General features: G+C 38.7%; 1 protein-coding gene across 1 annotated transcript; it reads left to right on the top strand.

The window, feature by feature from the left end:
* The first annotated feature begins 21,433 nt into the window (after positions 1-21,433).
* LOC106096331 (protein nubbin) lies at positions 21,434-71,662 on the top strand. The gene is made up of 5 exons (XM_059364795.1): positions 21,434-22,185; positions 44,274-44,318; positions 60,695-62,144; positions 66,962-67,410; positions 70,679-71,662. The coding sequence occupies exons 1-4, from the start codon at positions 22,068-22,070 to the stop codon at positions 67,251-67,253; spliced, it is 1,905 nt and encodes a 634-aa protein (XP_059220778.1). The 5' UTR covers positions 21,434-22,067; the 3' UTR covers positions 67,254-67,410; positions 70,679-71,662.
* Positions 71,663-72,089: the final 427 nt, after the last annotated feature.

Raw genomic sequence — 72,089 nt, 5'->3', positions numbered from 1 at the left:
AGTTTTCATACGACCTGTACTGTAATTATAAGATTTTTTTTTGTCTCAATGGATATGCACCAATAATATTGATGCCTACATGCCTGCGCATGTTTATTCGTTGCTGTCTCACCAACGACTGAAACAAAGAGAAAAAGACTATGTGTGAATCGCCATCACAGCTACCGTTAAGGAGCTGGGCATCGCTGATTTGATTCCTCATTTTTATGACTTTTCTTTTCAGAAAATTTATTTTCTTATATATTCTTCATATCTCTGGAAAATATGTTGCGATTGATGCCAATTTCATTAAAATTCATTCAGTCGTTTGATCATAATATGAACCACATACTCGCCTTTATAAAACTCTTGGCCGTTTATCCAAACTAAACGCGTTTTTATTTTGTAAACCCATTGTCATATAAAGGGTGATTTTTTTGAGGTTAGGATTTTCATGCATTAGTATTTGACAGATCACGTGGGATTTCAGACATGGTGTCAAAGAGAAAGATGCTCAGTATGCTTTGACATTTCATCATGAATAGACTTACTAACGAGCAACGCTTGCAAATCATTGAATTTTATTACCAAAATCAGTGTTCGGTTCGAAATGTGTTCATTCACCGTAACGTTGCGTCCAACAGCATCTTTGAAAAAATACGGTCCAATGATTCCACCAGCGTACAAATCACACCAAACAGTGCATTTTTCGGGATGCATGGGCAGTTCTTGAACGGCTTCTGGTTGCTCTTCACTCCAAATGCGGCAATTTTGCTTATTTACGTAGCCATTCAACCAGAAATGAGCCTCATCGCTGAACAAAATTTGTCAAAATTTGAACACATTTCGAACCGAACACTGATTTTGGTAATAAAATTCAATGATTTGCAAGCGTTGCTCGTTAGTAAGTCTATTCATGATGAAATGTCAAAGCATACTGAGCATCTTTCTCTTTGACACCATGTCTGAAATCCCACGTGATCTGTCAAATACTAATGCATGAAAATCCTAACCTCAAAAAAATCACCCTTTACTTCATATTTTTGTTAATTATTCCCCATTGCTTGTGAAATTCATGCAGAGTCCTTGAACCATTACTTAACGTGCCAATGATTTTTGAAGCATCAATTACACTCTCCAAAAAAAAAAATACCCTCACAACTGTAAGGATTTTTCATATACAATAATTTAAAAAATTTAAAGCCCATAGTTAAAACACCATCGAATCTACATGATATCCTTTCATAAAAAAAACAAATCCTCCAGGAACCCTCTCACAAGGTGTTAACAAACGCAGAACACTTACAAATGTTCAAGAACACATTATGCCTAGACCATAGCCAACAAACACCATGGGTATGCAATGCCCTTTTGCCCTAGGTGGCTGAAACTGGGTAAAAGAGCGTAAAAGCCTAAGAAGGAAAGAAAAACAAAATCGCCATGATTTCTTAAGAGTTTTTGTTTTATTTTCAAGCAAAAAACCCCCGAAGGCATTAAAAATAGCGATATGCTTATCAATATGGTAACACATTTCTTATATGCCTTAAAAAAAAGAATCTACACCACACAACAGGATATCATTCTCATTCCTTTCATACGCAAACTCCAGCATGAATATTCGTTAAAGGGCCAAGGTTTTTTCCGGTTGGCTAACAAAACAAAAATCTAAAAATCACTTTTTAATGGTCTCCATGACGCTGGGTTTTTTTTTTATATGCCTCACGTAAAAAAAGCTCCAATCACAGTTGAGGCTCACTCACTTCGAACGCATGTTTTATGTAAATCCCCAAGCAACCCTTAAAATAAAAATGAAATATTAAAATGAAGTCTACGTGGCAATGAATGAATATTCAAATCAGAAACAACCCTCTAAGTTTTCAACGTTTTTTACGAGGCACCATAGGAATTTTTTATGCGTGTAAATGAATAAAGGGTTGGTTTTTCTTGAAGGCCTTTTAAATGACATTTAATGGAAAGGGGTTGTTTGATGGTAAAAAAAAAACGAACAAAGTTTCCCTGATTTGTTATTTGAGTTGAGGAGATTTTTTTTGTGGAATAGTTGATATGGTAATCCATGCAAAGGGGTAAGAGAATATGTAAATCGCAACCCTTTATGCATATGTCGTTATGTGTATATAGATGAATATATTACTAAATGATTTCATTGGTTGTTGAAGTGAATTCTGAGTTTTTGAAGAAGGTTATATACAATGGGAAAAATGGCGCTCCGCAGAGTGCATAGAAAAAAGAAGAAATTGACTTTTATGTGAGAAAATTTTAATAAGGGTTTTAAAATTGTTTGGAGTTTCTCTTATAGTGAAGCACCTTTCCAGGTAGAGTGGGATATTATAGGAACTTTCCTCACAATTCTGCGATATCAATAAGGAATTACTCAAACCTCCTTCAGATTGCTTAAGGGCTGTTATGATGCCCGTCTAAAAAACAAATTTCCTCTGGGGATCAATGTTCAGGTGACATATACGGCTGCTATAATATTGCTGAGATTTGGCTAGGATTTGATTACTGTATTTTAGCAAGAAGGAAGATATTAATTCCTTCAGATTCCGAATCTCTATTTGTGGATCTAAGGAACATTAACCCAACAATGCAGTCATAGTATGGTTGTTTAGATGAGACAATTTAAGAAACATTAACCCAACCATGCAGTCAAAGTATGGTAGTTTAGATGAGACTGAGGGAAATCACTCACATGTCATATTCGCACTGAACCTCACCTACACAGCGAATCTTTAGCTTCCTTGAGAAAGAGTGGTGTAAATGCTCTCTCAACTGCACCTAAAAGCCTAAGGAAACTTGTCATGACAAGATCAAACCAATTATATTAGAATAAACACCTTTCGGTCTCAGACGATCAGTCCAATGCAAGCGAATGCTAACGGAGAATCCGAATCTTGATCATGGTCCAATTTCGACTGTAATATCTTTACCATTCTAAAGCCTATTTGACTTCTGATGGTGAGTGGTGTTGATGTTTTTATTCTGGAACATGGGATCAGTGAAGTTAGCATCTAAGGAGGAATCCATCAAACTGGAAATATCAAGAAAATTGGTGACACTTTCCCTCAACTGTGCCGCTTGTGTGAAAAATCCCATCAAGACAAGTTCAAACGAATAATGTGAGAATGAGTTACTGCAACAGTCCACTGCTAAAAGAAAAACGTTGCAAGTTCATGCACCAATGGTGTCATGACCATATAAAGAATTTGTTGAAAATATCGTAAACACGCGGGGTTGATTTTGTGAACGCACGTTGTTGTTTCATGCACCGACCGTTATGAACATCATTTCCATTATACTTGGCATGGACGCTGGAAATCAGATCACAAGTGTACTTCACGTCAAAAAATGTTAGCCAGATCGTATGAAATTTGAGGTATCTTCGGGCTGAAGGAGTCAAATCCGGGGATCGGTTTATATGGGCGTTACATCAGTTAATAGACCGATTCGAATTGTACTCTGCATTTATGATGAAAGTCGAAACAGAAGTCCTTGTGTCAAATTTCAAACAAATCGAATAAAAATTAAAGTCTCTAAGGGCTCTAGCAATCGAAAGAAGTTCCACTTAAGGTTTTTGAAATGATTTTTTGATTTTGATAACATGTGTGTGCGCTATTAGACGATTGAAAAAGATCTAGTTGGTTATACGGTAGGAATTAAGCCATTCTTGCAAGCAACTGAATTGTCTAAATGACTGAGGGAAGGGTGTGGCCAGATGGGGCCAAACCCTAACCGAAATTTTGAAAATGTATGTATGGAGGTATATTTAGGTAGTCATTCCGTTTGTAATCCATCGAAATATTGATCTGGAACCTCATAAAGTATTCTTGATTGTCTCGATATTCTGCATCGATCTAGCCATGTCCGTCTGTCCGTTTATCGAAATCACGCTAGAGCTTGAACGAATGAAGATATCCGCTTAAAATTTGGCACAGAAATGTACTAAGTTCGGCAAGTCATGTTGTCAGTATGGATGAAGGAACTCCAGCAAAGTCTTTGGAAGGCAAACACGGTCCTAAAAATGCGCCCTAGAGGGAAATGGGCCTTAATTCGTGACTCCATTGAAAAATTCGGAATTTCATCGAAAATCCATTAAAATTGTTATTTCACTTGGAAAACTTAAAATTGCTGTATCTCCTAAACTATGCGCCCTAGAGGGAAATGGGTTTTACTTCGTGACTCCATTGAAAAATTCAGAACTATCGAAAATCCATTAAAAATCGAAATTTCACTTGGAAAACTTAAAATGGCTGTATCTCCTAAACTATGCGTCCTAGAGGGAAACACGCAAACCGGAAAGACCAAAAGCCCGATGGAAAGATCATGTGGTGGAAGATACCTCGAAACTTGGTATCAGAGATTTTAGAATGAGCGCAGGAGATAGAGGCGCTTCGAAAACTATTCTCCGTTCGGCTAGTGGAACAAATGTTCTGTCATAGCCAATTAAAGTAAAGTAAGTTTGACAGGGCCGAGTCTTGGGTACCCAGCAACATGGATTCCGCTAAAAATTTACCCTTATTAACTGAATTTGTATTGGTATATTCCAACCCAAACCTAACATAAATTTATCGGAATTTATCTCAATACAGCTTACATATGGACCGATTTGGCTTCTTGAGAGCACATAGAACTCATTTTTCACAAGTCTCTTGAATTTGGAATGCCAAGTAGAATTACCTTCTTCTTGAAGGCACCTTGAGCTTATTTTTCACATTCCTCACCTTTCTCGTTTTTTATTACTTTTTTTCCAGAATCTACTTTCAAATATGGTCCCTTGCCTTCGATCAACTCTTTGGAATTTCTTCCGGAATTATTCAAAACTCAGATGGAGAGAAATTTCAACAAAAATATGACCACAACCGCAACTGCAACAACAATGGACAACAATGATTTTATGAATTCTGCATCAGCTACAACAATTCCATCGAACAACAACAATGCCTTGCTATTGACTGACATGATGGCAAATCATCAAACAAATGAAAAGCAACACCAAGCGGCTTTTGTTGTAGGCGATAATGAAGCTGCAGAAGCTGAAGTTGCAAATATCTGCCCAGTAGAGAAGGCTGAAAAGGCCACAGACCAAACAACGACTGCTGCTAGAGTCATAGATGCCAAAGTTGATGAGCCACCTCGTATACGCGATGTCAGCAAAGCCAGCAATGCCAACAATTCATTGATCACAAATTTTACAAATGTAAAAGTTTCCAATGACAAAGTCAATATGGAGACAACGCTGCCTTTGAGTAGCTGCAGCACTAATCCTGCTAATGACGAAGGATCAAAGTTGAAACTGCCTCAATCAGCTGAAAGCGAAAATTTTGAGGAGAGTTTGCCGGGCACAAATATGGGCGTTAATGCTGTGGGTGGCAATGGCAGTGATGACCAAAATGACAACGACAACGACCATTGCCATGCTGGCATTGCTTCGTTCAAAGTACGTGATGAATTTGTGGAATTAAAAAACCAAAGTGGCAGCAGCATAATGCGTGCCGGTGACAAGCAAGCAGCAGAAACAAGTTGTCGAGGACATAAACGAGGAGCCGATATGGTACATCAAAATCATCATCAAAGACAACGCCACCATCCAGCAAGGCATCCCCAACTTCATATGAAGAGCAGCAGTAAAGGTTGCCCTAATGTTAGCCTCAAACGAGTCCGTGGTTCTAGTCATGACAGTTCACATGCCAGTTCACCCAAAAACAATTGCCCTGATGATAATAAGGGTTCAATGGATGAAGTTGGCGATGTAAAAGAAGCGGCCGAAGAGGGGGTAGCTGAATCTGGCCTGGGTGTGGGTGGTGAAGTTGAAAGCAAAACCAAATTTCCAGCCACTAGTCGTCACAATGCCCGTTTAGACCCTGACAATTTTAACAAAATTAAGGGTAAGTTTTTTTTCTTTGTTTCTAAAAATTATAGAAATTTTTATACACACTTTTAAATTAATTAAAGTGTAATTTTGCTAAAGATTGTTTTTGTTGCGATAAGAAATGCATTGGCAACATCATTTTTTGGGTGTAACAGCAAAATTTGCACAGTTGTGTCGGCATTGTTGCATTTGCTACATTACACTACGATAATAATCTATAGTTGGAATGTTAAAATATTGGATTTTCATCAGCTTTTGTAATGAAGCATACGCTATGATTGATTTTAGGAGCTAAGGGTGGAATATCTGGTCACCCCAGGTTGCTGGGTGCATAAAAATTTAATTTTTCAAATTTAATTGTGTCCTTGTTTGGTTCATTGTTGAAAGTTGAGTTTCTATTGCTGCAACATAAAATTGTCGTCAACTTTGTCCAATGACCGATAACCTCCTTGAACAAAAGAAATACTTCAACCGTCATTAATCCAGTAAGCGTCATGAAAAATTTTGAAAAAAAAAACTAGTAAAAATGTGTTAAGTTCGGCAGGGCCGAATCTTATATACCCTCCACCATGGATCGCATTTGTCGAGTTCTTTTCCCGGCATCTCTTCTTAGGCAAAAAAAGTATAAAAGAAAAGATTTGCTTTGCTATTAGAGCGATATCAAGATATGGTCCGATTCGGACCACAATTCAATTATATGTTGGAGACCTGTGTAAAATGTCAGCCAATTCGAATAACAATTGCGCACTTTAGCGGCTCAAGAAGTTAAATAGAGAGATCGATTTATATGGGAGCTGTATCAGGCAATAGACCGATTCAGACCAAAATAAACACCCATGTTGATGGTCATGAGAGGATCCGTCGGACAAAATTTCAGGCAAATCGGATAATAATTGCGACTTCTAGTGGCTCAAGGAGTCAAGATCCCAGATCGGTTATGAACCGATTTGAACCATATTTGGCACAGTTGTTAGATATCATAATAAAATATTTCGTGCAAATTTTATTTTAATCGGATGAGAATTGCGCCCTCTAGAGGCTCAAGAATTCAACACCCAAGATCGATTTTATGGCAGCTATATCAGGTTATGCACCGATTTGAACCATACTTGGCACAGTTGTTGGATATCATAACAAAACACGTTGTGCAAAATTTCACTCCAATCGGATTAGAATTGCGTCCTCTAGAGGCTCAAGAAGTCAAGACCCAAGATCGATTTATATGGCAGCTATATTAGGTCATGGACCCATTTAACCCATACTCGGCACAGTTGTTGGAAATCATAACAAAATACTTCGTGCAAAATTTCATTCCAATCGGATTAGAATTGCGACCTCTAGAGGCTCCAGAAGTCAAGACCCAAGATCGGTTTATATGACAGCTATATCAGGTTATGGACCGATTTGAGCCATACTTGGCACAGTTGTTGGAAATCATAACAAAATACTTCGTGCAAAATTCCATTCCAATCGGATTAGAATTGCGACCTCTAGAGGCTCAAGAAGTCAAGACCCAAGATCGGTTTATACGACAGCTATATTAGGTTATGGACCGATTTGAAACATACTTGGCACAATTGTTGGAAATCATAACAAAACACGTTGTGTAAAATTTCATTCCAATCGGATTATAATTGCGCCCTCTAGAGGCTCAAGAAGTCAAGACCCAAGATCGGTTTATATGGCAGCTATATTAAAACATGGACCGATATGGCCCATTTACTATCCCAATCGACCTACACTAATATGTAGTATTTGTGCAAAATTTCAAGCGGCCAGCTTTACTCCTTCGTGGGCGAATCCGTTGTACAAAATGACAGCCAAAACGGATAAGAATTGCGCCCTCTAGAGGTTTAGCAAGTCAAGATCCCAGATCGGTTTATATGGCAGCTATATCACGTTATATACCGTTTTGAACAATACTTAGCACAGTTGTTGGAAGTAATAACAAAATGCCTCACACAAAATATCAGACAAATCGGATAAGAATTGCGCCATCTAGTGACTCAAGAAGTCAAGCTCCAAAATCGGTTTAAATGGCAGCTATATCAGTTTATGGACCGATTTAAATCATACTTAGGACAGTTGCTGGAAGTCATAACAAAAAACTTCGTGCAAAATAGCAGCCAAATCGGAGAAGGATTGCGCCCTCTAGAGGCCTAAGAGGTTAAGATCTCAGATCAGGTCAGATCATACCGATTTAAACCAAATTTTTGAAAGTAATAACAAAACACCACACACAAAATATCAACCAAATCGGATAAGAATTAAGCCTTCTAGTGGCTCAAGAAGTAAAGATCCAAAAAAAAAATATAGCAAAATATCAGGACCCAAGGCTATCCGGACGCCTTTTGGCAGGCCCCTAAAGTTGGTCACCTCGATCACCTTCAAATTTTGCACACAATCTCATTGGCACCTCAGATATTTGAAAGAAATATCCCTGCCCGTTCTCACACGGCATATTTTTTACTAGGTTTTTTTTCGATTTTCTCCCACTATGCAGCGTGCCGCAGAAGCCATTTAAATACTTGGATAGAAGTATTTAAATGGCTTCCATGCATGGCATAGTACCTCATGAATGTCGCCAGCATTAGAAGGGAAAATCCCCGCTGAAAAATGTTTTGTGATATTCTCGCCAGAATCCGAACCCAGGCGGTCATGTAAACCTCTGCCCAATGGTGGTCGCTTGAAACTTTGAACATATACTCCTATTAATTTTAAACGGGCCAAATCGGTGCCACCGATCTACCTATTTTGCTTCTTGTACCACCCTACACTGTGGTACAGGGTATTAAAGCTAAGTGAATTAGTTTGTAACACTCAAAAGAAAGAGAATTAGATCCATTGGTAAGTATACCGATCGACTCAGAATTACTTTCTGATACCATTTAGCCATGTCCGCCTGTCCGCCTGTATTTCAGTCTGTCAGTCTGCCTGTCTGTCAGTCTGTCAGTGTGTCAGTCTGTCTGTCAGTCTGTCTGTCTGTCAGTTTGTCTGTCAGTCTGTCTGTCTGTCTGTCTGTCTGTCTGACTGACTGTCTGTCAGTCTGTCTGTCTGTCTGTCCGTCTGTCCATGTTAATTAGTTTATAGGTCGCAATTTTCATCCAATCGTCTTCAAATTTCGTATGAGCATGTTCTTGGACCTAGAGACGAAGTCTATTGGAATTGGAAAAAATCGGTTCAGATTTCGATATAGCTCCCATATATACGTTCGTCCGATTTACAGTAATAATGCAATAAAATGGTCACCTGTTAACCAATTTTCTCGAAATTTGGCAGAAAGGATTTTTTGATGACTCCTAATATTACTGGTGGATTTTATGGAAATCGATTCAGATTTAGATATATATATATATCGCCCGATTTTCACTCCTAGAGCCACTGCAAGCTCATTTATTGACCAATCTTGCCAAAATTTTGTACAACGCTTTCCTCTACGACTTCCACAACATACATAGAGTGTGGTCAAAATCGGTTCAGATTTAGATATAGCTCCCATATATCTGTTCTTCCGATTTGCCGTAATAATGCAATAAAATGGTCACTTCTTAACCGATTTTCTCGAAATTTGGAACGAAGGATTTTCTCTTGACTCTCGACATTACTGATGAATTTCATAAAAATCGATTCAGATTTAGATATAGCTTCCATGTATATTTTCGTCCGATTTGCAGTAATAATGCAATAAAATGATCATTTGTTAACCGATTCTTTTGACATTTGTTAGGAAGGATTTTCTCTTGACTCTCGACATTACTGGTGCATTTTATGGAAATCGGTTCAGATTTTGATATAGCTTCCATATATATGTTAGTCAGATTTTGGGTAATTTGCATTAATGTTGTCATTTGTCAACCATGGTTATTATAGTTTGAACATATTTGTGCGAGATCCCTCGACGTCCTTGTCGAGTTTGGTCCAGTTTGGACTATAGGTTCATAAACGGTGCATCTTCGACCGGAGTTTAATGAAATATGATTAATATACGGGTGTGTACTGGGAGGTGGGTACGATTGCTTTATTGTTCGCCATAGCCCCCATATAAAAGATCTTCCGACTTTGCGTCCATTGTCATGAAACGTGGGAAACACTAATCTTGTTATAACTGATTTAAATTCGATGAATTTTGGAATGTTGCAAAGGCTTTCCCTACTAAGTGTAGAAAATAAGTAAAATCGTACATCGATATCTCGATATTTACCAAAGTCAATAGCAAAATGATATCAAATATCCTTTACCATCCTATGGAAAAGGATATTTAAATATATGGTCATAGTTTGTTGCTCCCATTTCTCACAGTGTACTTTTCCCACCCCTCCATCAGTCTCAATTATCCATGACAATCAAAGTAATCACATCAGCCAAGGTTTAAAGAAAAAAATTTGCGCCCAAATGCACCTTAGCTGTGAATTATTTTTAACAATTCCTAAATCGTAGCAACATTTTTATTAAATTCCCAAGAAAAAGTCATAAAAAATGCAAAGGCCCAAGAAAAAGGTAAGAAAGTAATAAAAAATGTTTTTATTTAATTCTCGTATGACTAGGAGTTGGAATTGCACGCATTTGAAAAACACAGCGCAGCATCGCATTTCCAACAGCTAGGGCTGAGACCAACCAAAAAGGACAACAACACGAAGGCAGCAAACATTAAAGGGCACCTTGTGTCAACAAGCACCAGAAAAACAACAACAACAACAATATAACAGAGGCTATGTAGAGGGAATATAATTTTAACTCCTTTTTTTCCACGGCATATTATTTTAAGACCAATTGTGTTTTTTGTCGGCTTTTACATGTTAATTAGCCAAAAAAAAAAAAAACGAAAAACGAAGAGAAAACGTAAACAGTCCGACAGAGCCATGAGGCAGTTGTTGATTTTTCTGGCCTACTGGCTACTGTGCAACACTTAAGCACACACGCACACACAGGCGGAAAAGACGGACAACTAGGCATGTCTTGTTCTCATCAACACCAAAAATTTTATGACAGGGAAAAGCCTTCTCTATGTTGGCCTAGGTTCATTGGATTACCTTCAACTGGAAGTCACATCTTCGGTATTAAAATCAATTTTTTTTCTACATGCTGGCCAACTTCTCTCACGTTCACATGGAGTTGTTAAATGTTTCAGTTTAAGACCGAATGGCTTTGTTGGTGGTGGTGTTGGTGATTTCTTGACTTATTTTTATGATTTAGCCTCTATTTGAGGTATTGTGTAGCCTACATTTCGGTAGTTTCTTCAAAATTTTACAATCCCAAAACCTTTCCACCAGACTAGGCTGATAGCGAGTGAGTGAGTGTTACATAGTTTTGATCTTAAAACGTCCTTGCGGCCACTTTTATTTCAACAGCCTAGAAGGGACAGACGCATGGATGGACGAAAAGACCGGCCTTACTGCCGCTTGGTAGTTGGTAATAACCATAAAAAATACATACTTTTTATTTGTTTGCTCATTTCTGTTTATTTAACATAGGCCAACACAGTCTAAAGTCAACTAATTCTAACGAATAGCCTTAGATCTTAAAAAATTTAGAATTTATTCTAGAGTTTCAGGGAATTTTATTGGGCAGGTTATTTCTCTGACATGTTTTAATTCAAGGAAAGTGAAATTGTAATAAAACCAAAACATGAAAGTGTGACCAAGTTGTAAAATGACCCAAAGGGTAAAATTTCAATGCAGTCTTTAGGTAATAATTAAATTGTCAATGTCAAATAGGCAACATTTAAAAGTTATTTCAGGAAAAACCATTAAAACTCAGCTCTCGGAACACACTTGCGGTTTTAGTACACCCAAGGGTGGATGGGCCCCATAGCGGGCCCATCCATTTCAATACGTAATAAAATTTTCAAAAATTTGCCAAAAGTTTTTTTTTTTGAAAAAAAAGCCCGTTCCGCTGCGCTTTCTTTAACTCTCTAATAACTTTTTAGGGTGGGGAAACTTCGCCCTAAATGCGGATATCGAATTCGCGCCATTGTAGCCTATGACACTGAACGCGTTCGCATCCTGGCGAGACCATCGGACAAAGCGGTGTTTATCTCCTCTTAATGTTGGCGACATTTGCGAGGTACAATGCCATGCATGGTCATTTAAAAAATGTTCCCCAAAGAGGTGTCGCACTGCGGGACGCCGTTCGGACTCGGCTATAAAAAAGGTCCCCTATCATTGAATTTAAACTTGAATCGGAAAGCACTCATTGAGAGAATTGGCCCCTTTTCGGTTCCTGGTGGCAATATTCTTCCTTAGGTTAAAATTCTCATTAGGGGAGGCATGGCACTTCAGACATTTCGACCCAAATATGGATATCGAATTCGAGCTGCACTTCCAAGTCCCTTTAATTTGAGCCCCATATTGCCATGGCCGGTAAATATGAACCGTTAGGAGGGTGTTTTGGGGTAGGGGCGGCCACCGGCACTTTGCACTGATAATAGATATCAAATTCGTACTTTATTCCCAAATGAAGTGTAGGTTAGGGGGCGCTTGGCTCCCGTCCAATATGTCTGTTTGGGGGAGTTTTGGGCTGGGGACGTCCTGATTGGTGTTTAGAATCAATTTTGAATACCATATTCGTATTCTACTCTCTAAATACCTTCCATTTGATACCTATATTGTCCCGATCGGTCCACTTTTGATTTTGGGTTGTGTTTTTGGCATAAGGGGAGGGTCCGTCCCCCTTCCGATACCGAAAAATTATACAGCCTTTGTTTCCTTCCAGACCAACCTACACAATATGCGAAAATTTCGAGAAAATCGGTTCTGCGGTTATATACAAATCGAGCCTCATATATCCGTGTTTGGCTAATGTGCCCATTTTGGGCATTTGTGTGGGGGTGGGGTGAGCCCCTATACTTCGACATGAATTTGTATGACAGATTCGTTATCTACTCCCGCACACTTTTCATTTGATACCCATATTGTCCTTATCGGTCCACTTTGGATTTTGTGTGGTGTATTTGGGGTATCGAAGGAGGGTCCGCCCCCATCCGTTATCAATAAATTGGAAAACCTATTCCTACATCCTGACCATATTCGTAATCTACTCCTGAATACCTATCATTTGAGTCCCATAGTGTCATGATTGTCAAATAAACAGGGTTTTGGGGCTGGGGCGGCCCCCCGGGTACTTGGACCCAAATTTTTATGAAATTCGTACTCTATTTCTGAATACCTTTCATTCGAGTCCCATATTGTTTCGATCGGTCCACTTTTATTTTTGGGTAGTACTCTTGGGTTAAGGGGGAGGGTCCGCCCCCCTCCCTATATGCAAAAATTATTTAGCCTCTGTTTCCTTCCAGACCAAACTACACAATCTGTGAAAATTTCAAGGTAATCGGTTCAGCCGCTTTTGAGTCCATACGGAACAAACAAACAAACCGACAAACAAACACAAATTGAATTTTATATATATAGGACTAGCTGACCCGGGCCCATTCCGCTAAGCGGAATATTTATTTTCGACAATTAAAGATCTTTTAGTGAAATACCATGCTAACTTGACTAACAGTTTAACAATATAAGTGCCTTTATCAGAATCCCACAGGATCTTTATTGGTCTACGAATTAAAGTTTGGATGTAAGGTGTACTCCATTCTTAAAATACTTTATTTCAATCCGATATTCTCATGATGTCTGATTTAGTGATGTTTTCGGGGGAGAGGTGGTCCCCCAGACACTTGGCCTTGAAAAAATATCAGCATCGTGCTCTTCTCTCAAATACCATTTATTTAAACCCCATATTGCCATTGGTTTTGAGATGGAGTTTACAGGATGAGGCGTCCCTCAAACACATGGCCCTATAATAGGTTATCAAATCCGTTTTCTAATCTCAAATACCTTTCATTTGAGCCACATATTGGCATGGTCGAAAATTTTGTTCCCTTTAGGGGGTGTTTTGGAGAAAGGGGTAATGCCCTAAATAAATGGTCCTACATTTGGATATTAGATTCGTATTCTACTCGTAAATACCTTTCATTTGAGTCCCATATTGACGTGATTGGTGTATATATATATTTAATATGTTTTGGGGTGGGGCACCCACCCTAGGTACCCCATCCGAAATTTGGATACGAAATTTTTGTTTGTAGGTTACGGTTACTGTAAAAGAGCACACAAAATTTCGATTAAATCGCATCACCCGCCCATCTCCGAGATCTGGCGTTTCTAAAAATTAGGGTAAGGGGGAAGGTCCGCCCCCCTTTCAGATATGAAAAAATTTAGTACCCTATTTTCACCACGGGATCATTATGCACGATCTGTGAAAATTTCAAGAAAATCGTTTCAGCCGTTTCTGAGTCTATAAGGAACATACAAACAAACAAACCCACAAACGCAAATTGATTTTTATATATAGGATACTAGCTGACCCTTGGAGGGTGTTTCGCGGAAGGGGTGGACCCCCAGAAACGTGGTCCCACATTTGGATATTAGATTCGTATTCTACTTGTAAATACCTCTCATTTGAGTCTCATATTGCCATGGTCGGTAAATATGTCCGATTAAGGGGTGGTTTGGAGGTTAGGATGCTCCCCCTATCACTTGGTCCGACAATTGGATATCAGATACGTTTTCTAATCTCAAATACCTTTCATTTGAATCCCCTATTGTCGTGATTGGTGTATATATATATTTGGTAGATTTTGGGGAGGGGCGCCCACCCTAGGTAACCCATCCGAAATTTGGATACCAAATTTTTATTTTTAGGGTACTATATGAGAGCACACAAAATTTCACTTAAATTGCACCACACATCTCCGAGATCTGGCGTTTCTGAAAATGAGGGTAAGGGGGAGGGTCCGCCCCCCTTCAGATATCAAAAAATGTAGTACCTTATTTTCACCACGGGCCGTTTCTGAGTCTATAAGGAACACACAAACAAACAAACAAATACAAATTGACTTTTATATATAAGATGATCTGATTTTTACGTAAATGAAAACATGTTGTCTAAAACTTTGTGGTAATACTCCATTGTGGCTTAACAAACGTAGTTAGTCACAGTTTCTTCAAGTGTATCCTTAAGCTGAAGTGTAAAAAATCTAATAACAATTATGATGTACCTGAATTGTCCACTTTGTTGGGTATTAGACAAAGACGTATTTTACCAACTTAAGGTCGTTAATGTAAGTAAATTGAATCTAGATAATTTTTTATGACTTTATGTCGTCTAATTTATAAAACAGAGGAGAGTTTTTATGATTTCTGCGAAGCTGAAAAAAAAATGAAAGGGACAGATTGTTACATTCATCCAATTACCTTTGGTGATATGTTTTCGTTGAAGAATAACAAAGAATCTTTGAGGAAAGCACAAAGGAAATGAATCTAGTCTGAGATTCTACCATTGTCTTACGAGTACCTAGAGGTCAGAGTGCAAGATATGCAAATCTTAATGCTAAGGATCCTTAAAAAAACATTTCCTCTTTTTAGGTAAAAAACCAAGGTGTTCTTCCAAATTTTGGCGCGCTCTTAAATTATTGATCATTAATCGATACTGCGTGCCTACTGCATTTGACGCATTTTGTTTGCTCAACCGTCGTATGCAAAAGCCCCTAACAATATATCAAAAAATATAAAAAATAAACCTCCTTAACGAATACTCATTTTTTGTTATTGTTGTCATTATGTCCTTGATGAACAAACCTTCATTTGGCAGGGTGGGGGGTATGTTCTTTCGCCCCTCTATGATATGACGATAAACTGCTTTTTATAAGAAAAATTTCTTTGATTTTCTACTCGAAACAACCCTCCCTTTGCCATCGGTAAGAAAATCCAGAAAAAAAAACAATACACGTGGAATAAAAATTTTTTTATAGAATTTCGTCCTAAAAAAATTTACTTTACAACAACAATTGCGCCACACACTCACCAATATGAATGACAATGACATTGCGTGTAGAAATTAAACGGCAAACTCATACTTCATAGCAGCTTCGTCATCCCAAATGCGGATATGAACAACGGAGTTCATGCACTCCATAGTTCGATGCCTTTGTCCGGCTGTCTCTCTGTCCGTCCGTCCATCTGTCTGATAGTTTTGCACGGTTTTCCTTATTTCAGGTAAACGTTGTCATGCATATCAACTGATTAGTGAAAATTCAGAAAAATCAGAGAAAATATTCTGCGTTTTTTTTTCAATTCTCTGAATGATTTGAAGTAGTTGCTGTTTTTTGTGCATGATGCCCTCATTTCTTTATTGAAAAGTTTTTTAGGGAAAAAATTATTGAAAACTTTTAGGGGTGGTTTTTTTTCACTGTTATACTGGATTTTTGCATTTTATAGTGGCGCATAGTAGCATGTATGTAAGTGGTGTGTGTTTTTTAATTTTGATTTATTTTCTTAAGGATTTTTTCTGCGTTTTTGCATGAGATTTGCAGAAAAGAAAAAGAAATTTGGGAATTTTGTAACGTATTTTCTCACAGAGATTTGCGGAAGGAGATTTTGGCTATGCTGATGATTGAAGAAAGGTTATTTTATCAGATGTTAAGAAGTTATGAAAATGGAGAATCTAAATTAGTAAATAAGGCAGAAAATGTAAATGTAGAAACAGCTAACACTGCTATATTGTGGATTTCTGCCCCTTTTTGGGTAAAATTTTGCGGATGGTTTACCCGTAGTATGCGAAGGCATGTTAAACCATTTGGCTTAAAAAAAAAGTAAAAGCGTGCTCAATTTGGCCGGGCCGAACTTTGGATACCCACCACCTCGGGTATATATGTAAACCACCTTTCGTCAAAATCCGGCTAAAAAGCCTTACATAAGTCCCTGTGTCAAATTTCAGTGAAATCGGATTATAAATACGCCTTTTATGGGGCCAAGACTTTAAATCGAGATATCGGTCTATATGGCAGCTATATCCAAATCTGGACCGATCTGCGCCAAATTGAATAAAAATGTTGAAGGGCCAAACAACACTCACTGTGAAATCGGACAATAAATGCCCCTTTTATGGGCCCAAAACCTTAAATCGAGAGATCGGTCTATATGGCAGCTATATCACTGTTCCAAATTTCGGCGAAATAGGTCAATAAATGCGCCTTTTATGGGTTCAAAACCTTAAATCTTGAGATCGGTCTATATGGCAGATATATTCAAATCTGGACCGATCAGGGCCAAATTGAAATAAGATGTCGAAGGTCCTAACACAACCCACTGTCCCAAATTTCGGCGACTTCGGACATTAAATGCGCCTTTTATGGGCCCAAAACCTTAAATCGAGAGATCGGTCTATATGGCAGCTACATCCAAATCTGAACCGATCTGGCCCAAAATTGCAAAGAGATGTCGAAGGGTCTAACACAATTCACTGTCCCAAATTTCAGCAAAATCGAATAATAAATGCGCCTTTTATGGGCTCAAAACCTTAAATCGAGAGATCAATCTATATGGCAGCTATATCCAAATCTGAACCGATGTAGGCCAACTTGCAGAAATATGTCGAGGGGCCTAACAAAACTCTTCGTCCCAAATTTCAGCAAAAACGGATTATAAATGCGCCTTTTATGGCTCCCAAACCTTTAATCGAGAGATCGGTCTATATGGCAGCTGTATCCAAATTTGGCCCGATCTAGGTCAAATTAAAGTAAGATGTCGAAGGTCCTAACACAACACACTGTCCCAAAATTTCGGCGACATCGGACAATGAATGCGCCTTTTATGGGCCCAAAAGCCTTAAATCGAGAGATCGGTCTATATGGCAGCTATATCCAAATCTGGACCGATCTGTGCCATTTTGCAGAAATATGTCGAGGGGCTTATTTAAACTCACTGTCTCAAATTTCGGCGACATCGGACAATAAATTGGCCTTTTATGGGCCCAAAGCCTTAAATCGAGAGATCGGTCTATATGGCAGCTATATCCAAATCTGGACCGATCTAGGTCAAATTGAAGAAAGATGTCGATGGGCCTAACACACTTCTCTGTCCAAAATATCAGCAGAATCGGATAAAAAATTTGGCTTTTATGGTCCTAAGACCATAAATCGGAGGATAAGTCTATATGACAGCTATATCCAAAACTGAACCGATCTTGGCCAAATAAAAGAAGGATTTTTTGTAGATTTCTACCTATTCAGTTTACTGAGTTGTAATTAAATCAGAATCAGACATACACATAGACGCCCTTTCACTTTCGGTCAAACTTGCAAAACAAAAATTAAGTCGAATATCCCGAAACCGTTGGATATATTGTAAACTTCAAGCAGGCTTTTTTGTAGGAATTTTTAAGCACTATCCAGCAAAAATTTTGGAAATCGCACAACAAACGTTGTTTTGGTTGGTATCCCCAACAAACTTTCGAACTATGTAGGGCCTTGAAATTTTGAACACGATATCTCTAGCCGTTCTCGCATGGCATAGTTTTTCTATTTTGTTTTTTTTTTTTTTGATTTTCTCCCATTGTGCGTTTGTGGTCAAATTTGGATTATTATTGCCACCACCTGTAGTAACTTCTCGAAAAAATTATACCCACTGTGCGTTGGTGGCCAAATTTGTATTTTTATTGCCACCACCTGTAACACCTCGAAAAATTTATACCTATGCGACTCCATAATACGATTTAGCCACGTCCATCCGTCCGTCTGCCGAATTCACGATAGCTGTTGAACGCGTAAGGCTAGACTCTTGAAATTTGGCACAGAATTTTTGGCAGAAATTTGGAAGGTTGAAAAAATAGTGCCCTTCATTGTGCTAAGTGGGGATTCGTTGCGAATTTTTAATATGAAAATTTTATGTTCATTTGAAAGGTTGTAATTTTTTTAGTTCAGATTTGTTGTTTCCACTTTCAAGAAAAGATTTTCTGTTTGCATCAAGTTATGAATTTATCTCCTTAACAAGATCAGCATTTGAAAAATTTCTGCCTTTAATTATAAAGTAATTATTTAAAGTATTCTTACCAAATACATTTCTCGATTTAAACCCAAATCACTTATTTTTTGTATAAACCCACTGTATATCCATAACCTATTCTTTATTTCTCATCTCCAACGTCAACAACTCATACCTACCTACCCACCTACCATACCACCCACCATAGCTGATGCTCACTGCCCCAAATTCGAAATAAATTTTCATACGAAAGTCATAAAGCAAATCATAATCCGAAGCAATCTTCATACATGCATACATGGCGTAGCTACATATAACACTTCACATTGACTTTCGAGAGGAGAACCATGCGCATAAAAATCCCTCTCAAGAAAATTCTAAACAAATTCTAAAATTCACAAAAAAAAAAAGAAATTCAAAAACATACGCCCACCTTCATTTTAAGGTGGGTGAACCCCCCCACAATTGCTCCAACACACATATGTACATACATACTAACAAACAATAATATGTATGAAGGCTATTATAACCAAAGTCCCATGTAAATCCCTACTTTCCAAGAGCTTGTTGTTGCTGCTTGTTTTGTCAAGGGGGGAGAGGGGCTAAAGAGAGAAATATAAATACAAAAAACGACCATTTGATCCAATCATAACGTTAGGAATATGCACACAAATATAAAAAAGCAACAACAACCATAGTATAACCAACAACAAAAAAATGACATACATCCACATAAGGTATAATATTTAAAATATGACAGAAAAGGGAATAACAATAACAGCAACAACAACAAGAAAATCTACTACGACACATTTCCACTTCTTTATTTTATTATAAGCAAGCAGCAACAAAGCTAGCCCCCCATCATAGTGTATGCCAATGGCACAGTAGCTACAACAACAATATTGAGACAATAACACCAACAACAACAACAAAGTTTAAGGCTCACCAAGTCTATGGCTTTTTGTAAAATGCCCCCACTCATCTACATTTGGTTCGTTCAGCAAGCATAAACATCGACCCACACACACACACTCGAACTCATACTCTCGCCTGCTTAGCCATTCATATTTACTCCCATGCAAAATCACCATATGGGGAGAGCATGAGATACTTGGGAGACGAATAATACGTCGACTCTGCATGTGTAAGGCAGTAATAGCACAAGAGCAACAACAAAAACATCAAAACAGTACAGCGCCAGGCGGCAGCAGAAACAGTGGCAGCTTAGTAAAAAACAGTATAAAATTTAAATTTTAAGCCACACCTCCTGTATTTCAAGCACACAACACTCAGCCATGCACACTCATACAACGACTTATTTTAAGGTCTATGGCTCCCCTTAGCATTCGACAATAGTATTGCCGTCGCTATGCTGTGCTGTTGGGTCTACCACTCACACATACACTGATATCCCCACACACAAATACGTAACGTAAAATGTAAAGTATAACTTTAACAACTCATAACGGTGATGATAACAATACCAACAACAATGACACAGAGCAGTTTAAAATGTTAAGACACACCAATGGGCAGCAACAACAACAATGCATGTATTGCCATGCGTGTATGAGAAAGGCTTGGTAGTGTGTAAGTGCATTATTTGAAAGAGCTAAGCGGTGAAGAAAACATGAAATGAGTAAAGAGAGCTATAATAATAAGGAGAGCGAGAGAGGAGAATCTTTTGCAGCCATGATTTTGTGGACTTTGTGTTCATGACTGCCTTAAAGGGGAAGAGACCTTATGGAATTTGTATGAGAGAGAGTAGGGGTATCAGCTCTACAGCAGTAACAGCAAAGAGACTTCTGTAGTGGATGGTATTCCCCTTAGCAGAGTAAATACAAAAGAGTCCAATGGGATATTAGTCTCTTGACATCGCTCAAGGGGTTTTTTATACTCTTTTTCTTATAAGAAGACTATTGTGTTTGTTTGTTCTTTTGTCTTTGGCCAACAACAACAGCAATACACAAGAATTAAACCATTTAGATGAGTGATGTGTGTCGTTGCTGGCCATTGTGAGACGACATGTGAATGGTTGGAGCCCATATCTGTGTGTGAGTTGTACATGTGTTTGTTGATAGAATGAATGTTAAAACGGTAAAAAGAACTCCACAAAAGCCACCACACTAAACAATAGCAACAAAGCGCCACACAAATGAAAACACCATGCGAAATGAGAGCAAACTCATGCATCGCCTTAGTATTTGCGTGTCTCGCCTGTGTGTGAATGAATGAACGAACATACGAACCAACAGACGACCATAACAGCATGGCAAAGGAAGGAAATGTCAGTGGCCAGCTATGAGCGCGAGCGTTGAATTTAGTTTGAAACATAACGTGCAACAAGATAAACGCTTAACGCTGCCACGTTAAAGCCCGTCGCCGCTAACAAAAGCGAGAAAAAAAAATAAAAACAAACAATAATACGTGCAAAAAAAAAACTGCGTACTCAAATAAAAACCTAAGGCACAAAAGAGAAAATTCTGCACGAGAGATCAGCCAAATCAAAAGGAAAATTCAAATTGGGAAAATTCTAACAAAACGAAAGAAAATTCCACCCCCTCTACCAGAGGCTTTTATACCGCGCGCGCTCACTTATGCAGAGAGTTGATGAACTCCTAAAGAAAAACAAGGCAATTTCGAAAGCAAAATAAAGGCAAAAACATAAAACGGAAATCTGCACAGAACGCAAAATTCCCCCACCAAATAAAAACATACCCTTATACAGTTTGTCTACAGACAGACAGACAGACAGACAGACAGAACTGCTTGTCAGTTTCCATGAAACAATTGAAATTTAAGGACTTCAGCAATTTTGGGCATCTTTTTCTTATGAGGATTTTCTTCTAACATTTCGTTTGATTTTGGCCAAAAAAATTCACAAAAACAACGTGTTTTTGTTGTGCGTGCGTGTGTGTGTGTGTGTGTGCGTCTGTTTGGCAGCTAGACAAAGGTATTGTAACACTTTGTCTTCAAATCGGAAAATTAGTTTCTGACGAAACGTTAATGTGAACACATCACAAATAGTGTCGCTTATCAAAACGATAACAACGTAACGTAATGCCACAAATATGTCCACAAACAAACTGCAATGAAAACAAGTTGAAAAAAAAAAAACAAAAACGCAAATAGAAACGAAAGACAAAAATAATAACAAAAAGAAATAATTATTCAAAAATGAGCTAAAAATCCCTTTCAACCTAAATACGCTAGCAAATATAACTAAAATTTGGGGAAAGACAAAAGTTTGAAAATATTCTCTCATACTAATTACAAAAGTGTACCAAAGAAAAATACTTTAAAATTTTTGTTAAGAAATCAAAACAGAACATCATTTTGTTCTAGAATTTTTTTTAAAAAAGAAACATTTTTCTATAGTGAAAATGGTTATGTCAGAGCTACGTTGGCATTCGACAACACCGGAGGATAATAATAATTCACTGAAACGTGATTTATTAAAAACACCCACAACCACACATCATCACATAATGCAGAATCGATGTAAGTGATATAAGAGAAGAAAGAAAAACAAATTTAATTTTATTTAAAAAAAAATTATCAATAGATTGACTTCGACTCGAAAACTTTGAAAATGTTAAATCTTATCGTGAAAATATTGCTCTTCATTGGTTTTTTGTAAAAAATATTTGCTAAAAATTTTTAAAAATTTTATATTTGCTTAAAATATTTTATTTGTGCAAAATTTCAAGCGGCTAGCTTTACTCCTTCGAAAGTTAGAGTGCTTTCGACAGACAGACGGACGGACGGGCATGGCTACATCGACTTAAAATTTCATGACTATCAATTCAAATGGGGTCTAAGATAAATATTTCTAGGAGTTACAAACAAAATGATGAAATTAATATACCCCCATCCTATGGTGGAGGGTATAAAGAAAAATTTCAAAAAAATATTTTTCTAAAGACTAAATTATCATGCATTTTTTTAAGGATTATTTTGCAGCGAAACCCCATTTTCAAGACAACCTAACCTCGAGATTTTTTTCCTAAAGCCAAAATTTCAATAAAAATTTTTGTGCCCGCTCAATGCATTTTGCGACACCACATTTTGCCTAAACATTTTTAAAGTCTTTTCATTATGCTTATTTTTCCCAAACAACATTTTCCTAAAATGTTCGAAGATGTTCGAAAAATCACGAAAAGATATAAAATTTCGCAAAAATCGGACAACGGAAACGAGGGTCAGGCGTAATGGGTTAATACGCCGAAATCGAGGGTCAAGCGTATTAACCCATTACGCCTGACCCTCGTTTCCGTTGTCCGATTTTTGCGAAATTTTATATCTTTTCGTGATTTTTTCGAACATCTTCCAGCTCGAGATTATATGCAATGCTTTCTATTCAAAGAATAGCATGGCAAAGAACTTGTAAAAGTTTGAGCAACTGGGTGCTGTTATTCAAAACACTTTGACTGGCATGGTGGATCGTGATTTCTGATATGCCATGCATCTCCATCAACATCTTTGTCGCATTGATTAAGGTCTCTACATGCCCAACGACTATTGAGTACGGTGTAGAGCACGTTTTTGTTTTGAAACAGGGCTCAAGAAGTCCTCTTACTCTCCTTAGCGCAGCAAGAGAGAGGAAAGCCTTACTTTCCCCTATAGCAATACAAACTTATCATCATAGCTAAGAACCACAATCAAATCAACATTGCCCAACTCTTTTTGTTGTACACTTGAACCTTTTCACTTAATCGATTTGGGCTGAAATTTTGCACAATGAATTCTACTGTGACCTCCAACATTTGTGCCAAGTATGGTATGCATCGGTTTATAACCTGATAAAGATCTCCCGAATGTACTCCTTGAGCTCCTATGTAAGGATTAGGTTTAAGTGGCAGTCTGCCATCAGACTCACTTGGATGTTTTCGTCCATTGAAGGAAGATGCCGTCTATAGTTCCTACAGTTAAATAATGCAGATCGCTTTAAAAACCCTACAACATGCGAATGATCACATCCGCTAAATCAGATAGGTTCTTAAAGACATGAGAATTTAGCCCCTAAAGAGCATTATTCTTTACCGGTTTGGCTGATATTTTACACAATGACTTCTACTAAAACCTCCAACATTGGTGACATGTATGGTTTGAGTCGACTCATAGCCTGATTATAGCTCCCATAGAAACCGAGAAACACAGAGAGCGAAATCTTACCCAATTTGGCTGAAATTTTGCAAAATGACTTGTTCTGTGACCAAGGATTCAGACCCAACATCCGGATTAGAACGGCACGCCGTTCAAACTCGGCTTTAATAAGAAGGTCCCTTACCATTGAGCTAAAAACTTGATTCGGCTAGCACTCATTGATATGTGAGAAGTTTGCCTATGTTCCTTAATGGAATGTTCTTGGGCAAATTTGCATTCGCATGGAGACAACCAACCAAGTCCTCGATGAACCGCAGTTTATCCCCGCCAGATACAAATCTGATTCTGGGCCGTACTTATCTTTAGAATTTTACTTAAAATTTCAGCTAAATCCGACAAAAATTGCGGCTTCTAAGGGCTCATGAAGTCAAATCAGCAGATCGGTTTACATGGGAGCTATATCAGGTTATTGACTGATTTGGACTGTACTTGGCACAGTTGTTGGAAGTCTTAACAGAATACCCCATGCATAATTTCAGCCAAATCGGACAAAAATTGCGGTTTATAAGGGCTCAAGTAGTCAAATCGGGAGATCGGTTTATATGGGAGCCATATCAGGTTATAGACCGATTTAAACCGTACTTGGCACAGTTCTTGGAAGTCATGCAAAATTTCAGCTAAATCGAACCAAAATTTCGGCTTGTAAGGGCTCATGCAGTCAAAACGGGAGATCTGTTTATATGGGAGCTATATCAGATTACCGACCGATTTTGACCGTAGTCATAAGTGAACACTGTGTGCAAAATTTTAGCCGAATCGGACAAAAATTGAGGCTTGAAAGACCTAAGAAGTAAAATCGGGAGATCGGTTTAGATGGCAGCTGTAACAGGTTATAGACCAATTCAGAACGTACTTGGCACAGTCATTGAAAGTCATAACAGAACACCGCATGCAAAATTTCAGCTAAATCGAACCAAAATGTCGGCTTGTAAGGGCTCAAGGAGTCAAAACGGGAGATCGGTTTATATGGCAGCTATATCTAAATTTGAACTGATATGGCCCATTTGCAACCCCCAACCACATACATCAATTGGAAGTATCTGTACAAAATTTCAAGCGGCTATGTTTATGCGTTCGACCGCTATCTTGATTTCGAAAAGACGGACGGTCGGACATGGCTAGATCGACTCAGACTGTCCTGATGATCAAGAATACATGTACTTGATGGGGTCTTTGGCGAATATTTCGAGGTGTGGCCAACGGAATGACTAGATTAGTATTCGTATACCCCCATCCTATGGTGGTGGGTATAAAAAACTCGGTTGAGTTAGGACGTGGTTTGAACCCACGACGTGCGGGCAACAATGAACAGTTGCCGCCGTCTTAACGTTCTGAGGCATCAACACAACTTCGAAAAGAAAAACAGTACCATGTGTATGCAAGAAAAAGAAATTGTAAGATGTGGAAAAGAAATCCATGCTACAATAAGACAAACACACTTGCATTGGAAAAGTAATACTGCCAGTAGGAAAAAGTTTCGGGATTAGGTAGGGTGTTGTATGCCTTTCATAGAGGTTCCTTTGCAATTTCTTTAGGATAAATACAACCTGCCATTGTACGACCTGTGAAGTTCTCACACCTAAAAATTTGTGATGATGACCCCCTTACCAAGGGATCGAAAAGGGTCAAATCATGGTTGATGCAGTGTATCTTTTGTGACTTTCATCTTGCTATTGTAAAGGATGATTTGTTGAGTTTTTTTTTGTTTTGGCAGCACTGGTTTAAAAAGCTCACGCACGTTTCGTGTTTTGTTTTACAGTCAAACATCATCTTTTTTGCTATAATTTAACCAGGAATCGTCTTAAAAACGAACAACGCTTGCAAATTATTGAATTTTATCAAAATGCGTGCTCTGTTAAGAAAGTTCATCGTGTGCTTCTTGTGTTCAGCGACGAAGCTCATTTTTGACTCAATGGGTACGCCAATAAGCAGAATTGTCGATTTTGGAGCATTGCAAGAGTCTACAGAAAAAGTTACAGTTTCGTGGGGTTTATGGGCTGGTGGCATCATTGGACCGTACTTCCTTAAAGTTGATGAGAATCGTAGGCAAGGTTAGGTTAGGTTTAAGTGGCAGTCTGCCATTATACTCATTTAGGCGTTTTCATCCATTGTGATACCACAGGAACAGACTAAGGAAGATGGCTTCTAGTTCCAACTGTTGAACCATCCAGATCGCTTTAAAAAGCCCAACGACTGGCAAATGTTCACATTTGCTAAATCAGACAGGTCCTCAAAGAAATGAGAACTTAAAGTGGAACTCCTTCTGACTGCTGGTGCGGGACACATACACACAGAAGGTGTTCTAAAGTCTTCTTCTTCCATGTATTCACAGCTTCTGCAAAAGTCGTTGCTAGCAACCTTCAGTCTGTCAGCATATTTTCCGATTAGACAGTGCCCTGTCATGACGGACACAATAACTGAGACGCCAGTTCTAGCCAGTGAAAGCAAAGCGGTAGACCTCTTCAAGTCTAGATTAGACCGATAGTTTTGGAATGCTCACAGCTCTCTCTTAGTAACCATCTATAATCCGTTGTCCTTCGAGCTTGGTCCTGAAAACTTAGCTAACAAGTCGCTAGAGGCATACCCACAGATTCCAGTGTCCCTGGAATGTGTAGGATAGTTTCTTGTCTCGCAAGCTTGTTCACTTTACAATTCCCTGGGATATATCTGCGGCCCGGCACTCAGAACAGGTGAATTTAAACTGTTCAACCATCGCGTTGAGAGATCTGCGGCAGTCTGGGGTGGTTTTTATGTGGTCCAATTCGGACTATATTTAGATATCGCTGCCCGATCCGATAGTCCGATCTACCGATAAAGGGTCTGAAGCCCATACAAGCTTTAATTATTACCCGATTTCGCTGAAATTTGAAACAGTGGGTTAATTTAAACCTCCTGATATCTGACCTAAATATGGATCAAACCGGACTACATTTAGGTAGAGCTGCCATATAGACCGATGTGCCGGTCTATATTTATTACCTGATTTTGTTGAAATTTTAAATACAAATTCACCAGTCAAAAATAAGTACCAAATTCAACAGTTTGATATATTAGACCACTCAATGTCCGTGTCGAATTTGGGTGCATAAGTTATCCAATTTTCACCGCATTGTGACGAAAGGGGGTTTACATATACACCCGAGGTAGTGGGTATCCAAAGTTCGACCAGGCCGAACATAATGCCGTTTTTTACTTTTTTTTTTGGAAAGCTTTCTTTATATAGAGGCCACCGTATCGCAGAGGTTAGCATGTCCGCCTATGACGCTGAACGCCTGGGTTCGAATCCTGGCGAGACCATCAGCCAAAATTTTCAGCGGTGGGTTTCCCCTCCTTATGCTGGCAACATTTGTGAAGTACTATGCCATGTAAAACTTCTCTCCAAAGAGGTGTCGCACTGCGGGACGCCGTTCGGACTCGGCTATAAAAAGGAGGCCCTTTATTATTGAGCTTAAACTTGAATCGGACTGCACTCATTGATATGTGAGAAGTTTGCCCCTGTTCCTTAGTGACATGTTCATGAGCAAAATTTGCATTTGCATTTCCATTCTTTATACAATTTCCGATCATTAAGCTCATCTCGAAGGAGAAATTAACCCAAAAAACAAATTTATTTTTATACCCTTCACCATAGGATGGCGGTATACTAATTTCGTCATTCTGTTTGTAACTACTCGTAATATTCGTCTCAGACACCATAAAGTATAATTATTCTTGATTGTCGTGACATTTTATGTCGATCTGGCCATGTCCGTCCGTCCATCCGTCCGTCTGTCTGTCGAAACCACGCTAACTTTCAAAGGAGTAAAGCTAGCCGCTTGAAATTTTGCACAAATATTTTTATTGGTGTAGGTCGTTTGGGATTGTAAATGGGCCATATCGGTCCATGTTTTGATCTATATTTTTATACCCACCACCGAAGGATGAGGGTATATTCATTTTGTCATTCCGTTTGCAACATATCGAAATATCCATTTCCGACGCTATAAAGTATATATATTCTTGATCAGCGTAAAAATCTAAGACGATCTAGACATGTCCGTCCGTCTGTCTGTTGAAACTGCAGTCTTTAAAAATAGAGATATTGAGCTGAAATTTTGCGCAGATTATTTTTTTTGTCCATACGCGGGTAAATTCGACGATGGGCAATATCGGACTATATCTTCATATAGCCCCCATATAGACCGATCCGCCGATTTAGGGCCTTAAGCCCATAAAAGTCACATTTATTATCCGATTTTGATGAAATTTGGGACAGGGAGTTATGAAAGGCCCTCCGACATCCTTCGTCAATTTGGCTCAGATCAGTCCAGATTTGGATATAGCTGCCATATAGACCTATCCTCCGATTTAGGGTCTTAGGCCCATAAAGCCACATTTATTATCCGATTTTGCTGAAATTTGAGATAGTGAGTTTCGGTAGGCCCTTCAACATCCTTCGCCAATTTGGCGCAGATCGGTCCAGATTTGGATATAGCTGCCATATAGACCGAGCCGCCGATTTAGGGTCTTAGGCCCATAAAAGCCACATTTATTATCCGATTTTGCTGAAATTTGGGACATCCTTCGACATCCTTCATCAATTTGGCTCAGATCGGTCCAGATTTGGATATAGCTGCCACATTGACCGATCCTCCGATTTCGGGTCTTAGGCCCATAAAAGCCACATTTATTATCCGATTTTGTTGAAATTTGGGACAGTAAGTTGTGTTAGGCCCTCCGACATCCTTCATCAATTTGGCCCAGATCGGTCCAGATTTGGATATAGCTAGCATATAGGCCGATCCTCCGATTTAGGGTCTTAGGCCCATAAAAGCCACATTTATTATCCGATTTTGCTGAAATTTGGGACAATGAATTGTGTTAGGTTCTTTGATATCCCTCTTCAAGTTGGTGCAGATCGGTCCAGTTTTGGGTATAGCTGCCATATAGACCGATCTCTCGATTTAAGGTTGTGGGCCCATATAAGGTGCATTTATTGTTTGATGTCGCCGAAATTTGGGACAGTAAGTTGAGTTAGGCCCTTCGACATTTTTCTGAAACTTGGCCCAAATCGGATCTGATTTGGATATAGCTGCCATATAGACCGATATCTCGATTTAAAGTTTTGGTCCCATTAAAGGCGCATTTATTGTCCGATTTCACTGAAATTTGACACAGGGACTTATGTTAGGCTTTGCAAAATCCGTGTCGTATGTAGCTCAGATCGGTTTATTTTTAGATAAAGCTACTTAAGAGACCAATATTTTGTTATACACAATTGAACAAACACTTGTACTTATAAGTATTTGGTCCAATTTGGAACATATTTTGATATTAATGCTATGGGACAAAAGGTATACAATTTTCATCGAGTTTTGATGAAAGGTGGTTTACGTATTTTGAAGTTTAGTTTAAATTTATTTTGCTCAAGAATCTTTATCAATCACCATAAAACATTTTTGGACCAATGACCTACATTACATTTCATGATAAAAGAAAAAACACTCTTCAGCTCCTCATTCACCTGTATTGTATGGTCGTCATGTTAACAATGTGAATGTGAACCATTAACACTTTTCATATCTCAGATATTTACAAAAGCCTAGCACCTTATCAAGAGGCGACGAAAAAAAAACTTATTTAAAATAATCAATAACTTAAAAAAAAAATACTAAACACTTAGACATACTGTCAGGCAATAACTTGGAAATGATACTTTAAACCAAAAATAACCATTGTGCTAAACAATCATAAATTAATCACCCAAATAATCATGCCAAGCGACAAACACTCGTGATATCAGTTTATTAAGGCAAACCAAACATTTTGGGGGGAGGGAGGAAATCGAACCACAAAATCCATTTAGAATCTTGCAAAATATTTTTAAATATTCGAAAATGGGAAATACGTCACATTTGTGACACATGGTATGAAAATAAAGTGTTTGCTTATAAGTCACCTATTGATAGTGATATGAAAAGCTAAAAACCAAATTCCAATAACACTTGGAGTATGGGCCATAAATTGAAACGAAGGTTTTTGTATTTCAAACATAGAAACTGTATTTTTAGGTTTTCTTATCGTGGACTTTTGAAAGCTAAGGAAAATAAATTTTATCTGTTCATATATAATTTACTGCAAAATTCTAATTTTTTCCCTCATTTCCCTGCCTTAGCAGTTTTACATTTCCTCAAAAGGGGGTGTGTTTCTAAGAATTTGTTTGTGTTTTTTTTTTGCAATATTTCCTGAAAAAGCTCTTAAATAACTTTATTGTTGAATTTTTTTTTCGCTGTTTTTTTTCAAATTATATTCTTATCTTTTATTTGTATTTACTTCTCCCGCCACCCCAAAAAAACCTGCTCTATTTGCAAAAATTTCCCAAGTATGAACTTTAATCTTTGGCTGTGCTGGAGTACGTGCTACTTTAATAGCTGGCTATGAATCGTTTCTATTAATTTGGTCTTTTTGCAATTGTTAAGTCATTATTTTTTCTTTTTTTTTTTTTTGTGAAATATTTATGTTGTTTAGATAAGTTGTTTGTTTCTTCTCCTGTATAATTGTGGGCTGGACAATGAGCTGTATTTTATTTTGTATGTTAAATTGGAAATCTGAAATTTATCAAATATTTGTGAAATTAAAAACACGCTATAGATAAGTTCTAGGCGATATAAAACAAAAACAAGCTATAGAATATTGCCATCGACCTATTGATTAGCAATAATTATTAGATTCGATGACACATTTTTCAGGTAGTTGACTAGAAAAGGGGGTCTAAACTCGATGCGTAATGAGCTACACAGGCATTTAACAGGAAAAGTGACGGAAGTTTGTAATTTGCAAAAAAAAGTTCAAACATGCGATAAGCAGAGAAATTGAATTTGAAAAATGGTTGAAAAATCTTCTAACCAAAGACGAAACGCGTCCCATAGTGGTTGGTGTGTGTTGCTATCGTTGGCTTTCCTTTTCAATTTGCATATCCGATCATTGAGCTCGTCTCGAAAGAGAAACAAAAATTGTAAAATTTAATGATCTCGCCCCTTACAGGCAAAACAAGTAAAAAGGCGTTAAGTTCGGCCGGGCCGAACTTTGGATACCCACCACCTCGGGTATATATATATACCACCTTTCATCAAAATCCGGTGAAAATTGCATACCTTATGTTCCACAGCAGATATATGGAAATATGATCCGATTTGAACCAAATACTAGGAAGTACAAATCATTGTTCAATAAACCGATCTGAACCATATACGACACGGATGTCGAAAAGCCTAACATAAGTCACAGTGTCAAATGTCAGTGAAATCGGATTATAAATGCGCCTTTTATGTGGCCGGTAAATCCAAATCTACACCGCTTTGGGCCAAGTTGCAGAAAAAACTCGAAGAGCCTAACATGCGACTTCTTTGGCCCCCAAAACCTTAAATCGAGATATCGGTCTATATGACTATATCCAAATCTGGACCGATCTAACCAAATTGAAAAAGAACATCGAAGGGCCCAACACAACTCACTGTCCGAAATTTTGGCGACATCGGACAATCAATGCGCTTTTTATTGAACCAAAACCTTAAATCTAGAGATCGGTCTATATGGCAGCTCTATCCAAATCTGGACCGATCTATGCCACATTGCAGAAGTATGTCAAGGGCCTTAAGTTAACTCACTCAAATTTCGACGACATCGGACAATAAATGCGCCTTTTATGGGCGCAAGACCTTAAATCGAGAGATCGGTATATATGGCAGCTATATCCAAATCTGAACCGATCTGAGCCAAATTGAGGAAGGATGTCGGGTGGCCTAACATTACTCTCTGTCCCAAATTTCAGCAAAATCTGATAATAAATGTGGCTATTATAGGCCTTAGACCCTAAATTGGCGGATCGGTCTATATGGCAGCTATATCGAAATCTGAACTGATCTGGGCCAAATTGAGGAAGGATGTCGAGTGGCCTAACATAACTCTCTGTCCTAAATTTCAGAAAAATCGGATAATAAATGTGGCTTTTATGGACCTTAGACCCCAAATTGGCGGATCGGTCTATATGGGGGCTATATGAAGATATAGGCCGATATAGCCCATCTTCGAACTTAACCTGCTTATGAACAAAAAAAGAATCTGTGCAAAATTTCAGCTCAATATCTCCATTTTTAAAGACTGTAGCGTGATTTCAACAGACAGACGGACAGACGGACGGACATGGCTAGATTGTCTTAGATTTTTACGCTGATCAAGAATATATATACTTTATAGGGTCGGAAATGGATATTTCGATGTGTTGCAAACGGAATGACAAAATGAATATACCCCCATCCTTCGGTGGTGGGTATAAAAATTTAAAAAATTATTTGGCCCAAAGATGAAGAACCAGCGGCAAACCTCCGAACTACTAGCAGAGGTGTGCACGTGAGTTCTCGTGTCAAGCGTGAATCACGCGTGAGTCGCATGATTCGTAAGTGAGATCCATATTCAATCACGTTATAGTGCGTGACTGTGATTGAATCAAAATTCTTCGTGGGTGAGAGTGAGTGAGTGAAATCATGCTCACGATACTAATCTCGAATAACTAGAAAATCACGACTAACGAGACACTTACATGACACCCACGACACACAAGACGCTCACGACTCACAAGACGCTCACATCCTACGAGATGCTCAAGAGACACACATGACTCACGAGACACTCACGACTCACAAGACGCACACGACTCACGAGAAAATCAGGAGTAACATTAAAACAAGTAAGAGCGTGCTAAGTTCGGCCGGGCCGAATCTTATATACCCTCCAACACCGAATCTTATATACACTCCATCACATCTGTCGAGTTCTTTGCGCAGTATCTCTTTTTAGGCAAACAAAGAATAATGAATATGGACGGAGGAGTAGGAGGAGCTTTATCAAATTATAGTCCGATTCGGGGCTCAAGAAGAAAAATCGGGAGATCGGTTTGTATGGGAGCTGTGTCAAGCTATAGATGGATTCAGACCATATTGCACACGTATGTTAAAGGCAATGGGAGAAGCCGTTGTACAAAATTTGTGCCAAGTCGGATAAGAATTGCGCTCAAGAACTCAAGATCCCAGAACGGTTTATATGGCAGCTATATCAGGGTATGGACTGATTTGGACCATACTTCGCATAAATGTTGGAAGTGATACCAAAACACCACGTGCAAAATTACAGCCAAATCGGATAGGAATTGCGCCTTCTAAAAGCTCAAGAAGTCAAGACCCAAGATCGATTTATATAGCAGCTATATAGACCGATTTGGACCATACTTCTCACATTTGATGGAAATGATATCAAAACGATATGTGCAAAATTTCAGTCAAATTGGATGAGAATTGCGCCCACTAGAGGCTCAAGAAGTCAAGACGCAATATCAGTTTATTTGGCAGCGATATCAAAACATGGACCGATTTGGCCCATTTACAATCCCAACCGACCTACACCAATAAGAAGTATTTGTGCAAAATTTCAAGCGGCTAGCTTTACTCTTTCGAAAGTTAGCGTGCTTTCGACAAACGGACGGAGGGACGGACATGGCTAGTTCGACTGACATGACATGACGACATGATGATCAAGAATATATATACTTTATGGGGTCTTAGACGAATATTTCGAGGAGTTACAAATAGATTGACGAAATTAGTATACCCCCATCCTATGGTGGAGGGTATAAAAATAACGAAAAACAAATAAACTGGCATTAAGTTCGACCGGGCCGAACTTTGGATACCCACCGCCTCGGGTATATATGGTTAACCCCTTTTCTTCACAATCCAATGAAAATTGAATAACTTATGCACACGAAATCAGCGAAATCGGGTAATAAATAAGGCTGTTATGGGCTTCAGACCCTTTATTGGGAGATCGGTCTATATGGCAGCTATATCTAAATATAGTCCGATCCAAACCATATTTAGGTCGGATGTCAGAAAGCTAAAAAAAACTCACTGTTTCAAATTTCAGCGAAGTCGGTTAAAAAATAAAGCTTTTATTGACTTCAGACCCCTTATCGAGAGATCGGTCTATATGGCAGCTATGTCTAAATATGGACCGATCTAATCCATATTTATGTCAGATATCGGGAGGCTTAAAGTAACCCACCTTTGCAAAATTTCAGTGAAATCGGGTTATAAATAAAGGTTTTATTGGCTTCAGACCCCTTATCGGCAGATCGGTCTATATGGCACCTATATCTAAATATAGTCCAATCTCAACCATATTTAGGTCGGGTGTCAGAAGGCTAAAAATAACTCACTGTTTTAAATATCAGCGAAATCGGGTAATAAATAAAGCTTTTATGGGCTTCAGACTCTTTATCGGCAGATCAATCTATATGACAGCTATATCTATATATAGTCCGATCTGTAATATTTTTGGGTGGGATATTGGGAGGCTTAAAACTGCGCACTATTCCAAATTTCAGCGAATTTGGATAAAAAATAAAGCTTTTATAGCCTTCAGACCCTTCATAGGGAGATCGGTCTATATGGCAGCTATATCTAAATATAGTCCGATCTGAACCATATTTGGGTCAGATGTTGGTAGGCCTAAAACTACTCACTGTTTTAAATTTCATCGAAATCGGATAAAAATAAAGCTTTTATAGCGTTCAGACCCTTTATCGGGAGATCGGTCTATATGGTAGATATATCTAAATATAGTCTGATCTGAACCAAATTTGTGTCAGATGTCGGGAAGCTTAAAATAACCCACTGATGCTAATTTCAGCGAAATCGGGTAATAAATAAAAAATTTATAGCCTTAAGACCCTATATCGGGAGATCGGTCTAAATGGCAGCTATATCCAAATATAGTCCGATCTGAACCATATTTACGTCAGTGCATGTCATGCAGTTTAAACCAGGGCTGGGGAGTCGACCGGAGTCGAGTTTTTGAGGCCGGAGGCGAAGTCGCAGTCTGACTATTGAGCCGTAGTCGGAGTTTGGTTCGGAGTTGAGCACGTTAGCCCCGACTCCGAACCGATCTCCGACTCCGGCTTAATACTCCGACACCGACTTAGATTTCGACACGTGGTCGGAGTCGAGGGCTAGACACCGCCGCCCTGGTTTAAACACCACAACTTTTGTTTGTAGTGTTTGTGTTTGTAGCCACTGCCAGGCCAAAGGGGAAGCTCCCTTGGCCTGATAGCAGTGGTCGCAGCTATATATACAGCCACAATGTCCAGAGGCATAATGTGTAGCATTAAATTGGGATTATCAAATGGTGTCGTACTCAGTGCGTCACAAACAAGACATCCTTTGGAGCCGGCTGAATATTGAACAATAGGAGGACTTTTGAAGCGCCGTCCACCAGACCCTAACACCATATAGTATAATAGGTCTGATAACTACAGTGCATACCCAGTGTATGACAAGCGGTTTAAACCAGGGCAGGGGAGTCGACCGGACTCGAGTTTTTGAGGCTGGAGACGATGTCGGAGTCGGACTATTGAGCCGGAGTCGAAATTTGGTTCGGAGTTGAGCACGTTTGCCCCGACTCCAAACCGATCTCCAATTCCGGCTTAATATTCCGACTTCCACTTAGACTTCGACACGGGGTCGGAGTTGAGGGCTAGACTCCGCAGCCCTGGTTTAAACACCATAACTTTTGCCAATGGCTCTCTTGCAGGTGTATAGGGTAAGAGTTAGCTTTCTTGCTTTTTCCAAACGTTTGATTTGAACTTAAATTTTCTGTCCAGCCAAACATTTAGGTATTTTACGTTTTCAGTAAGTGTGACATTCTCTCCTCCCAAGGGAACAAGTCCTAGTGGTGTTTTATGCAGGCTTTTACCGTGTTGGCTTAATCCCGCAGGGCTTTTAATCCCAGGTGAATTCTTGAAGCGTCTACCAACGCCCCTATACATAGCCGAATCTAGCATGAGTACCAAATCGAGTTCATGTTGTTTGGACGTGTTCTCCCCCTTGTTTAGGAGCATTTTCTACATCATTGCCCGGCTTTCGCGGCTAAAAGACCTCGGTACTTAGGTGGGGATACAATACCAGACATTAACCAACTTAGGGGAGTAGTATGGAGAACAACAAGGGGTTTCTAATGCAAAATTTTATTTTTCGAGGTTACTTTTTAGTTTTCAGAGGGCACACCTAACCGATTATTGGCTTAGGTATCAAGTTCATGTTGTTTGGACGTGTTCTCCCCCTTGTTTAGGAGCATTTTCTACATCATTGCCCGGCTTTCGCGGCTAAAAGACCTCGGCACATAGGTGGGGATACAAAACCAGACATGAACCAACTTAGGGGAGTAGTATGGAGAGCAATCAGGGGTTTCTAATGTAAAACTTTTATTTTTCGAGGTTACTTTTTAGTTTTCAGAGGGCACACCAAGCCGATTATTGGCTTAGGTGTATGAGGTGTATGTCCGTAGTGGCATGGGGCGGATTAATATTCGCACCCTCTTTTCAACCTAACCTAACCTAGGAGCAGAACACTACACAAAACTCTTGCCGATCTATGGTTAACGGCACTCGGTTGAGTATATGCAACTTTACACCGGGCATCGAAATGCCCTTGCTGGGGTTTTAGGTGTAAACAACAGCCACTAACTGGGGCCTCACCAATAGTCAATAATGACGCTTAATCGCCATTATTCAACATTCTACTTATATCCCTTCAATATTTACCAAAAATGTTTTCTATTTTAAAACCTCTTTCGTTACGACCATATGTTTTCAATTTTCGTATTTAATTTATGTAAATTATTTGTAATGCCGTCGGCAAATAATCAGCTCCCAATGAAATGCAACCAACGTATTAGTCACACTTTAGCCAAGGCATCTTAAGCGAAACTCTTAGGACATCTGGGCCATAAATGGCATGAATGGGAAATTAAAGAAAAATCTTTAAAACCCCATTTGAGATCGCTCAAATGTCATATAAATTAAGTGGTTATTGAAATTAGAGAAAAACTACCCTTCTGCTTATTACCCCCAAAAATGCCACGTACCACACAGAGGCAGAGTGCTAAGCAGACTTATGGGTCTGCGTTAACAATTGATGCAACATGAGCTGCGCGAGTAAGGCACGCGTTATTTGTTGCCATTGAGATGGTAACAAAAACAACAACAATCAAACAACAACAACATTACATAGTTTCTTCCCTGGGATTGTAATGTAGCAACAAATATTAACACCTACAATGGCCACAGATGCTCTTTTATTTCAAATGAATGCTTTATGGGCTATTTATAAATTTAGAAAATTTTAGAATTTTAAATGACCTATGGCTTACCCCAACTCTAAACCTTTGGCATTTAAGGGTCCATACGTTGCTCTATGCAGCCCTAAACAATTAATCTCTTACTCTATGCTGGACATTAACCACCAATGTTTTACCCAGGCCATACTTAGCTTCAATGTCGGTGGACAAGTTTTGAAGGGGGAGTTCAAATTCAGAGCTCATATTTACTTGGCAAATTTAAATGGCAAATATTTTTGCGTTTCCACATTTGGAATTTTCCAAAAATAGCAATAAACATAAATACTTACTACGCCCTCTGCAGGGGGTATGGATTTCCGATTTCCTACAATTCACCGCACGCACATTGCATTCTCTACTGGCCACACAATAATCAATAATTGTTATTGTTGGAAACCACCCTCGCCAGCCAAACAGAAAGGATTTCGAATAACACCACGTTAAATTTGCTGCAGAAATGTGTTTTCTTCTTTAAACGTCAATACCAGAAAATAAGACCATCAAGAAATTAAAGCTTTAATAATAAGCAATTGGCGTTTTGGGGCAAAGAAGAGAATGTGATTGTGTGACCTTCTTCTGGCTTCTTAACCAAATGTTAAGAATATGGCAAGCAAAACAGAAGGATAATTAACCAAAACACACTCCTTCCTACTTTGCTGTATGTCCACATGGAAATGGAGAAGTAAAGAGTCTGACCAAAATTAGAGAAGAAACAGGCATAGAGAAAATGGGTAAGATGATGGGTGGGTAAGGATGCTTAGTTTGTGGCTTAGATGAGAGCCCAAGGCAAATCAGTTGGTGCAAAAACTTTGTTTTGACAAATTAAATATTTTATTGATAGCAATTCGATGGAGATCTGAGTTCCTGAATTTGTTTACTACAACGCAATTTGTAGCTTTGAGGTACACATTAAAAATTTCATTCATTTGTTGAGGTAAAGGTTTTACCTTAGAATGATCTGCGATAGGAGTTCCAAGGGTTAATATGTCGAGGAGATAATGTGCCTGGATTAACTCTTACCAGAAAATCGTCTTATCCGCACAATTTCTTTAAATTGTCCATATTCCGCAAATGTTCAGCTCGTTGGAGCAAGATCAAGGCTTTATGGTTTTCCAGGGCCTGATCCCAAAAAAAAAAAAACCTTCATATAAAATAAATAAAAGCGTGCTAAGTTTGGCCGGGCTGAATCTTGGGAACCCACCACCATGGATTCTGCTCAAAAGTATACATAATAATATTAGTTAAAGGGCATAATTTTATTCTACATAGCAAACTTCTGTCAAACCAGTCAAAATTAAAGCTTCAAGGAACCGAACAAGGATAATCGAGAAACTGGTTTATATAGAAGCTACTAGCCGAACCGGGCCCGCTCCACTGCGCCTTCTTTAACTCTCTAATATCTTTTTAGGTTGGGGACACTACGCCCTGAATGCGGATATCAAAGTTAGGGGGTGCCTTTACATAGCTCCAAAATTGGATATCAAATTAGTTTTCTACTCTCAAATACCTTTCATTTGAGTCCCATATTGTCATAATGGGTAAAATAACTCATTTGATATATCTTTAGGAGGAAAAGCGCCACCTCGAATTGAACGCAAATGCTAATGTCATATTCGTAATCTACTGCTTAAAACCTTTCATTTGTGTCCCATATAGCCACGGTCGGTTAATATGCCCATTTGGAAAGTATTAGGCACTACATTACAAATATCGCATAAAACATTAGTTCCAAGTAATGGTAATCCATATACCCATATGGAGGTGGGAGACCTCCCATTACTTGGAACTATTGTTTTATGCGATATTTGTAATGTAGTGCCTAATACTTTTCATTTGAGTCCCATATGGACATGATCTTCGAATATATGTGTTTAGAGGAGTTTTGGGGTTGGGGGAGGGGGGAGTGCCCGCTGGGTATTTGGTCCATATTTCAATACAATATTCGTTTTCTGGTCTTTAATACCTTTCCTAATTGTGTCCATCGGACCACTTTCGGATATGGGTGGTGGTTTCGGGGTAAGGGGGAGGGGTAAGGGGGAGGGGTAAGGGTAGGGGTAAGGGGAGGGGTAAGGGGAGGGGTAAGGGGAGGGGTAAGGGGGGAAGGGGTAATGGGGAGGGTCCGTCTCCACCCGATATCTCAAAATTATATAGCCTATGTTTCCTTCCAGACAAACGTACACAATCTATGAAAATTTTAAGAAAATTGCTTCAGCCAAGTATCATATAGTCATAATGGGTCTAATGGCATTTTTGAGGGGTGGCTTGACCAACTATACTTCGATTTGATTTTGTATGCCAGATTCGAAATCAACTCCCGAATACCTTTCATTTGAGCCCCATATTGAAATGAACTTCTAATATGTCTGTTTGGGGCAGTTTTGGGGTTGGGGCGGCCCGATGGATACTTAGACTCAAATTTTAATGCCATATTCATATCCTACTCTCCAATACGTTTCATTTGATACCTTTATTCTTTCAATCGGTCCACTTTTGATTTTGGGTTGTGTTTTTGGCATAAGGGGGAGGGTCCCTCCCCCTTCAGATCCCGAAAAATTATACAGCCTATCCAGACCAAACGACACAATATGTGACTATGAATCGGTTCTGCCTTTTTTCAGTCTATACGGAACAAACAAACCGAGTCCCATATATCCGTGATTGACTAATGTGCCCATTTTGGGCATTTTTGTGGGGCTGGGTTGACCCCCTATACTTCAACATGAACTGGTATGACAGATTCGTTATCTACTCCCGCATACTTTTCATTTGATATCCATATTGTCCTTATCGGTCCACTTTTGATTTTGGGTGGGGTTTTTGAGGTAACGATGGAGGGTCCGCCCCCTTCCGTTATCAATAAATTATAAATCCTATTCCTACTTCCTGACAATAATCGTAATCTACTCCCGAATATTTTTCATTTGAGTCCCATATTGTCAGGATCGTCAAATAAACCTATTTTAAGGTGTTTTGGGTCTGGGGCGGCCCCCCATTTACTTGGACCCAACTTTTTTTTATGAAATTCATACTCTACCCTTGAATACCTTTCATTTGAATCCCATATTGTCCCGATCGGTTCACTTTTATTTTTGGGTAGTCCTTTTGGGGTAGGGGGGAGGGTCTGCCCCCCTCCCGATATCAAAAAATTATATAGCCTGTGTCAATCTGTGAAAATTTCAAGGTAATCAGTTCAGCCATTTTTTAGTCTACACGGAACATACACACAAACCGACAAACAAACCGACAATTTTGTATATAAGATATGAGGTTATAGACCGATTTGGACCGCACTTGATACAATTGTTGGAAGTCGTAACAGAACACTATGTGCCAAATCGGATAATGTGCCAAATCGGATAATGTGCCAAATTGGATTAAAATTGGGGCTTGTAAGGTCTAAAGAATCCAAATCGGTCTATAGGGGAGCTGTATTTAAATCTGAACCGATATGGCCCATTAGCAATTCCCAACGACCTATATCAATATTAGGTTAGGTTAGGTCGTGGGTCTTGACTTCTTGAGGCCTCTAGAGGGCGCAATTCTCATCCGATTTGACTGAAATTTTGCATGTAGCGTTTTGGTGTCACTTCCAACAACTGCGTAATGTATGATACAAATCGGTTCATAATCTGGTATAGCTGACATATAAACCGACTTTGGGTCTTGACTTCTTGAGCCTCTAGACGGCGCAATTCTCATCCGATTTGACTAAAATTTTGCACGTAGCGTTTTGGTGTCACTTTCAACAACTGTGTTAAGTATGATACAAATCGGTTCATAATCTGGTTGAGCTGTCATATAAACCGATCTTGGGTCTTGACTTCTAGAGGGCGCAATTCTCATCTGATTTGATTGAAATTTTGCACGTAGCGTTTTGGTCTCACTTTCAACAACTGTGTTTAGTATGATACAAATCGGTTCATAATCTGGTATAGCTGTCATATAAACCGATCTTGGGTCTTGACTTCTTGAGCCTCTAGACGGCGCAATTTTGATCCGATTTGACTGAAATTTTGCACGTGGTGTTTTGGTATCACTCCTAACAACTGCGCTAAGTGTGATTCAAATCGGTTCATGTTTTGATATGGCTGTCATATAAACCGATCTTGGGTCTTGACTTCTTGAGCCTCTAGACGGCGCAATTTTCATCCGATTTGACTAAAATTTTGAACGTGGTGTTTTGGTGTCACTTCCAACAACTGTGTTAAGTATGATTCAAATCGGTTCATAATCTGGTATAGCTATCATATAATTTGATCTTGGGTATTGACTTCTTGAGCCTCTAGAGGGCGCAATTCTTGTCCGATTTGGCTGAAATTTTGCATGAGGTGTTTTGTTGTGACTTCCAACAACTGTGTTAAGTGTAATACAAATCGGTTCATAATCTGATATAGCTGCCATATAAACCGATCTGGGATCTTGACTTCTTGAGCCTCTAGAGGGCGCAATTCTCATCCGATTTTGAAAAAATTTTGTACAACGACTTCTCTCATGATCTTCAACATACGTTGCCAATATGGTCTGAATCGATCTATAACTTGATACAACTCCCATATAAACCGATCTCCTGATTATGCATCTTGAGCCCCTACAAGGTGCAATTTTTATCCGAATGGACTGAAATATTACGCAATGACTTCTACAATGTTCAGCATTCATTTATGGTCCCAATCGGACTATAACTTGATATAGCTCCAATAGCACAACAGTTCTTATTCAATATTCTTTGTTTGCCTAAAAAAAGATACTGCGCATAGAACTCGACAAATGCAATCTATGGTGGAGGGTATATAAGATTCGGCCCGGCCGATCTTATTTCTTCTACTAATGTCCCAACAACGATTGATTAACGACTACCTATAGACGTTTACCAGGAAAAGTAGTTTACTTTTGAAAAACTTTTTGGAGGGGTTTCGTCTACAACTAAATTTTCTCACTGCATGCACTTTACAAACTACTAGGCAAAATGGCCGCAATAGTTTTAATGCCAACTATTTAAATATCTCTTCTGTTGCATTTTAAAATGCTGTCGAATGCAACAATGAAGTGCAATAACGCCTTCATTGCTAGAAAACATATTAAAGTCAACAATGTAGCCATTTAAGTGCTCAAGAAAGGTAGTTGTTGTATGAAGAAAAGAAGAACAAAAAACCCATATGCAGAAATATAAAAGTTTATATACCGACAGTCAGTCCCAGAGCTCCCATAAATTAGCACGAGACTCAATAAGCAAAAGCCTTAAAACTTCCTTTTATACATCTCTTCTCGCAAAGGTAGAGTCTAAGGGGGACAAAGACTAAAATGTAATACGTTTTGCTCGAAAACTGCATAATCCTGTGAAAAGGAGTATGCAGTCAACAACTAACGTCACCCAAAACACAACCACAAACAAACTTGCTACACACACACACACACATGAACTCCCACATAAATTGGTTGAAATTCAAATTACTTTTTAGCACGTACCACACATACCAAATGTTCGTCTGAGTGTCCGTCCTTCGGTTTTATTCAACTGTCTGATTCGGAAACCAAGAGTCCAGCTCTCTGTGGGTATCTTAAGGGGTTTTAAGGGGGAGTTATTCAAGGATGACCAGGTGCTTGTGACCATGATGATAACAATGATGACTGTGATGATGATGGTTGGTGGTGGTCTATAACTATACAAATATCTACCATAAAACAACGTACATGATTTTCATCTACTCTCCTTCTTCTAGCCACTTTTTCCTTCCCCCGCTTAGTTTCTTATGACCAGTTGCTCTCTCTCTCTCTCACCCCATCAGTAGTGGCATTTAAAGAGGTTTTCTTTTTTGCTTTCTTTCTTTTGAAAACATATGGGATTTTTATAACTCGAAAACACATTTCGATTTTCCCAACGAAATGTGCATACGAAAATGGGAAAACAATTTTAATAACTTGTTTGCATGTTTAAGCAGTTGAAAGAGATAAAAATGCTGTTTTGGAAACTTCATAAATGTCCATGTGCTGTCCATGTAGCCATGGGGATAATGAAATGCCATCCATTATGAATCATAGCCCAGAGAGTTGGGGCAGCAAAGGCAAATGGAAGGAAGAATTCTTAAATTATTCAAAATTTATTCTGCATAATGTGGTAATGAAAGGAAGTATGCAGAACAAATTAGTATTTGGAATGAATACCCACTGAGACTATTTAAGGAAAATTGGAAAGTTTTTAAGAAACGAGTCAAATAGTGAACAAAATATGAAATCGTACCATAAAAAAATTGTTTTAGGAGAAAATTCCAGTGCAATTAAGTTTTTAAGGAAAATTTCATGGAAATTTTTTCTTTAGAGAAAATTTTTTCTTTAGAGAAAATTTCATGGAAATTTTTTCTTTAGAGAAAATTTCATGGAAATTTTTTCTTTAGAGAAAATTTCATGGAAATTTTTTCTTTAGAGAAAATTTCATGGACATTTTTTCTTTAAAGAAAATTTCATGGAAATTTTTTCTTTAGAGAAAATTTCATGGAAATTTTTTTTTAGAGAAAATTTAATGAAAATTTTTTCTTTAGAGAAAATTTCATGGAAATTTTTTCTTTAGAGAAAATTTTTTTTTAGAGAAAATTTCATGGACATTTTTTCTTTAGAGAAAATTTCATGGATATTTTTTCGTTAGAAAAAATTTCACGGAAATTTTTCTTTAGCGGAAATTTCATGAAAATTTTTTCTTTAGAGAAAATTTCATGAAAATTTTTTCTTTAGAGAAAATTTCATGAAAATTTTTTCTTTAGAGAAAATTTCATGGAATTTTTTTCTTTAGAGAAAATTACATGGAAATTTTTTCTGTAGAGAAAATTTCATGGAAATTTTTTTGTAGAGAAAATTTCATGGAAATTTTTTCTTTAGAGAAAATTTCATGGAAATTTTTTCTTTAGAGAAAATTTCATGGAAATTTTTTCTTTAGAGAAAATTTCATGGAAATTTTTTCTTTAGAGAAAATTTCATGGAAATTTTTTCTTTAAAGAAAATTTCATGGAAATTTTTTCTTTAGACAATGGTTCAGAATTGGATATAGCTCCCACATTGTACTTATAGCGTAGGTGTAGGGTATTATACAGTCGGCACCAACCGACTTTTGCCCTTCCTTACTGGTTAAATTAAAGTTTGCCCAAAGAGTATTCGTTTTATTCCGACTTTGATATTGGACTTATAGTTCAGCATAGTTTTAATCACGTTTTTTCCTTTTCTTTCAGATATCACCCGTTTATCTCGATCTCCATCTCCTATGCAATCAAATGGTAAGTCAAAAGTATTTATTTGTAAATCTTTCATCAATTTTTTTTCGTCAGACGGACAGACATTGCCAAATAATTGTGGGATATCATAGCTTGTAGAATTAATATGCATACGCAACTTTAAGGCGTCTGAAGGCAATGCTTCGAAGTGTTTCAAATGGCATAAAACGTTCTATGTTGGAACGGAACCATTCTATGGTGGAACAAAAACCAGTAAAAACGCATTGGTTCGACAATGCCGAACATTGGATTCCCACCACCATGGATATATGTATTCATCATCTAATTTGGTTCAGGTACCGAGAAGCCTTATTCAAGTTTTAGACTAACATTTCAGAAAAAAGGTTAATAAATGGGTATTTTATGAGCGAAAGACCCTAAATCGGCAGATTTGACTATACGGAAGCTATATCCTAATAAGATCTCACGTGGAACATAATCGGTTGGCCTAGCGGAACTCACTGTTCTAAATTTCAGCCAAGTCAGGTAATAAATTAGCTTTTATTGATTTAGATCCTTAATTGGCAGCTGTATCAAATTCAGGTCTACTGCTGCTCATTTTGGATATCAGTTGGCCCTATCCAACTCACTGTTCCTAATTTCAGCGATATCGGATTATTGAAATTCGGCTTTAACGCCTTTAACGCGCTTAAGTCGGTTATGCCTCAAGCGTCTTCGTCACTGGTGAGAGAAGGGAGATCGATCTGTATGACTCCCCAAAACTCGGGTCCTTTCCAGGCTTCAGTAGCGGGATCACTCTGCCCATTTCCCAGACATCGGGAACTATAAGAGTGTTCAAAGGAAGGTTGAGGACAGTGGTAAAGTACTCAACTCCATGTGAATCCAGATTCTTCAACATCAATGCAGAGATTCCGTCTGGGCTCAACGCCTTAGATGATTTCGCGCCACGGAAGACATTCGTAACTTCGCCCACTGTAAATTGTGATGGCTGTTCATCGGCTCGGAGACCACGAATACAGCGAATGGCTCTCCTCCTTGCCCTGTCTCTCTCGGGATGCACAATAAATGGACGGTAGAACAACCTGAAGCGTCTCTTCGGATCAGTCACAGTTATTTCGCCAAAAGTGACTGAGGTGCTGTCATCCCGTCTACCGGGGTTCGAGAGTGACTTAACAGTAGACCACAGTTTGCGTACACCGGTGCCTAAGTTACATTGCCTCTCCCGTGACGAAAAAAGACGAACACGTACACTGAGGCGGCAGCCCTTGCCGATGAGAATTCAATCGGGTAAATCCGGTGCGTACAACCGGCTGCCATGGGATTCCGTCTGTAACACATGGTAACATTGGTCTACGACCCCATATTTTAATTTAGCTAGACGCTTGAAATTTTGCACAAATATTTTCACATTGGTATAGTTTTTGATATAGCTGCCATATAAACCGATTTCGGATCTTGGCTCATTGAGCCTCTAGACGGAGGAATTATTATTATTATGTTATTACTTCCAACAACTATGCCAAGTATGGTCTATATTGGTTGATAAACTGATATAGCTCGCATATAAACCGATCTCCGGTTAATCTTCTAGAGCCTCTGAAGGCGCAACTATTGTCCAATTTGGCTGAAAATTTGCATGAGGTTCTTCCTAAAGAGGTGTCGCATTGCGGCAAGCCGTTCGGACTCGGCTATAAAAAGGAGGCCCCTTATCATTGAGAAGTTTGCCACTATTCCTTAATGGAATTTTCAAGAGTGTGCATTAACAAACCTACTTCGACGACTACATCTGTCAGAACGTTGTTAAACTACAACTTCTCTGGTTTGTCGAGTAAAGTTTGTTTGCTCAGGTGGCTGTTGGTCAAGATCGGTATAGTTAGACCTATAGCAATCGTCAATGTGGGGCCATAATGCTATAATCATGCAATCGAAGCATCGAGAGGAAGGAAAAGTGGAATTCGAAGAGTTTATCTGGAGGAGGATGATTTGCCTGTATCAAAGTCATTGGTTCTTTTTATACCCTACACCACTACTGTGGTACAGCGTATAATAACTTAGTGCATTTGTTTGTAACACCCAGTAGGAGAAGAGATTGACCCATTGATAAGATCGACTTGCTCAGAATTACTTTCTGATTTGATTTATCTATCTCCGTCTGCCTATCTGTACGTCTGTCCATGCTAATTTGTGTACAAACTACAGGTTGCAATTTTCATGCGATCGTCTTCAATTTTGGAACATACATTTTGGCCTAGAGATGAAGCCTATTGAATTTGGAAAAAATCTGTTCAATCTAGAATCCTCAAACAATACTAGATTTGATTGATCGCAAAATAATTCAAATACAAACTGAGTTAACTGGGCAAATTTTTAGCGAAATCCATAGTTGTGGATACCCAAGGCTCGGCCCTCCCAAACTTAGAACGCTTACTTGTCTTCCCTTTTTTCTGCGGAATATAAATTTCACCTCTCGCCTTTTCTCCCAATACCTCTTTCTCGTTACGAACATTGGTCCTATCATGGGTTCCTTGGGATACCCAAGTAGGAATTTTTCGGTATTTTCCCTACAGTGGACAATAGTTTGCCGTTGCCCATTAAAATTATTGAAAAAAAGAGTGGGGTATACAGTTTCAATCATTTATCTGTGCGGTGTCAGATCTTATGTGAGTTCTGTAAAGGATAACAGGTGCTATATACAAAATTTTGATATAACACAGAAAGGAATATTTTTTGCTCTGCCTAAAAGAACTGCAGTTAAGCCCTTTTTACTACCCTAATACTCAGCTGAATAAAATAGCATATGCAGATGAAAAGATCTTTCTTCTCTTTTACTATACCCTAAACATGATGACTTCATTCGACAGCTTGGACTCCTTTACCTTTAACCACAGACCACCAGCTGTTCTAATCAAATTTAATATTCCAATGAGTTTTCCACAACAATCCTTTTCAATGGTTGCGATCTCAATGAGTTTGCATGAGAATGGTGACCATGACTATAATACAAACCAAAGTTGAATGTTGATTTTACAAAAACACAACATTTGGTTATAAACCATTGTTGACGTGTGATAAATTTACGATTTAACATTGTCCACGCAAGAGTATTCATCGTAGTCTATGGAAGAAAGGGAAGGGAGTGCTCTATAAGCACTCGTTTGTCTGTATGTGAGCATTAAAACAGTCCCTAGCTATCAACCAATATCCTTCTCATAATAGATTTAGAGGAGCATTGCTCCAGCAGTAGACAAGAAGGAAAAGTTAAAAACATCTGCCAACGATTGACTGAAATGAATCAATTTTCAAATTAAGTGTTACACAAACCAACATCAGTTATTGTGGAGAAAGAGAAAACCCAAACCGTAAATGGCATGGTTTGGGACAAACAGAAATACCAACAACTTTATGGAATGATGTAAATACAAACTAAATGACACTATTTAAGAGTGAAACCTTAAAGGGGATTTCTTTCAACTCTACCCAAGTAGTGATTCAACCCTTCTTTTTCTCTGTTTCTGTTTTTCTCTTCCTTTTTGTTTTTGTATGCCATTAAGGCAATATCCCAAGAAAGGCCGAATGGCTGGCAAACGAATGAAGTGTGCCAAACATGAGTCCAATTTATTAGAGGAGTGTATTTAGCAGTCAATTTTCAATGGGTCTCCTAAAAAGGGGTCTTAAGTAGTGCTAGTGAAAGTGATATTTATGGAGTGTTGAGACAATAGGAAAAAGTGTCAAAACTTTAGATGGCAAACCAAGGGATTTACAGATTTCTTAAGGAGCATAAGAAATTGTTGGGTGACTTAAAAGAAAACAAAAAAAAAAAAATGTTGAGACAACTTTCTTTGTCCAAATTATCTTAAAACAGTTACAACTAGATATAACATACAGGATATAACATATTTAGAGCCGATAGGCAAAGTCATGGTGGCGGTGTTGCTATATTTTTGAAATCTGGACTACATGCGACTGTTAAATGTATGTCATCACAAGGTGACAGCATTGAATACCTATTTCTAGAAATAAACTGTTATTCAAATGAGAAGATGCTGATTGGCTGTGTTTACAGGCCCCACAACAATATACCATATGACATGCTCCTATCTTGTATCGAAACAATCTCGTTTTCTTACAACAATATAGCTATAGCTGGTGACTTTAATAGCAATATATTGTCTGAATCTCATTTTTCCAGTTCGATGGAGCTGTTGGGCTTAGTACCAACTAACACTTCTGTGCCCACCCATTTTACGAGTCATTCATCCAGCCTTCTGGATATATTTTTTGTTAACAATGTTGCAAATGTTTTGTTTTATGACCAACTTGCTGCACCTGGTTTTTCTAAACATGACCTACTGTTTCTAACATATAACTACGTCATGACCTATCAAGACAACAGAATTACCTACCGCGATTTTAAGAAAATAAACTACAATTTACTGAATCACCTTACTGATGAAGTACCGTGGGACTCAATTTATCATTTTGACTCTGTGGATGAACAAATATCATTTGTTCAAAATCATATCTGTTCAATATACAATCGATGTGTTCCAGAGAAAACAATAACAATTAAATATTCACAACCACCTTGGTTTAACCAGCGAATAAAAACTTTGATTGATGAAAGAAACTTTTCATATAGACGTTGGAAACGTTTTAGAACCTCACAACTACATGAACATTTTAAAAATGCTAGAAGAGCTGTTGGAAAGTGTATAACTGAGGCAAAGACATTGTATTTTCATAATAAATTTCAGAATGCTGTTAATAGTCGCTCTAAATGGAATGAGATACGAAAAATTGGCGTTGGAGAAAAACGCAATACTCAGCTGGAACCCAACATGAACATAAATGAACTAAATGAGAATTTTGTTTCAATAAACACTGTCTATCCTACTGAAAATATATATGAAAATATGTGCATGGTAGCTGTTGAAAATCCTTTTTCCTTTCGCTGTGTAAATGAAACTGAGGTTCTACACAGCATTCTGTCCATTAAATCTAATGCGATCGGAACTGATGAAATAAATCCACGATTTATTAAAATAATTGTGCCAAAGATTCTGCCATATTTAACATATATAGTTAACACTGTTCTAACTAAATCCACTTTTCCGCTTGAATGGAAACATGCAAAAATTGTACCTATTCGCAAATCAAAAAATGAGTACCGTCCCATCGCCATTTTACCATACCTGTCTAAAGCACTGGAACGCATAATGGCTAACCAAATTGAGCATTTTCTGAAATCTGAAAATTTGTTATCTAACTGGCAATCTGGATTTAGAAAGAAAAGAAGTTGTACCACTGTTCTGATTGATGTAATTGAAAACCTTCGTCAAAGTATGGATAACGGAATGATATCCTTTCTCCTTCTTTTGGATCACAGTAAGGCCTTTGACACTGTAAACCATAATATTCTTGTCCTAAAACTTATGAAATTATTTAATTTCTCCGAGACGTCTTGCAAGCTGATATCATCATATTTGACGCAAAGATCGCAGTCTGTTTTTTATAACAATAGTTGGTCTAACTCTCTGAATGTCCTTAAAGGAGTACCTCAAGGTTCTATCCTTGGCCCTCTTTTATTTTCCATGTATATAAATGATCTGCCTGATGTGCCTGCAACATCTAAAATCCAAATGTATGCTGACGATGTCCAACTTTACACATACTGCAAACTGAAAGATATCCAAACCTGTGTGTCTAACATAAATATTGATTTAGACTTAATACATTGTTGGGCTGTTAATAATGCATTATGTTTAAATCCATCCAAAACCAAACTGATTCTGATAAGTAAAAGAAATGTGACAATAACTGATGATCTCGTTGTGAAAATTGGTAACTCTGTAGTGAATCTTGTACAAGTAGCCACAAATTTAGGATTGACTTTTAATTCAACCCTAACGTGGACAAATCACATTAATGCAACAGTTGGCAAAGTACGTGGGATGCTGCGAAATTTATGGACTGTTCGCTTGTCAACTCCTTTTCACATCCGAATGTTACTTGCAAAAAGTTATTTAATTCCCACACTGTTATATGGATGCGAGATATTTGCGAATTGTGATGCAGACACCAGTAGAAAGCTTAATGTTGCTTACAATGATATTGCAAGATATGTGTTTAACAAAAGTCGACAAGCTCGTATATCACAACTTACATACCAAATATTTAACTTAACTTTTTCAAACTTACTGAATGTCAGATGTCTACTTCTTCTGCACAAGGTAATCTACACAAAAGAACCTGAATACCTACACAAACATCTGAAATTCGCCAGATCCAACCGTGGCCTAAAACTCATTCAACCACGATTTGCCACACAAACCTCTGAACGACAGTACACTGTACATAGTACGCGTCTCTGGAACAACCTACCTCCCAACATACAGAGCATAAGCAATGCAACTTCATTCAAAAATGAGCTATTTAAATTTTTTAAATGAACTACGAATTATTTTTCTTTAAATGTCCTTAATATTTACTACTATAATTTAAAATGTTAAGATTAGTTAATATCCTTTTAAAAAGAATAATCATTATTTTATATACTCTATTGCGAATCAGCACATTAACATATAAGATATAATCTTGTTGTGCTGGTGTTACACTCAATAAACAAACAAACAAACTTCAAAATGTTGATTTCTAAATAATTGACAAAATTTTATATATAAAAATCAATTTGTGTTTGTTTGTAGGTTTGTTTGTTCCGTATAGACTCAAAAACGGATGAACCAACTACCTTTAAATTTTCACAGATTGTGTAGGTTGGTCTGGAAAGAAACATAGGCTATATAATTTTTTGATATCGGGAGGGGGCGGACCCTCCCCCATACCACAAAAGTACTACCCAATTACCTTTAAATTTTCACAGATCGTGTAGGTCTGGAAGGAAACGTAGGCTATATAATTTTTTGATATCGGGAGGGGGGCGGACCCTCCCCCTTACCTACCCAAAAATAAAAGTGGACCGATCGGGACAATATGAGACTCAAATGAAAGGTTTTCAAGGATAGAGTACGAATTTCATAATAAAAGTTGGGTCCAAGTACATGAGGGGTCGCCCCAACCCCAAAACCCCTTTAAAATAGGTTTATTTGACTATCATGACAATATGGGGCTCAAATGAAAGGTATTCGGGAGTGGATTACGCATATGAACAGGAAGTAGGAATAGGCTTTATATCCTATTGATAACGGGAGGGGGGCGGACCCTCCACCGTTACCCCAAAAACACCACCCAAAATCAAAAGTGGACCGATAAGGACAATATGGGTATCAAATGCAAAGTATGCGAGAGTAGATAACGAATCGGGCATACAAGGTCTGGAAGGAAATATAGGCTATATAATTTTTTGATATCGAGAGGGGGGCGGACCCTCCCCCTTACAGCAAAAATACTATCCAATTACCTTGAAATTTTCACAGATTGTGTAGGTTGGCCTGGAAGGAAACATAGGCTATATAATTTTTTGATATCGGGAGGGAGGCGGACCCTCCCCCTTACACCAAAAGTACTACCCAATTAACTTGAAATTTTCACAGGTTGTGTAGGTTGGTCTGGAAGGAAACAAAGGCTATATAATTTTTTGATATCTGGAGGGGGGCGGACCCTCCCCCTTACACCAAAAGTACTACCCAAAAATAAAAGTGAACTGATCGGGACAATATGAGATTCAAATGAAAGGTATTCAAGGGTAGAGTATGAATTTCATAATAAAAGTTGGGTCCAAGTAACTGGGGGCCGCCCCAGCCCCAAAACCCCTTTAAAATAGGATTATTTGACTATCATGACAATATGGAACTCAAATGAAAGGTATTCGGGAGTGGATTACGCATATGAACAGGAAGTACGAATAGGCTTTATAATTTATTGATAACGGGAGGGGGGCCGAACCCTCCACCGTTACCCCAAAATCAAAAGTGGACCGATAAGGACAATATGGATATCAAATGAAAAGTATGCGGGAGTAGATAACGAATCGGGCATACAAGGTCTGGAAGGAAATATAGGCTATATAATTTTTTGATATCGGGAGGAGAGCGGACCCTCCCCCTTACAGCAAAAGTACTACCCAATTACCTTGAAATTTTCACAGATTGTGTAGGTTGGCCTGGAAGGAAACATAGGCTATATAATTTTTTGATATCGGGAGGGGGGGGGGCGGACCCTCCCCCTTATACCAAAAGTACTACCCAAAAACAAAAGTGAACTGATCGGGACAATATGGGATTCAAATAAAAGGTATTCTAGGGTAGAATACAAATTTCATAAAAAAAGTTGGGTCCACGTACAGGGGGGCCGTCCCAGACCCAAAACCCCTTAAAATAGGTTTATTTGACGATCATGACAATATGGGTCTCAAATGAAAGGTATTCGGGAGTGGATTAAGAATATGAACAGGAAGTAGGAATAGGCTTTATAATTTATTGATAACGGGAGGGGGGCGGACCCTCCACCGTTATCCCAAAAAACACCATCCAAAATCAAAAGTGGACCGATAAGGACAATATGGGTATCAAATGAAATGTATGCGGGAGTAGATAACGAATCTGGCATACAAATTCATGTTGAAGTAAAGGGGGTCACCGCACCCTCACAAAAAACGCCCAAAATTGGCACATTAGCCAGTGACGGATATATGGGACTCGGTTTGTTTGTTTCGTATAGATTGAAAAACGGCAGAACCGATTTTCTCGAAATTTTCGCATTTTGTGTAGATTGGTCTGGATAGGGTGTATAATTTTTCGGTTTCAAAAAGGGGAAGGACCCTCCCCCTTATGCCAAAAACACAACCTAAAATCAAAAGTTGACCGATCGGGACAATATAGATATCAAATGAAGGGTATTGGAAAGTAGAATACGAATATGGTATTAAAATTTGAGTCTAAGTACCCATCGGGCCGCCCCAACCCCAAAACTTCCTCAAACACACATATTGGACGTTCATTTCAGTATGGGGCTCAAATGAAAGGTATTCGGGAGTAGATTTCGAAACTGGCATACAAAATCAGATAGAAGTATAGGGGGTCATGCCACCTCTCAAAAACGCTATTAGACCCATTATGACTATAATATATTGGGTTGCCCAAAAAGTAATTGCGGATTTTTCATATAGTCGGCGTTGACAAATTTTTGCACAGCTTGTGACTCTGTAATTGCATTCTTTCTTCTGTCAGTTATCAGCTGTTACTTATAGCTTGCTTTAGAAAAAAAGTGTAAAAAAGTATATTTGATTAAAGTTCATTCTAAGTTTTATTAAATATGCATTTACTTTCTTTTAAAAAATCCTCAATTACTTTTTGGGCAACCCAATACTTGGCTGAACCGATTTTCTTCACATTTTCATAGATTGTGTACGTTTGTCTGGAAGGAAACATAGGCTATATAATTTTTAAGTATCGGGTGGAGGCGGACCCTCCCCTTTATCGCAAAAACGCCATCCATATCCGAAAGTGGTCCGATGGGAACAATGAAAGGTATCAAATGAAAGGTATTGGAGACCATAACACGAATAGCGTATCAAAATTTCGGTTCAAGTACCTAGCGGGCCGCCTTTCCCCAACCCCAAAACTCTTATAAAGAGATGTATTCGAAGTTCATGTGAATATGGGACTCAAATGGAAAGTATTATGCAGTAGATTACAAATATGGTATAAATCATTAGGTCCAAGTAAGGGGAGGTCGCCCTTATCCAAATACCCCCAAATGGGCATATTAGCCGACCATGGCTATATGGGACTCAAATGAAAGATACTAGGGAGTAGATTACTAATATGACATTAAAATTTACGTTCAAGACTAGGTGGCGCTTTTCCTACTAAAGATACGTTAAATGGGTTATTTGACCCATTATGACAATATGGGACTTAAATGAAAGGTATTTGAGTATAGAAAATGAATTTGACATTAATTTTGAAGCCAAGTGTTTTGCGGTACGCCCTAAAGCAACCGCTTAAACTGAATTGCATTTCCGTTGGGAATAAAGAACGAATTTGATATCTAGTTTCAGTGCAAAGCGCCGGTGGCCGCCCCAGCCCCAAAACACCCTTCAAGCGGTTCATATTTACCGGCCATGGCAATATGGGGCTCAAATTAAAGGGATTTGGAAGTGCAGCACGAATTTGATATTCATATTTGGGTCGAAATGTCTGAGGTGCCGTGCCTTCCCTAATGAGAACATTACCCTAAGAAAGAACAGGAACCGAGAAGGTGCAAATTTTCTCAATAAGTGCTTTCCGATTCAAGTTTAAACTCAGCGATATGGGACCTTTTTCTATAGCCGAGTCCGAACGGCGTCCCGCAGTACGACACTTCTTTGGGGAACATTTTTTTTAATGACCATGCATGACATTGTACCTCGCAAATGTCGCCAACTTTAAGAGGGCATAAACACCGCTTTGTTCCATGTTCTCGCCAGGATTCGAAGGCGTTCATCGTCATAGGCTACAATAGCACGAATTCGATATCCGCATTCAGGGCGAAGTGTCCCCATCCTAAAAAGATATTAGAGAGTTAAAGAAGGCGCAGCGGAGCGGGCCCGGTTCGGCTAGTTTTCTATAAAATAAAATTTCTACGAAAATCTAATTTTGTTAAACCTAGTGTTATGAGGGTTTATGTTTTCTTTATAGGTTTTTTTTTAATTTTTTTTTTTCAATTTTTATTTCAAAATAATTTTCATTTTCAATTCCAACCAATTTAAGTTCCACTTCTTTACACCATTGCCTTAAAGATGTCCCAGTTTTCCAATATGATGTGCCTTGGCTCCTCTTTTTTTTTTGCTTTCGCTTCCATTTATTTAACAAGCCATCTTGTTAGTATTCATAAGGTCATTTACACCTCATTTCCAACACCCACAAAAGTCCATTACACTGTCCCGATGCTGCAGCCTATTTAATATTCTTAGATTTTCTGGCTCAGAGTGTTTTTGATTTGCCTGGTGTTTCATTTCATTTGCCTCTCCGCCCTAAAAGTCTCATATAAAACTGTGATTTTTATGGTTTACTCTATGGATTTTTCTTTCAATATGGTTAGGTTGTTGTTTAAGAGGGACGAGTGGCAAGTGGCGAGTGCCTTCCTCCTGCCAGGATATTGAAAATGAAAATTTACATATATTTTATGCAAAAATTATACATGACCAGACCGTGTGTAGGATGGACGGACCATTCATTGCCTTACTGTAGGGCTGTCATTCTTAAGGTTGGTTTTTTGTTTGGGCTTCGATTTGTTTATCCTTTTTTATGGTTTGTTTGCCTGAGAGTTTGTGGGCTGTTGGGTTGAAGGGGGTGGGTGTGGGTTTGTTAGATAACTAGAAGCTGGAGGTAGATTTGTTTTCTCGTTTATAACACATGAGAAAAATGTAAAATTCATATAACACAACTGATGCCAGTCAATAAGTATGATAATAATGTTGTACAATGTACATTGGTGTTCCTAGGCCATGGGTGGGGGGAGAGGCAAAACAGGCTATCATTTGAAAGACTGACCAGAAAAAGCAGAGACGTGGTATGGACAAAAGAAAAACTTTTTATGACAATTAATATACACTCAAGGAGACAGTGGAACCTGTCAGGAAATTGGCCTTCAAATCCAACATTTTGGAAAAGGCAAGAAAGACACCTGCAAGAGATCCATTGGCAAAAGTTGGGGGTTTAGACCGCGTTTCATGAATTGGGTATATGCTGCAGATGTCAGAACTATAATGCTATATGGTGTTGTGGTATGGTGGACGGCGCTTCAAAAGTCCAACTACTGCTCAATACTTAACCTGATCCAAAGGATGTCTTGTTTGTGCATTACAGCCGCACTGAAGATGACATCATCTGATGCACTGAATTTAATGCTACATCTTATGCATCTGGACATTGTGGCTAGACAAATTGCAGCGACCTATGTCATGAGGTTAAGGGAGCTTTCTCATTGGTCATGTGGCGGCTACGGACACTGTGTTATCCTTGATACAATATCCGATTTTCCAGGCAGTGTTGATTACACCCTAGCTGATCCGCTTTTTGATGAAAATTGCCGTATCACTATTCCTCATAGAAACGTTTGGAACTACGATATCCCTGGTAACAGAAGTTACATAGACTTCTATGCACATAGTTCCAAACTAAACGATCTGATGGGCTTTGGGGTGTACTCTAAAGATCTAGAGCTGGTCATATCGAAAAGGTTACCCGACCACTGCAGTGTGTATCAAGCGGAGATCCTTGCAATTAAGGAAGTGGTGGAATGTCTAAGATTATAATGTCATTACGACGTTTGGCATAAATATCTTCTGAGACAGCCAGGGAGCCATTTAATCTCCGGAGAACGTATATCTGAACTCAAAAACCGCCCTCTACTGTCACAGATCTCTAGACGCGATGGCTGAACAGTTCAAAATTCACCTGTTCTGGGTGCCGGGCCACAGGGATATCCCAAGGAATTGTAAAACGAAAGAGCTTGCGAGACTAGGAACTACTCTACATATTCCAGGGATACTGGAATCTGTGGGTATGCCTCTAGCGACATGTAAGCTAAGATTTCAGGACCAGGCCTGAAGGACTACGAATGATATATGGTCACAAAGAGGGAACTGTGAGCATTCCAATACTATGCGGCCTAATTTAGACTTGAAGTGGTCTACTGCTTTGCTGTCATTGGCCAGAACAGACATCTCAGTCATTGTATCCGTCATGACAGGTCACTGTCTAATCGGAAAACATGCTGACAGACTGAAGGTTGCCAACAACGACTTTTGCAGAAGCTGTAAGTACATCGAAGAAGAGGAGACTATAGCACACCTTCTGTGTGTGTATCCCGCACTAGCAGTCAAAAGGACTTTCACTTTAGGCTCTCAACGGTAGGAACTTCTGTTGAACCTTCTTCAGTTCCTGTGGTATCACAATGGACGAAAACCTGAAAACGGACGAACATGCTAAAAATTTGTACAAAATAAATTTATTTGATGGACATATTTTTTTATCAACATGCCAAACTTCTGTCAAAACCAGCAAATATTAAAGCTTCTAAGGGCTTAGGAATTCAAATCGGGAGATCGGTTTATATGGCAGCTATCTCAGGTTATAGACCTATTTGAACCGTACTTGGCACAGCTATTAGAAGTTCTAACAGAACACTAAATTCAAAATTTCTGCCAATTCGGACAAACATCAACATTGTGGCTTGAAAGGTCTCAAGAAGTCAAATCGGGAGATCGGTTTATATGGCAGCTTTATCCAAATCTGAACCGATATGGCCCATTCGCAATCTCCAAAGCCCTACATCAATATGAAGTATCTGTGCCAAATTTGAAGTGGCTAGCCCTACGCGTTCGACCGCTATCGCGATTTTGACAGACGGACGGACGGGCATGGCTAGTTCGAACCAGAATTTCGAAATGATCAAGAATATATATACCTTATGGGGTCTTAGATCAATATTTCGAGATGCTATAAACGGAATGACTAGATTAGCATACCCCCATCCTAGTGGGTGGGTATAAAAACGTCTGAACCGATTACCTTGAAATTTCCACCGGTTGTGTAGTTTGGTCTCAAAATAAACATAGGCTATATATTTTTTTGATATTGGAAGGGGGGCAGACCCTCCGCCTTATCCCAAAGGCACCACCCAAAATCAAAAGTGGACCGATCGGGACAATATGGATATCAAATTAAAGGTATTGAAGGGTAGAATTCGAATATTGTATTAAGAAGTGGGTCCAAGTGCCGGGGAAGTTGCCCTAATCCCAAAACTCCTCCAAGTAGACGAATTGAACGTTCATATCAATGTGGGGCTTCAATGAAAGGTATTCGGAGGATAGATTACGCATCCGCCATACAAAATCAGGTCGAAGTATTAGGGTCACTAGAAGTATGGGTGGACACTGCCCAAAATTTAAAGTTAACCTATCGGAACAATATGTGTATCATATGAAAGGTATGGGAGAGAAGAATACGAACATGGCATTAAAATTTGAGTCTAAATACCTAGCGGGCCGCCTCATTCCCAAAATTCTCGTAAACATACATATTGGACGTTCATGTCAATATGGGACTCAAATGAAAGGTATTCGAAAGTAGATTACGAAATGGCAAAAAAAAACTTCCATTGAATGGGAAGTGTCCCCACCCTCAATGGGAATATTATCTATTTGTCCTACCATGGCTATATGGACCTCAAATTAAAACATTTTGGGAGTAGATTAGAAAAATTAAATTAAAATTTGTGCTAAAGTACCTACTTGACACCACCTCGAAAGACTTCATTATGTTATTTGCTCCATCATTAATGAAAGGTATTTGAGAGGCCACCATAGCGCAGAGGTTAGCATGTCCGCCTATGACGCTGAACGCCTGGGTTCGAATCCTGGCGAGGCCATCAGAAAAAATTTTCAGCGGAGGCATTCTCCTCCTAATGCTGGCAAAATTTGTGAGGTACTTTGCCATGAAAAAACTTCTCTCCAAAGAGGTGTCGCACTGCGGCACGCCTTTCGGACTCGGCTATAGAAAGGAGGCCCCTCATCATTGAGCTTAAACTTGAATCGGACTGCACTCATTGACATGTGAGAAGTTTGCCCCTGCTCCTTAGTGGAATGTTCATGGGCAAAATTTGCAATTTGAGAGTAGAAAGGGAATCCAGTTTTGGGGCCAAGTGTTTGTGTGTAAGCCCTAATACACCCCCTTAAATGAACCTATTTCCCGAACATATCAATATGGGGCTTAAATGAACGTTTTTTTGGGAGCAAAGAACAAATATGATATCCTTTTTTAGGGCAAAGAGACTGAGTGCCAGCCCCAAAGCTTCCTCCAAGCCGTATATATTTCTCGACCATGGCCATTTTGAGCATAAATGATAGATATTTGGGAGTAGAGCACGAATTTAACATCCATATTTGGGAGAAATGTTTGATTTACCATCTCACCCCTAAAAATTACTCCCCATCTAATGGATATAACGACAATATGGGGCTCAAATGAAACAGGACTTTTTAACCAACTGTGAGGGCTTTCGTATACCACTCCCCTTTTACACATCCATTTCTAGCCACGCCTCTGCTCCAACATCTATCTCCCACCATTTGGTCAGTTTATGCATTCATTTGTTTTTCTTTTATATTTTGGCTTTAAATTCTCTCCATAAGAAAACTCGAGAAAAAAAATGATGCTCTGACGATGATGATGCGGTCGGTGGTCAGTCAGTATTGGAAGCAACATAAATTTGCACATCATCTGAATAACAAATATTGCACGTACCACACGTAGAATTTTTATATATGAAAATGTGGCACTCGAATTCAACTCCAATAGCCACGGCAAAAGGAATGAAATAAAAAATAAAAATAAAAAACCAAAACAAAACGAGAAACCTCAAAATGATGGCAAAAATTCCTATAACCCAAAATGCTTTAATAAACCATAGACCAGATATATGGCATGGATGGCAGTTGTTGTCCATATTCATTCAAGGAGAAGAAGTCATCAAAATTGATGTTTGTATGTTGAAGATGAAAAAATAAAACGACAAGAGGCAACATATGCAAAAAGGCACCCAATGATGCATACAATTATGAAGAAGGACCAAAACGGTCGACAAAAGTTTGGGGGGGGGCGCAGAGGGCTGAGGGCTGAGAATTGAAAGGGTTTAATAACCATTAAAGGCCAAGTCATGGCCAAACCAACATGAATAGTAAATTCATCTAGAAATTATGAAAGGAATGAGAAAAATGTTCAGTAGCCAGCCCAAAGCCGAGAAAAAAGGGTTGTAAGAAAATAAAAGTGAGTTGAAGTCCTACACAAAACTGTTCCCATTGATGACGACTGCGACATCATTGTAGGCCAGCAACGAGGGTGGAATTTTAAATATTCAAATGCGTCTTATTTTTGTTTCTATTTTAGTTTCTGTTTTTCCTCATGCTTCATTTTTGAGTAGTAGATTTTCTGTGGCAAGACCGAGACCAAGACCAAATGTCAAATCAATTGTATGGCAAATTTATACAAATCGAAGCATAACACCAAAAATTTGCAATTCTAAAATTCAGTTTCCTTTTTCGCCCAAAAATGAAATGAAAAGAAAACATGGAAATTCATTTAAACCACCTCATAGAGTGGACTTGAGTAAGCAAAACCTAGAAAATTCTCACCCTTTGTGGGAAACAAAACGGAAATGGGGTAAAAGGGAAATTATGTTTGCTGAAGTTGCAGTCAAGCTTGAAATTGACCAGAAAACAGTTCCAAATAGTCGATAGCCTGAAAATTGTATGCAAAAGGTTTATGCAGAAAATTAACATAACTTTGATGTTGGTTTTTTTCTCTATTCAAAAGGAAAATGAAATATAAACACACGTGTTCTCCAAAACAAGGAAACTCTAACCCTCGTCCCATTCTCATTCAATGCTAATAAACTTTTCTTTATTTTCTTTGCAGGCTCCGATTGTGATGACAACAATTCTAGTGCGGACCACTCAAGTGACCGTTGTCGCTCACCTGAAAGTCCTTCGATGGATCTCTCACACCCAGCAGTGAAACGACGTCAAGTGTCCGCCTTTCAGCCTCATCCTTTGCATGCCCTACAACATCACCATCATCAGCATCTTCAACACCATGCCATGACTTCACCTCCCCTTTCGGCCCACTCACCCAAACTTATGAAAACCCATGTGAATCATCATCAAGAGCGAGAGGAGGAAGAGGAGGGAGCTTTAAATTTAACCAGCGAAAACTCCCGCCATAGTTCACAATCTCCTCCTTTGTCTTTGAAATCGGTGAAACCCTCCAGCAATGGTCAACCAACAGCAATACCAACTACTATGCCCTCCACCTCCACACCTTTGGCTTTGCCTCCATTAACCCAAAGTCCTTTGGCTGCATTACCGCCCGGTCTGGGCTCACCTCAGGCCCAATTGGCAGCAGCCGCTGGCTTGGGTTTGGCTAACCCTCTATTGCCCCAGGCGGCCATGGGTGTTGCCCCCCTATCCTCGCAGGACTTTTCGCAATTTCATCAAGTTTTACAGCAACAACAACAGGCTTTGCAACATCAATTTCAAAATTATTTGGATATATTGCGCAGCGGTTCTTTGGGTGGCCTAGGAGCCTCCGATGATCCTTCGGTGGCAGCTCAAGTGGCCACCGCTCAGTTTTTATTGCAAAGACAAGCTCTGACACAGGCCGCTCAACAATTGCAGGCCTTGCAAAAGCAACAGGAAATGCAGCAGCAGGAACACCAACAAAAGCAACAACAAACACCTTTGGTGGTAAAAACTGAACCTGAGCAAATGTTATCACATCACCTTCATCAGCATCATCAGCATCATCAGCATCATCATCAACATCATCATCATAATCCCTACGAACAGCCCTTGCATTTAAAAACTCCACATCATTCTTCAACACCTTTGCAACGCAGTCCTCTGCAAAGTCCCGCCACCTCACCTCTGCCCATTTATGGCACCACCAGTTCCAGTAGTCATCATATGTTGCATAACTCACAACATACCCCACCTCCCTCAGGTTCTTCGGCAAGCCTAAAAGTTAGCGGCCTATTGACCCCCAATACCCCCAGTGGACCACAGACACCTCAATTACCCAAAACCATGGCAGCTGCAACTAGAGCTCCTGAGGCTTCACCAGAAGAGACTACTGACCTGGAGGAATTGGAACAATTTGCCAAGACCTTCAAGCAAAGGCGCATCAAGCTGGGCTTCACTCAAGGCGATGTGGGCTTGGCCATGGGCAAGTTATATGGCAATGATTTCTCACAAACCACCATTTCAAGATTTGAGGCTTTGAATTTGAGCTTTAAGAATATGTGCAAGTTGAAACCGTTGCTGCAGAAATGGTTGGATGATGCCGATAGGACGATACAGGCTACAGGAGGGTAAGTAGTTCTTCAAAACATTTCTCATTTTATAATACCTGATAAATTCTTAAGGAACGAGAAGAAGTTCTCTCATAGTACAAAAGTGTTTTTCATAATTTTTTGGGAGTAGTATGGGGGAAAAAATCATGGGGAGAAACCTGCCACCTTCGAAATTCGTGTTATATGAGGACAGTATGGCGGCCCTCAAGACCGAAGAGATCAAAAAGCGGGGCGAAGTGATTGGGGGCCCTGAATGCCCCCCTTGGCTCATAGCGTTGTGTGGGCCTGGGTTGCAGGACACATTGGTGTCTTGGGAAATGAGAAGGTGGACAAGTATGCCAACGGGATCCTCCACGGCAAGCAGACCTGTAGCCGATCTTGCACATTTGCCTTTTTTCGAACTACTGAGAGAAAAAGATTATATGGAGGGATCTGCCACCTTCGAAGTTCGCGATAAATGTTGGAAAGTATGGCGGCCCTCAAGATGGAAGAGATCAAAGTGCGTGGCGGAGGGATTGGGGGCCCTGAATGCCCTTCTGGCTCATGGCGTTGTGTTGGCCAGGGTTGCAGGACACATTGGAGTCTTGGGAAAGGAGAATGTGGACGAGTATGCCAACGGGATCCTCCACGGCAAGCAGACCTGTAGCCGATCTTGCGCACTTGCCTTTTTTCGAGCTACTGAACATGGTTGAGGAGAAGACCAGTGCGGAAGCGGTGGCGATGTGGGAGTTTATGGATGGTTTTCGTATTTCCGGAACACTCTGGCCAGCTGTTGGCCTTGGACCGACGAGTTGCCGGCCCTCAATTTTGGGTCTTGAATAGGATTACAGGAGTCATAACCGGACACTGAACGATAGGCCATATGGACGCGTTCAAGGTAGTCCCGCACAATGACTACTGTGTCTTGATGAGGACGAGGAAAAGACAATCGAACCCCCGCTCTGCTTATGACCAGATTTACAGGCACATAGGCTTCCCATTCTCGGAAATCCATTCTTTTCCGATCTCAGCGAACTCGCCAGACACAATGAGATCTTCAAATCGTCATGCATTCGCCGACGTGAAGCACCAATGCTTGGCACATAGCAAGTGAATACTTAAGTGACTGTGGGCGTATGCTCCGGGAACTCGCATAGTGGCGTAACTCGCATAGTGGCGTATCTTCCTCCCTTTCGGACGAAGCGCCAGGTTGTCCTCTTTCCTTCTCTTTCATTCTTGCTAGGGTGTCACAATGGGCCGTACTGGCTTCCAAGTGAACTCACCTTTCGAGGTGAGCTACTCATTCAACCTGAAGCTAAACCATGAATACCTGATATAGTCCCTATAGAAACATAAACTGATATGACTTCTTAAGCCTCAAGAGGGCTCAATTATTATCCGATTTGGGTGCAGTATTATACCTTGCGTTATCTAACAACTTCCAACATCCATGCTAGGTTTGATCCAAATCGGTTCATAACTTGATATACCTGCCATACAAGCCAATCCCGGATTTAACTTCTTGAGCCTTCTAGAGGGCGCCAATATTCCCCATCAATGCAAAGGACCATAGAGTTCACGAAGAGTCTTTTTTTCAAACACTCCAAGTACTCCCTCGACCAACTTTCACTGAATTTCTTTTGATCTTTTCAAAAGCTGCAGTTATTACTTCTGGTTTCCGACCAGTAATATCGATGTCGTGGGCATAGGAGACCACCAAGTGGTCCCTTGCGAGTAATGGTCGATATTCACATCTGAACCTGTAAGCAAGTGTGATATATCCGAAACTTACTTTGGTATAAAACGGTCGGTCTCTACCAACTATTTGAACTGTAGAACAAGTGTCAGCTTGCGTAGTCCTATAAATTTCGCGGGAATACCAATCTCAGAAATGGCTTGAACCACCTTAAAACGTATGCCAATGAAAATTTGCCCATAAACATTTCATTAACGAGCAGGGGCAAACTTTTCGCACATCAATAAGTGCTGTTTGGATCAAGTTAAAGTCAAGGAACCTCCTAATTACCTCAAAAATGTTGCCAGCATTAGGAAGGAAAAAAAAAACAGCGCTGACCCCCAGTATTTGAAACCAGACAGTGTTCTAAATTGACAGGCTAACCTTTGCCGCCTTTAAACGTTTAGGATTGTCGAAAGAGGCTTTGTAATCGATGAAAGCAAGGCATTGATGTCGATTTGTTCCTCTTGCATCTTTTCCAGGATATGGAGCAATGTGACTACCAGGTTTTAGTGGACTTGTCAGATCTGAAACCATGAAACCGCAATGATTGGGCCCAATTTTCTCGTTGACTTTAAGTTTTAAACTCTGACACAGTACACTCAAAAATATTTTGTATGCAACAAGACGAAGATGTTGATTTGGCACATACTGTCTGGCTTCTTTCTTGTGTGCGGAACATTGAAAACGGAGGCTCCAATTGTAGGGTAGGTGTTGTTCTATCCAGAGTGGTACGTGTGCGTGTCCACTCCGGTCTAAGATAGTTCTGCCGGTAGCCCATGGGCTCCAGCTGCCTTGTTGTTCTTCAGCAGGGGTACTGCTATGCTGCCCTCATTCTGACTAAGCGGTAAACATTCCATGACGTTAGCAGTATGGTATCCTGTTCACAGCCGCTATTGAATACCAAGAACCGGGAAAAAAGTACAAACCCTATCCAAAGCATACCTCCTTTACCTGTTTTTAAACCCACCACCGAAGGAGGGGGGCATATTTATTTTTTCATTCTGTCTGCAACACATGAGAGATATCCTTTTCTGACCCTGTAAAGAATTTTTTTTTTTGATCATCTTAGAAATCTAAGATCTAGCAAAGTCCGTCCGTCCCTCTGTCTTTTGAAATTACGCTGCAGTCATTAAAAATAGAGATATTGAGCTGAAACTTTGAACAGATTCTTTTTTTATCCATAGGCAGTTTAAATTTGAAGATGGGATATATTGCCCTATAACTTGAAATAGCCCCCATAAAGACCGATCTGCCGTTTTAAGGTCTTAGGCCCATTGAAGCCAAATTTATTATCCGATTTCGATAAAATTTGGAATAGGGAGTTGTGTTAGGCCGATTCGGACCATGTTTTACACGTATGTTGAAGGTCATGGGGACGCCGTTGTACAAAATTTCAGCCAAATCGGGCAACAATTGCGCCCTCTAGAGGGTCTTGACTTCTTGACCCTCTAGAGGGCGCAATTGTCCTAGATCGGTTTATATGACAGCTATATCCGGTTATGGACCGAGTTCAACCATACTTAATACAGATATTGAAAGTCATATCGAAACACATCATGCAAAATTTCAGCCAAATCGGATAGGAATTGCGGCCTATAGAGGCTCAAGAAGTCAAGATCCCAGATCGGTTTATATGGCAGCTATATCAGGTTGTGAATCGATTTCAACCATACTATGCACAGATATTAAAAGTCATAACAAAATAACTCATGCAAATTTTCAGCCAAATCGGATAATAATTGCGCCCTCTAGAGGCTCAAGAAGTCAAGACTCCAGATCGGTTTACATGACAGCTATATCAGGTTATGGACCGAATTCAATCATAATAAAGACAGAGATTGGAAGTCATAACAAAACACTTCATGCAAATTTTCAGCCAAATCGGGCCACAATTGCGCCCTCTAGAGGCTCAAGAAGTCAAGATCCCATGTCGGTTTATATGGCAGCTATATCAGGTTATGTACCGATTTGAACCATATTCAGTCATAACAAAAAACGTCATGCAAAACTTCGCCAAATCGGATAATAATTGCGCCCTCTAGCGGCTCAAGAAGTCAAGACCCCAGATCGGTTTTTATTGGAGCTATATCAGGTTATGTACCGATTTCAACTAATCTTAGCACAGTTGTTGAGAGTCGTAAGAAAACACCTCATGCAAAATTTCAACCAAAATTTCAACTACCTCATGCAAAATTTCAACCAAATTGCGCCCTCTAGAAGCTCAAAAAGTCAAGATCCCAGATCGGTGTATATGGCAGCTATATCAGGTTAAGGACCGATTTCAACCATACTAAGCACAGATATTAGAAGTCATAACAACACATCTCATGCAAAATTTGAGCCTAATCGGATAATAATTGCGCCCTCTAGAGGCTCAAGAAGTCAAGACCCCAGATCGGTTTTTATGACAGCTCTATCAAGTTATGGACCGATTTCACCCATATAAGGCACAGTTTGAAATCATAGCAAAATACCTCATGCAAAATTTCAGCCAAATTGGATAATAAATGCGCTCTCAAGAGGTTCAAAAAGTTAAGACCCAAGATCGGTTTATATGGCAACTACAATATATCAAAACATGGACCGATATGACCCATTTACATTCCCAACCGACCTACACTAATGGGAATTATTTGTGCCAAATTTCAAGGGGATAGCTTTACTCCTTCGAAAGTAAGCGAAACAAATTTTCAGCGGTGGTTTTCCCCTTCTAATGCTGGCAACATTTGTGAGGTACTATGCCATGTAAAACTTCTCTCAAAAGAGGTTTTCCACTGCGGCACGCCGGCTGGACTCGCCTATAAAAAGGAGGCACCTTATCATTGAGCTTAAACTTGAATCGGACTGCACTCATTGATATGTGAGAAGTTTGCCTCTGTTCCTTAGTAGAATGTTCATGGACAAAATTTGCATTTGCATTTCTTCATATCTGTTGCTGAGCTCAGTGGCTGAATTAAAGTCGCTGGAGTTAATGAAAAATTTTTTCCTCTAAACCTTTTACACTCCCTCAAATGAATTGTGTCAATTGAATACTTCTTTTCACTACCAATTTCTTTTCTTATCTTTTGTGTACAATCTTCAACTTGCTGTAATTTTTTACGATTTTCTTTCTTTTCAGAATCTTTGATCCTGCCGCTTTACAAACCACTGTTACCACTCCTGAAATAATGGGTCGCCGACGCAAGAAACGTACCTCAATTGAAACTTCGATACGAGGAGCTTTGGAAAAATCATTCATGATGAATCAGAAGCCAACGAGCGAGGAAATTACACAACTAGCTGATCGTCTGTGCATGGAGAAAGAAGTGGTGCGCGTTTGGTTCTGTAATCGACGTCAAAAAGAGAAACGCATCAACCCCTCACTGGATAGTCCAGATAATGGAGATGAATCACCCTATATGATGATGTAAATGGACAAAGGCAGAACATAAGATGATGGTCAAAGGGCTATCTGCGGGCATTGAGGCAATCGAATTTCTTTTCAAAACAAAATAATATGTAACAAGATGTGTGTGAAAATAGTCTCCCGGAAACATGGTTTCTGAGATTTAACATAGGAAAATAAAGGTAAGCATTGTAAGCATATATGAAAGTTAAGTTACGTAAAGCTCATTGCATAGAACCGATTCTCATGGGAGGAAACAAAACTAAGCTCAAATATAACATGAAAACTAAATAGGTTTAATGCACATAAATAAAATCACCTGAACATTTTCAATTAAATATTTAATTGAAATTAAATTAAGAAATTTATTGATTTAATCATTTTTTTAATAGAATAAGACGATAATATTGATTGCAATTTCCAATTACAATTTCTAATTACCAACTTTAATTGATTCAATTAATTTTTTATTGAATCCGAAAGAAATTTCAATCACACTCATGAATAAAGTTTTTTTATTTTCAATTGAATCAAAAATTTTTTTAATTGAATCGAAAAATGGTTGAGCCTTTTAGGGTCTCAAGAAGCAAAATCGGGAGATAAGTTTATATTGGAGCTGTATTAAGCTATTGATCGATTTAGACCATATTGGACACGTATTTTGAAAGTCATGAGAGAATCCGGTGTACAAAAATTCTGCCAAATCGAATGAGAATTGCGCCTTCTAGAGGCTCAAGAAGACAAGTCCCCAGATCGGTTTATATGGCAGCTATACCAGATTATATACCGATTTGCGTAGTTATTTGCTCTTTTGACTTTGATGAATCTGTTTATACATCGAAATTCTCTTAGTTGACTCGAAAAAGCCGTTTCGAGATAGACAAACCGTCAATCATTTTAAATACCAATCATTTAATTTCTATATTGTCCCAATCGGTAAATATGACCCGATCGGAGGTTTTAGGAGTGTGAGGAGGCCCCTCAGATACCAAGGAATACATCTTCATGCCAGATTTGTACTCTACTTTTAAAGTTTCAGTTGATATCCATAATGCCCAAAGAGGTAAAAGTGTCCTGTTGGGTGGTGTTTTTGGGGGTGCGTACTCCCCCCCCCCCCAGACACTTTTGGTGATATTTTAGTGCCAAAATCGTACTCTACTCTTAAAAACCTTTCATTTGATACCCATATTGTCCCATTTGGTTAACATGTCCGTTCGGGTGGGTTTTGGGATGGGGCTTCCCCCCAGGTTATTTGAACCCTAAATGTTATAACAATTTCGTGTTTTTGAGCTACCATAAAGTGGTATACAAAATGTCGGTGCACCCATCTCCGAAATCTGGCATTTTTGAAAATGGTGGTAAGGGGGAAAATTTAGTACCATGTTTTCACCTTGCGTTCAAACTCTACCATCTGTGAAAATTTCATGAAAATCAGTACAGCCGGTTTTAAATCTATACGGAACAGACAAACAAACAAACTAAAGCGTAAAAATTTAATTTGTATAACCTTCACCATAGGATGGGGGGTACACAAATTTCGTCATTCCGTTTGTTAAACCTTAAAATATGCGTTTAAGACCCCATAAAGTTTATATATTTTTGATCGCCATGACATTTTAAGTCGATCAAGCCATGTCCGTTCGTCCAGCTGTCGAAAGCTAACGCTAACGCTGCGCCTTCTTTAACTCTCTAATATCTTTTTACGGTGGGGACATTTCGCCTTGAATGCGGATATCGATTTCGTGCCATTTTAGCTAATGACGCTGATGGCGTTCGAATCCTGGCGAAAACATCGTACAAAGTGGTGTTTATCCTTTCCTAATGTTGGCGACATTTGCGAGGTACAATGCCATGCATAGTCATTAAAAAAATTTTCCCCAAAAAGCCAAGTCCAACGCCGTTCGGACCCTGGACCTGGCTACTAGGACCCAAATTTTAATACCATATTCGTTTTCTGGTCTCCAATACCTTTCATTTGATACCCTTATTGTGCCCATCTGACCACTGTCGGATATACGTGGTGTTTCTGTGGTAAGGGGGAGGGTCCACCCCTCCACCCGATATCTTAAAAATTATATAGCCTAAGTTTCCTTCCAGACAAACGTATACAATCTATGAAAATTTTAAGAAAATCGGTTCAGCTATGTATCATGCTATGCATGGCATGACCCCCTATTCTTCGATCTGATTTTGTATACCACATTTGAAAGCTACTCCCGAATACCTTTCATTTGAGCTCCATATTGAAATGAACATCCAATATGTCTTTTTTGGGGAGTTTTGGGGTTGGGGCGGCCCGATAGGTACTTGACTCAAATTTTATATATACATATTCGTATTCTACTCTTCAATACCTTTTATTTGATACCTATATTGTGCCGATCGGTCCACTTTTGATTTTGGGTTGTGTTTTTGGCATAAGGCATAAGGGTCCGTTCCCCTTCTGATGCCGAAAAATTATATGGCTCATGTTTTTTTCCAGACCAACCTACAATATGCAAAAATTTCGAGAACATCGGTTCTACCGTTTTTCAGTCAATACGGAACAAAGAACCCAAGTCTCATATATCCGTTATTGGCTAATTTGCCCATTTTGGGCGTTTTTGTGGGGGTGGGGTGACCCCTATACTTCGACATGAATTTGTATGCCAGATTCGTTATCTACTCACGCATACTTTTCATTTGATACCCATATTGACCTTATGGGTCAACATTTGATTTTTGGTGGTGTTTTTGCGGTAACGGTGGAGGGTCCGCTCCCTTCCGTTATCAATTAATTATAAAGCATATTCCTACTTCCTGCTCATATTTGTAATCTACTCCCGAATACCTTTCATTTGAGTCCCATAGTTTCATGATTGTCAACTAAACCTATTTTAAGGGGTTTCGGGGCTATGACGGCCCCCCAGGTACTTGGACCCAACTTTTATTATGAAATTTGTACTCTCCTCTTGAATACATTTCATTTGAATCCCATATTGTCCCGATCGGTTCACTTTTATTTTTGGGTAGTACTTTTGAGGTAAGGGGGAGGGTCCGCCCCCTTCCTAGGGGTGAGGGGTCGCCCCCTTCCTAGAATGAACCTTAATCAAATATACTTTTTTTACACTTTTTTTCTAAATCAAGCTAAAAGTAACAGCTGATAACTGACAGAAGAAAGAATGCAATTACAGAGTCACAAGCTGTGAAAAAATTTGACAACGCCGACTATATGATTTTTTAAATTATTAAAAGGATATCACTATATGATATTAGCAATAAAATAATAACTTTTCCCCACGAACATTCCCTAAAGGAACAGTTAATACTTTTGTCATATAAATGAGTGGTTTTAGATTAATGATGTGATCACATTATTGTCATTATATGATATTGAGCAGATCTCTAAACATTTTGTATTTATTGACTAATGTATGTTAATTCTTCCTTCTTTTTTTTTTCTTCTTGCAGCATCACACTCTTCAAATATATCACAATTTCCTTTAATAGTTGATCTAAGAAAAAACGATCCTTCTCCTACGGTATATAGTATTCCAAAGTGTTACAGTCGAATAGGAAACTTTAAGGAACACTTTTGTAATGAATGAAACTCTTCTACGACATTCTTTTGTATCCAAATGTTGCTAAGTATTAATGAAATCGAAATATTTATATACGTATGTGTGTATTTGTGTAAGACGAAAAGATGTTGAATATTGGAAAAAAAGCTACAAAACATTGTTTGATTAGGAAAAAAAAACGCTAAAACATTTAACTTTGTTTTTTGTTCATTAATAAAGAAACAATTTAAGAACGAAAATTAGATGTTAAGTTTGGATTAAAAAAAACAAATTATAAAGAATTTAAGAAAAATAACTATGAATTTAATACAAACACACACACACACAAAATTCCATCACCTAACAAATAGTTGTAAGCAATAAGCTAGGCATAGAAGAATTTTTATTTTGAATTATTATTTTTTATTTGTATTAAATTTATTTAGAAGAAACCAAATTGAAGAAACCCCTCCAAACAGTTCCTACTAATATTACCCTAAATTATGGATGATATTACTATTGAATTGTTGCCAAAAATCTCCAACATCTCTTATCACAATATCTAAGTAAACCTTCCGTTTGTTTGGGAAAGTCACAAAACTCACAGACAAAGGGAAGATACATCCTCTTATTTGTATGTCTTCAAAGAACAACTCTAAATTCATCTATAGGTCTTAGTTAAATGGCATATTTAAAAAAAAAATCTATAATAAGAAAACAAATAAATAATTGTAAAAAAAAATGTTTTTAGATTTAAATATATTTATTTAAATAAATATTTACTGTGATAATAATTTGTAATGTTTTAAATGTTTCTAGCTGTTAAGTGTATCAATCAACTGTAAAGTAAAATGAAAATCCATACAACACACAACAAATCTTTACTACTAATTCTTAATGTATTAATAGTATGGCATAGAGACAAACAAATAAAAAATCACAAATAAAATTATTTTAAAAAATTATTATTAAAAAAAAACAAAAACAAAAATATGAAAAATGAAATAAATGAAAATTGTCATATATAAGAAACATGGAGTGTTCATTTCAAGTGAAGCCAAGGAAAGTGGTAAGTACTGCGCAGATGGTACAGATTAGATAATATTTCTGAACGAACTCCAAATTCTTAATATTCAACTTGAATGATTAATGTAAACAAACTGGACAATGATGACAAAAGTCAAAACGGAATTAACGGTGCAAAATTCAAGACAAATCAATCATAATAATACAAGGTTCGCCTTTTATATATCGGGATTGGACAACCCTTGTGTTGCAATCTCCCTACTAACAACTCCATCGGTAAGCTTGACATTTTTGAG

Source organism: Stomoxys calcitrans, chromosome 3, assembly GCF_963082655.1.
Source record: "Stomoxys calcitrans chromosome 3, idStoCalc2.1, whole genome shotgun sequence".
Taxonomy (NCBI): domain Eukaryota; kingdom Metazoa; phylum Arthropoda; class Insecta; order Diptera; family Muscidae; genus Stomoxys; species Stomoxys calcitrans.
Note: the sequence above shows the minus strand (reverse complement) of the source record. Positions and strands in the feature narration are given on the sequence as shown.

Excerpts from the sequence above, each read along its gene's own strand:
- LOC106096331 (XM_059364795.1), top strand. The coding sequence starts at position 22,068 with ATGGTTATGTCAGAGCTACGTTGGCATTCGACAACACCGGAGGATAAT. Across the intron at positions 22,186-44,273 it reads TCACATAATGCAGAATCGAT|ATATCACCCGTTTATCTCGA; the intron begins GTAAGTGATATA and ends CTTTTCTTTCAG. Across the intron at positions 44,319-60,694 it reads ATCTCCTATGCAATCAAATG|GCTCCGATTGTGATGACAAC; the intron begins GTAAGTCAAAAG and ends TTTTCTTTGCAG.